Genomic DNA, 59,068 nt, shown 5'->3' on the forward strand with positions numbered 1-59,068 from the left:
AAACAAAAAGCTACACTCGCTTTCTGCCTCTAGGAAGGGAGGAGCGCTGGGAGCCATGGGGACCCACTTGGCTTCATGTCAGCTTCACCTGCTGACCCAATTTCCCCACAGTCCTTGACTGATAACCCAGGTTCCTCAGGAAAACCTTTCTGGGCATATCATTCTCCCACTGCCTGCCCTGTGACTTTGCACTATTCTTTCAGCAGGGGGAGGGGGATTTCTAGAGTCCAGTCTGGCTGGCACCTGTATTCCTGTATACCCAGAGGCTCCGGCTGACGTCTTGTAGCAGTAGATCATACTGCCATCCCAAGGCTTGGTGCTAAGGGTCAGATCTCTCTGCAGTTCTGTCCGGTCATTCCTCTGCACCCTTCTCTCTCAGAAGTGAGCAGTGGTCATTTCCACTCTCCCAGCCTCCCCACACCCCCTCGGGCTCTGTTGAGGACCCAGCCCTCCCTGTCTGTCCACGTGGCTTACACAAAGCTGACATCACACGTGTTCCCCCAGCATCGAGCACATAGCCCAGAGGTGACCAGCTGACAAGTCCCCTCCTCCTGGACTCAGGCACTGGTTGGATCAGGGAGGAGCCCTTGACTCAGGCTGTATCTGTCAGATGTGGCCCTAAGACAGCTGGGGAAAGGACTCTCTCATTCCACTAGGAGCCCCAGGATGGGGCTCGTGGAGGGGCTGGTGCCATGATATAGCAGCTAATCCTGCAAGTGCCAGCATCCCATGTAGGCAGTGGTTCAAATCCCAGCTGTTCCACTTCCCATCCAGCTCCATTCTTACCAGGAAAAACAGTGAAGGACAGGGTCCTTGGGCGCCTACACCTACATAGCAGACCTGGAAGAAGCTCCTGGCTTTGGATTGGCTCAGAAAGAAACATTTTCCTAAGCCTATTCACAACACTCTGGCTTTGCCCAACCCAGACAACTGGGCAGACCCCAAAGAGCAAAGAAGGGAAGCCAAGTTTTGAGGACCCTGGGTCCCCCAACCCCAGCTCTTTCCAGAAGGGCAGTTGCTGGGGAGCTGATGACATCACACACCTTGGCCAGCTCCACTGTCCCCTCTACCTGGACCCCTCCTCTCCACTCCTGCGCTGGGGCAGGGGTGCCCCCTGTTGGGAAGGGAGAGATAAGGACACTAGCACCTCAGAGTGCCTGGATTCGATTCCTCACGGTGACACCTGACACCAGCTGCTGCAGACCCTGGGGCCAGTAGGGGATGGCCCAAGTACTTGGGTCCCTGGACTGTGTTCTGGCACCTGGCAGTGAACCAGTAGATGGGGTCTCTCCCACACCTCCAACAACATTTTTCTTTTTAACTTTAAAATAAATAAAGCTGGGCTTCAGCCTCACTTTGCACAAACCCCACTCCTCAACACTCCAGAAACAGCCTCCCTCCCCCAACCCCGCCCCACCAAATTTCACAAAGACTTCTCCTTTGCTTTCATGTGGGAAACTTCTCAAGGCTGTGTGAGTTCCCACAGCCATTTACCACTCAGCCCCATGGGAAGCAACAGCCCGTGCTGCTGGGGAAGACACCCTCAGGCCCAGCTCCCCCTCTCCCACTCATGCATGAACCTATCTGCCTGGCTGGCAGCCCCCTGTCAAGCGCCTCTCCCACCAGGTTCACTCTGCTCCACCACGCACGCACGTGCGCCAGGAAGCGCTCTGCTCCGAAGGGCCATCTGGCTCCTTGGCAACTCCAGCCTGCCTCCTGGGCCCAGCAGCGGTCAGCAGAAACGGTGCTGTGCAGGCAGGCAGCTGTCCCTCCCCTCCACGGCCCAGCGCCCTGCCTGCCAGATAGCATCAAGGTTAATTTGTTCCAGGAAAACTTCCAATCCTTGTTTAATGTTTGTCCATACAATACTTAGTGCACATCTATCCTTTAATTATTTTTTGATTTTATTGGAAAGGCAGACCCACAGAGAGGACAGTTCTTTCACCCGCTAATTCACTTCCAAAGTGGCCACACGGCCAGAGTTGAGCCGATTAGAAGCCAGGAGTTTCTAATCTTCCATTGTGACTGCAGGAGCCTAAGCACTTGGACCCTCTGCTGTTTTTGCAGGTCATTTGCACAGAGCTGGATCAGAAGTGGAACAGCCAGAGCTTAACCTAGTGCCCACATGGGATGCTGGCATTTGAAGCTAGTGGCATCATTCACTCTCACATTCCTGACCCAATAAATTTTTAAAAAGGAACTGGTTGTCAATACTTCAGTGATTTTTCTGGCTTCTCTTTAAACTGGAATGAATGTTCCAACCATTCCTGTCCCACTAAGAAGACACAAAGGAACCTAGATACGTGAAAATTGATTTGTAAAGATGAAGGAATTGCAGGTAAGTTTGGGAGTTTTTGTGCCTACCAAGTCGTGAGCCATCCAGGCTTTGGAGAACTGCCCCTCTTGCAGACCGCACTGCTTAAGCCCAGCCCAGGCCTTCACTCCTTCCAGGCCAGTGCCAGGGCCTCTGGCTGTAAAATGGAGAACTGCGTGCCCACAGTGTCCCCTGCAGGCAGTCTGGGACTAGCTCCAACCTTTCTGCTAAGGGTTCCGGGGACAGCCATGGCGGTAGCTCGGGAAAGCATGGATGCGAGGATCCCTGGTTCTGGTCTTCAAGTAGCGTGGGGGGCTCCTCATCCATCGAACTTTGGACCACCACGGCACCTTGACACCAGCTGCAGCCCGTGTCCACCAGGCTGCTGTAAAGCCAAAAGTTACCAAATCAGTGGAGCTCAAGAGCTGCTCGACCTAAGGTCAGCATTTCATGCTCCAATTTCTAAATGGAGCCACTGCCCGTTATCAAGATTTCTACTGTTGGCCAAAAATGTTTAGGCAGTCACACCAAGTGGGACAAAGGACTGTGGGGACTACTGGCCATGACAGCCCAGGGTCCCCCAGCACTCCTGCAGCCCCCAACCTCCATTATGAGGCACCTGGGAAGTAGATGCCCACAGCAGGTGTTAGAGATCTCCAGAAAAGGGAAGCTGGACTCACTTCTCAAGAGCCACTCAGCTATGCTGGATCCTCCCAGTTAAAGGATCATTCTTGGAACAGACTGTAGGGACACTGCTGTTACTACATGTCAAACTCTCGTCCTGCCTTCCAAAGAGATCAACATTGTCTCCAATGCAGACTACAAGAACATTTTGATTTATAAGGATTTATTGTTTTTAAGATTTATTTTTATTGGAGACAGAGGAAGAATCTGTCCGATGATTCACTCCAAGTGGCCACAATGGCTGGAGCTGAGATGATCGGAAGCCAGGAGCCAGGAACTTCCTCCAGGTCTCCCATGCAGGTGTGCAGGCAGGGAGTTAGACAGGAAGTGGGGCTGCCGGCAGTCTTGAGGTCTGGATGCTCCCGAGCCTGGTGGGACTGACCAACATGCCTATGGCACCTGTGCTCCAGCTTCCGACACAGCCTAAAAACACAACCAGTTACAGTCAGAACCCACTCTAGGTGCATGATCTACAGCACCAAACCGAGGTTGAAAACCTCAATCCATCTGCACCTTGTAATCTCACCTTGACCTAACCCTGAGCTTTCCCAGGTGAGAGCTCCACCTTCTCCCTACAGGACCAGCACCCAGAAGCCACCTGCCCCGGGGAGACAGCCCACTTCATACCTCTGCAGTGGGCGAGGATCCTCTTGCAGTGGAACTGAGGCTGGAAACGGGCATCTCAGCTGTTCCAGGAAGGAGCAGGCCAATAACCAACGCACCATGGACGCCTGACCTAGAGGAAGGGAACAGGTGAAGCCCAAACTGAAGGAAAACCGAGAGCTAGCCAACAGGAAGTGAACTCAAGAGGCCAATGCATCAGACAAAACTGGCTAAAAGTTCAGCTGGATCAACAGGGTTGAGCTCGTCACCAGCTGCAGAGGCCCGGGGGTCCCAGCCAGCACAGCGCCCGGGGCAGCCACTTACCCAACCCGGGGTCCACCTCGGGCCACTCGGAGCCATGTTCTCTGCCAAGACCAAACCTGAGATTGAAGCAGAGAAGAGCTGCCGTCAGCAAGGTGGCCAAGGGAGCAGAGGGGGTGGGAGGTGCTGCAGAAGCTGGCAGGTCAGACAGAAACTGGCTTAGAGAAGTTAGATCAACATGGTCGATCTGCCGGGGAAAAAATTCAGTCATCACACATGCCAGCAGGGGGTCGGCGAGCCCCCCAAGCCCGTCAGTCCCAACAGTGACTGACTACTAACACTAACAGCAAAGGCCTAGAGTAGCCTTTCCATTCTGGGATACAGTTGAAACTAAACACCCACAAAGCCCAGGCTCTCACTGCTGTAATCACTTTAAATTCAGGTGCGCAAGACGACTCACACCACTTCCAATCCTGCTACCGTCTTCGAACCATGATAGCGATGGCCGTCTGAGGAATGACCCAACAGAGGGCATCTCTCATTCCTAATAAACAGAAGCTGACTGAAGTGCTTGGGTCCCTGAACCCACGTGGGAGCCACTGGCTGCCTCCTGGATCGACACCGGCCCTTGTGTGGTTCTACAGGTACACGATTAACAAAGAATTGCTCTGCTTCCTGCTAATGCTTGGGATGGCTGTGGAAGATGGCCCAAGGCTTCGGGGCCCTGAACCCACATGGGAAGCCAAGAACTAGTTTGATTCCAGGCTTTTTCCCAGACCCCTTCCTGCTGTTGCAGGGCTTAGGAACATTAAGAATAGATTCATCACTCTGCCTTTCCGATCAAGAAAAAAAAAAAAAGAAAGCACGTGCTGGTTCACCCTCCACGTGGTTCTGGATTGGCTCAGCTCCAGCCATTGCTGCCATTTGGGGACTGAACCCACAAATGCTTCGTCCTCCTTCCCTAGCTCCGGCATCCGTGCGACCTTGTAACTGCCTCTGAAGTAAATGATCAGTTTCTCCTAAATAAAAGCTCCTAAGCTTCAGTTGCTGAAGTAGCCAACTACCACCACTAGTCTTCCCAAGCCCCCAGGGCCATCGGCACGAGTCCCTGCAGCTAGGCCAGGAAGACATGCGCTCACCCGGAGATCAGGAGGTGTCCACGTGGGATCTCAAGGCGGCCGGGCGGCCATCTCCGGCAGCCTTCCTGTCCTCGCCGGCCGCGCCAACCTGGGAAACAAAGAAAGGATCTGCCACCATCTTCCCAACACGGGAACCGAACGCGGGCCTGGGAGACGGCCTGTGGCTGGCGTATCAGAACCAACTGGCAAGTATTCTAAGACCTCTCAGCATGGTCGATCTGATGGGGAAAAAAGTCAAGTCATCATGTACGCCAGCCACTAACCCAGTCCACTCCCCACGGCCTTCACTCGGAGTCGACGGAACAAAGAATAGAAATTTTCGGGGCTTCCACTCACCACACACGAATTGGGACTCTTAAAATCGGGCACCATGCTCCAAGACCTATGCGGACAACACAGCAACCACAGAGCAGGAGACACCGGAGCGAAAGGAATTCAGGAGCCCCAGGCCGCCCTTATATAAGCCCAGAAGGGGGTTTGCGCCTGCGCACCGGGCTTGAGCGCCGCGCCCGATGCGCGGGGACCCCTGGGAAATGTAGTCCCCGTGCCGCCCAGCTAGGAGCGCTCTAACGGTTGCCAGGGCGGCATCTAGCCCCGCCCTCTTCCTGGTACACTGGGGGCCACCCGAGCTCCCCGGCCTTGCCGCCATGTCGCTGCTCCAGGACACGAACCCGCCCGCCGGGTTCCCCCTCTTCCGAGGCCGACAGTGGCCTACGACGGCCTGGGGCACAGTTAGCCCGTCCCCCGAAGTGCTCTCCCCTCAGCCGCGCCCTCCCGAGCCCGCCGGCCCCACAGCTGAGGGGACCTGAGGCGACACCCGCGCAGAGGCCCGGCTGTGCCAGGCCCGGGATCCCTCCTCCCACCGCCTCCTTCTCCTCCTTCTCTGGGACGCCGGCCCAGCTCCTCGCCCCGCCCAGGGCCTGCGGGGAAGGGAAACCGAAAGTGCGCGGCGCCGGGCGGGGCCGCGGACCATCCTGATCCAGGAGCGCGAGCCTTCGGCGGCGGCTACGAAAGGACGCGCCGGAGCCCGGTGAGTGGCCCCTGCCCCATCCCGGCACATGCTGCTGAGCTCCCCGACCCCCGGCTCTCGTGCTGCCCTGCCACCGCCTCTGTCCGGAATCGCCAGCGCTTCCCTAAGAGTCTTCCCTGTTCCCAGTATCCTCATCACCCCTCGGCTTCCCCTCAGCGACCCCTTTCCTCACGTCCCCCACCTCCGCACTCCTCCCTGGCTCCCAGAGCCAACATCGCCATTCTGGGTCCCTCCGGGTTCTGACACCTCTCCCCTCCCCTGGTCGTGTGCTGGGCATCTCAGCACCCCGATTCCCACACTGGTTCGGCAAGCTCCCCCCATCCAACTCTGCGGGCTTCCCGCTCGGGAGGCTCCCCCGCACCTCCCCGGCTGTTCCCTGGGTCACCTGCCACTCCCGACTCCAGCCTGGGGCTGGTGCCTTCCCCCCCGAAGCCTCCACCTCCACCCAGCCCGGGTTCTCTCTGGACCCTCTCTGGATCCCCGTGGGGAGTGGGCGCCTGTGTTGTCACACAACCCTCAGGACCCTGGAGACTTACCACTTCCCCAGAATCCGCCCCTCCCTCCACTGTCACCCCCATTCTCATCTCCCCCATCAGCGTGACCGTGTCCCTCATTTTCTTCTTCCTGCCTGTATTCACCAAAAAAAAAAAAAAAAAAACCCCACTTTCTTCTACTGTTTTCATAGCATTGCCTGTTCCTCTCTGGTTCTGCTTTTGCTTTTTTTCTGACATTTCTCCTGTTTTATGTCAGAATTTTTTCGGAGCCTATTTTAATGGTTGTCAACAAGAGCAAGAAGGAACGTCCCCGACGGGGAGGGTGGGGAGAAATGAAAATAAAAACTCAAAATGTGCCTCCCCTTGTAGGTGATGCTGGAACAGCCTTGCCAAAAACACTGCCAGGGGGAATATGTTTTTTTTTTTCTGATGAGAAAAGCTACCCCCATATAATGGCAGAACCATTCACAGTTTCCAACCATGAGTATTTTAAAACTCAGTGGCAAACATCCCTGGGGGAGCCCTGAGTCACCTTCTGTTTCCTGGCCCATATGATGTGTTCCTCGGACTGAGAAGTTCCCGTAAAGGACTCCTCCAGCCCTTCCTACCGATTGTGACCTGGTCCTGAGGAAACAGCGCCCTGTGGATGCCAGGCCTCCGAGCTCCTCAAACATGTCATTTATTTCTCTAGATTCAGGAGAGCAGATGACTTAATTATTTGATGAGCATTGTTCATTAATTAGGGGCAAGCCGTAGGGTACTGCAGGCTTGGAGTACAGTATGGTAGAAATGCTATGGCAGGTGGCAAGTGCATGGTGTTGGGTTGATAAAAATGTGTTCCTTTCTGCCCTGGCAACATTCTTTTCTCCCTGGGAGAGGAAAACAAAACCTAGTAACTGATTAAGTAACTGGGCTAACAGCTTAGAGCCAACAGTAGCTTTCAGTGGAGCTTTTGTTATTCCTCCTACCAGGAAGAAAGTGCAGGGCGAAAAGAAGGGGGAATTTGGGCGAATCATCGGGCGGAAGATCTTCCTCTCTGGCCCTCCTCTTCTCTGTATGTCTGACTTTGCAATAAAATAAGTCTTTTATTAAAAAAGAAAAGAAGGGGGAATTTGATTACTTGATGTCGCCCACATTGTGAATTTCATATTTTCTGTCACATTTGGGCATTCACAACATGGAGGACTTGCCGTTGTGCTTTGAATCTGCTAGTCACTCTTAGTTACTATGGCATCAAAGTGTAGCGACAGAAAGGTGTTTGGTACTGTTTGGTGGTGTGTCTCCAGAGCAGTGCTAACTCTCGACCTGTGCCATTTCCCAGATGACTGAACGTGAGAGGAACTTGGATGAATCTAAGTGGCTTAGACATGGAGAACCGAAGGCCTCGCCCAGAGGCCAGGCCCAGGAATCCCCATACCAACCAAAGAGGTAAGCATGCTCTCCTAGTCCATAAGAAAGAAATTCTGGAAGCCAAAGAAAGAAATCAGGTTCCCTATGAATGAGCAGGCTCGCCTAAAATGACCTGTACTCTCAAGTGGAGTACAACTTATTCCTTAGCTACCACACAAATTACTCTGAAAATCAGACAGCCCTGCTCTTTGCCAGAGAAAGCTCATGAATGATTGCAGTTCACTTCAGCAGAACAGCGATCAGGGGTCAGAAATAGAAGTAACTTGTCTAAGGCAGCACGCTCCAACCGAAACGTAAGTCGGAACCATGATTTTTAATTTTCTAGTAGCATCATGTAGAAAAGTAAAAAATGGAATTTTATTTTTCACATTTAATATTAATTAAATAAGTTTAATTTAGTGTCTTTTTTAACCCAGTATATCCAAATACTATCATTTTATCCTAACTAATGAATATAGTTCATTATCATAATGCTTTAGTAATTTTAATAGTAATTTTATTTTCTCAGTACTCCAGCGTTCCAATTCTGAAATGTTACCAGTATAAAAAATTTTAGTGATATATTTTGGTGCTAAGTCTTCAAACTCCCATGTGAAGTTCACATGTCTTAATTTGGACTAGTCACATTTTGAATGCTTAATAACCACCTGTGGCCAGTGGCTTAGTATCGAATATCGCAGGTCTAGTCCTGGTCAGCAAAGCAAAGTTAATTCAACGAAGAACTTGGTCGGTTTGGCCAAAATTTTCTAAACCAAATGACCAAATGGATTCCTGCTTTCCCCTAAGTTTGCAATATGTTATCTGAGCTTCAGTTGTGGAACAAAAGAGGAAGAGCGATGAGATTTATTTAATGGGCTGCATGAACGTTGAAAGAAGGGAGAATTATGCAATTTTCTGTTCTCCTAAGATGAATGAAATTACAATAGTAAAAGAACAACTTTGATATTTTGGGAATTTGAAAAGTAAACATGAGCATAATGATTACTCAAATTTTAGAGTTCAATTATATGGCACTTAAATTTTGCCCAATACCCCTTTATGTGATCAAATCAAGATTTTCTCTACAGAGTACAAAACAGAAAAATGTACATAAATGGATTTAGCATCTGATGTCTGGAAATGATCATTTAAAAAATCATATGCGGGGGGCTCGGCAGCGTGGCCTAGTGGCTAAGGTCCTCGCCTTGATCCCATATGGCCGCTGGTTCTAATCCCGGCAGCTCCACTTCCTTTCTATCTCTCCTCCTCTCAGTATATCTGACTTTGTAATGAAAATAAAATAAATCTTTAAAAAAAAAAATCATATGCGGGGGCCCAGCGGTGTGGCCTAGTGGCTAAAAGTCCTCACCTTGAACACACCAGGATCCCTTATGGGCACCGGTTCTAATCCCAGCAGCTCCACTTCCCATCTAGCTCCCTGATTGTGGCCTGGGAAAGCAGTTGAGGACAGCCCAGTGCTTTGGGATCCTGCACCCATGTGGGAGACCCGGAAGAGCTCCTAGCTCCTGGCTTCGGATTGGCTCAGCTCCAGCCGCAGCGGTCACTTGGGGAGTGAACAGAAGATCTTCCTCTCCGTCTCTCCTCCTCTCTGTATATCCATCTTTCAATAAAAATAAATAAATCTTGGGAAAAAAATGATATGCATTTACACTTTTCAGAACGTTGTTATTGGGTCACTATATACAGTCTCTCTTTGTTTTTCAACTGTCAGTGTTACTCTGCTATGTTGGGTTAGCTCCAGAATCTGTTTCACAGGAAAGGAAAGTGAAAGAATTGGGCTCTGGGTATGTTAGATAAGGTTGCTTATGAAGTATATAGCAGATCAAAGATCCCAAGTTTGGCCTTTTGAACCAGGTGTGTTCCCTGCATCCAGCTTCCTGTGCAAGATTTCCCAATCAATAAGTACTGGGCCAATGTGCTCAGGCTTCAGAAAGCAGAATTTAGTTTTGATTATCAGTTTCCTGAATCTAAATTTGAGTTTCAGTTTTGTTTCCACCAAAAAAAAAAAAAAGCTTGGTTTTCAGTTTCCTTTACAATCTACAGCTCAAAACGTCTTGGCAAAGAAAGCTGTATCTTCCTCTTTCCTACTCAAACTGCATTTGCTTACGTTAGGCTAAGTCCAGGTGGCATTTTCTTCATGGTTCTATTCTGCTTGCCTGTAAAGAATTTTTACTAGAAAGAACCAATGGTTCTAACGGTGAATAGAATTCCTTGCTTCCAGCAATCACTAACACTGACTGAGTTTTTCTTTCTTTCTTTCTTTCTTTCTTTCTTTCTTTCTTTCTTTCTTTCTTTCTTTTTTTTTTTTTAAGATTTATTTATTTGTATTGGAAAGGCAGATTAACAGAGAGAAGGAGAAACAGAGAGAAAACTCTTCCTTCTGCTAGTTCACTCCCCAAGTGGCTGCAACGGCCAGAGCTGAGCTGATCCAAATCCAGGAGCCAGGAGTTTCCTCCAGGTCTCCCATGCAGGTGCAGGGTCCCAAGGCTTTGGGCTGTCCTCTACTGCATTCCCAGGCCACAGGCAGGGAGCTGGAAGGGAAGTGGAGCAGCCGGGATATGAACAGGCGCCTGAATGGAATCCCCCCCAGTGCATGCAAGGCAAAGACTTTAGCCACTAGACTACCACACTGGGCCCTGAGTTTTTCATGTGTTAGATACTATATCAAGCATTTTATAAACATTTAATCTTTACAACGCATAGTAATTGGGAGATACGATAGAACTTGTACAGGGAGAAAGTAATCAAGCCAGGATTTGTAGAAGGTCTCTTTGGCCCTGCAGCTCTTAACCTACCTGTTTGGAGTCAGCAGCAGGCCGAAGCAGTGAGCCTGTCTGTTTGGCTCCTCTGAGACCTAATATCGGACTCCTAAGGATTAAATGTGACAAAACACACATTTACTCTCTTGTGTACCTCTTGTGCTAGGTACACACACATTTTGATTTCTCTTCCCTTTTGGAGGGCGCTGTTTTCATCATCTGTTCAGCAACTATAATCTTTCATTTATTTGTGAATAATGAATTCATTTATTTATGAATAATTTATGAATACTATCCATTTATTTAGTCATTTGTGTCTTTGATAAGAAGCATTTTTCCCTCTTTCAGTAACAAGTGAACTCCTTAATTCTTTTGGAAATCGAGAGCATGTTCATTTTTATTCTATGGGTTTCCTTCCTCCTGATTTGTGTGCCTTTGTTTCTATTCCCAGTCTATTTAGGGCTTGTGGATGGAGAAGTACCACCTAGAGCCAGAAGTCAGGCTAATAACCCGCCAGCCCATGCTGGCAGAGGAGGCGCCAGCCACCCTGGAAGAACCCCTAGAGCCAGCCACCCTCCCACTGCTTATAGGCCAAGGGAAGAGAGATTTGCAGCTATGGGCAGGAACCCACATCAGGAACGGAGAACCCAGGATGGCTACACCAGTGATGGAGGCCAAGACCAAAGACCTGGTCAGGAACATGAGGCCAGGCGAAGGACTGGCCCCCAGGAGGGTAGAAACCGCAGATTGCCGTGGTTAAATGAAAACGTCCAGCAGTGGCGGACCCCACACCAGAAACCTGCAGAACAGCCACAGCAGGTGAAGAAGCTGGGCTACAAGTTCCTGGAAAGTCTCCTTCAGAAAGACCCCTCAGAGGTAGTCATCACACTTGCCACGAGTTCGGGGCTGAAAGAGCTTCTGTCTTACTCTTCCATGAAACCCAACTTCCTTGAACTCATCTGCCAAGTCCTCCGGAAGGCTTGCAGCTCCAAAATGGACCGCCAGAGTATCCTCCACGTGCTGGGCATATTAAAGAACTCCAAGTTCCTCAAAGTTTGCCTGCCCAGTTACGTGGTTGGGATGATCACTGAGCCTACTGCCGATGTTCGGAACCAGTACCCAGAACACCTGAGCAACATCGTCTTCCTCCTTCAAGAGCTCGTGAGCGTCTTCCCTGCCAGCTCCGTGCAGGAGACGTCCATGCTCACGTCCCTCCTGCCAGCTTCTCTCAATGCTCTGAGGGCGTCTGGTGTGGATATAGAAGAGGAGACGGAGAAGAACCTGGAAAAGGTGCAGGCCTTCATGGAACACCTGCAGCAAAAAAGACGAGAGGGCACGCTGAGAGTAGACACCTACTCCCTCCTGCAGCCGGAGGCAGAAGGCCATGGCCAGAGCTACCGAACCATGCCCATCTACCCCACCTATAATGAGGTGCACTTGGATGAGAGGCCCTTCCTTCGCCCCAACATCATTTCTGGAAAATACGACAGCACAGCCGTCTATCTGGATACCCACTTCCGACTCCTGCGAGAAGATTTTGTCAGACCCCTGCGGGAGGGCATTTTAGAGCTTCTCCAAAGCTTTGAAGACCAGGGCCTGAGGAAGAGAAAGTTTGACGACATCCGAATCTACTTCGATACCAGGATCATCACCCCAATGTGTTCGTCTTCAGGCATTGTCTACAGGGTCCAGTTTGATACAAAGCCCCTCAGGTTTGTTCGCTGGCAGAATTCCAAGCGGCTGCTCTATGGGTCACTGGTGTGCATGTCCAAGGACAACTTTGAGACATTCCTTTTTGCCACCGTTGCCAACAGGGAGCTAGAGGACCTGTCCTATGGAATGGTCCAGCTCAGCTTCAATGAGCAGAGCCAGCAGCTGCTGGCCGAGGTCCAGCCCTCAGATTCTTTCCTCATGGTGGAGACAACTGCTTACTTTGAAGCCTACAGGCACGTCCTGGAAGGCCTCCAGGAGGTCCAGGAGGAAGATGTCCCCTTCCAGAAGAATATCGTAGAGTGCGACTCACATGTCAGAGAGCCACGCTACCTGCTAATGGGGGGTAGATACGATTTCTCCTCCTTAATGGGGAACCCATCCACCCCTGGAACGCCTGTGCAGCGTATCGAGGGCTTAAGATATTCCAAAGTTAACGTCTTGGACCCGAGCCAGTGGCCATCCAAGGAAGCCCTGAAGCTGGATGACTCACAGATGGAAGCCCTGCAGTTTGCTCTGACAAGGGAGCTGGCCATCATTCAGGGACCTCCTGGAACAGGTAGGACACAAGGTTTCCGAGGTCCCGCGCTCGGAAAGGACCTCCGCCCTTTGAGTGAGGCTTGATCCTGCATTTCTAGATGAACTGTCTCATCTAGAACGTCGCTCGCCAAGTCGCTACTCAGTGGTTTCCCAGTGGGGACAGTGAGTGTGCAAAGATTAGCAAAGACTGCTAGAGGAGCCAGCGGTGTGGTACAGAGGGTCAAATCCCTGTTGTAAGACCAGCACCCACATCTGAGTGCTGCTCCTGTCCTTGCTGCTCTGTTTCCAGCCCGGCTTGCTGCCATTGCACTGGCAAAGCAGTGAAGGATGACTTGAGTGCTTGGGTTCATCATCACCCACGTGGGATACTTAGTTCCAGGCTCCTGGCTGTGGCCTGGTCTAGCCCCAGCCATTACTGCCATTTGGAGAGTGAACCAACAGATGAAAGGTCTCTTTTTCTCTTTCCCTCTCAGTAACTCTTGCTTTCAAACAGTAAATAAATAAGTCTATTTTAAATAAGATTGATATCGGTCAAACTTAGGGAAGGCTCATGATGCATGTTTCACCACAGAATGTATTCATTTGTTTAATTTTACATTTTTTTAAAAAAGATTTGTTTATTTTATTAGAAAGGCAGCTACACAGAGAGGAGGAGAGACAGAGAGGAAGATCTTCCATCAACTGATTCCCAAGTGACCGCAACGGCCCGAACTGTGCTGATCTGAAGCCAGGAGCCCGGAGCCTCTTCCGGCTCTCCCACATGGGTGTAGGGTCCCAGGGCTTTGGGCTGTCCTCTGCTGCCTTCCCAGGCCACAAGCATGGAGCTGGAAGAGAAATGGGGCCACTGGGATCAGAACCGGCGCTCGTAAGGGATCCTGCTGCATGCAAGGCGAGGACTTTAGCCACTAGGCTACCATGCCGGGCCCACATATTATTTTTATTTAAATAGTTTCAAATATATAATAGCACTATGTACCAAGCCTGATTTTTATTTTTTAAGACTTGCTTATTTGAAAGAGTTACAGAGAGAGGAAGAGTCCGATCTTTTATCTACTGTTTTACTCCCCAAATTGCTGTAGTGGCAGGAGCTGGACTGGAGGAAGACAGGATCTGGGAACTTATCTGCATCTCCCATATGGGTGGCAGGGACCAAGCATTTGGGTGAGCTTCTGCTGCTTTTCCAGACACATCAGCAGGGAACTGGATCAGAAGTGGACCATCTGGGACACAGCCGGGCACTTGTGGGATGCCAACACAGCATCTCAGACAGTGGTTTCACTTCCCCTTTGCCAGGATGACAGCCACTGTTAGCAGCGGGCTGTGTTCCTTTGGAGGGGCCCTTCGTGGGTAACAGTGATGCATCTGTTTGCACACGTACATGTGTGCCTTTGCACACATCCTGTTTCTTAATAACAGATGGGATCATGCTGTTGCTTTGGTGTAAAGGTCTTTGAATCCAGCATGTTACATGTGTTTAGACATGTACCAATGTAAAGACATGTTCATAGTCTTTCCGTTACAGTCATAGTCAGAACTGGACATTGTTTTTATTTACATAGTCTCGAGTGTTAATGTAACACTGTGTTACATGGAGTGCTATAGTAAGTGTCCATATGCCTCTGTGTCTGTAGCTTTGTATGTGTCAGTTTGTACCCCTGCCAGGAGGACATGTCTGTTCCCCGTGGCCTTACAGCCTTTCAGCACGCTATGCCTTAATGCGTCTTAGTTTTTGCTCATTTGAGAGGTAACAATTGGGGGCCTAGTACTAATTTTAATACTAGGTTTTAGCAAATATTTTTTCAAAGTCTCTTCTTCCTCACATTATCCCAGTTAATTCCCTTCCCTAAAGCAGTGTCATTGTTGTCCCGTGTCCTTCCAGAGATGTGGATTACTCAGGAAGCTTAAGGAAAGTGGAACTGGAAGATGAGTGTGTTTTGATGCAAAATACTAGGAGTAGCAGACATGAGGTGCAGCAGTTATGTTGACACCTGCCACTTGAGAAAACCTGTGACCCACGTCACAAATGTCTGAATTGGGGTCTCGGCACCACTTCTATTTGTAGCTCGCTGCTAATGCTCACTCTGCTGCTAATGCTCACTCTGCAAGGCAGCTGATGTTCAAGCACTTGAGTCCCTGCCATCTGTGTGGAAAGCCTGGATGAAGTTGTGGGTTCCTGGCTTTGTCCAGGTCCAGCCCCAGCTGTGTTGTGGGCATTCAAAGAGTGAGCCAGTGGATATAAGATATGTCTCTTTTTCTCTGCCTTTTTTTTTTCCATTTTTTAAATTATATTTTTGACAATCTTTACATAGTCAATTAGGATAAAAAGGTTCAAGGGCTATAGGAAAGTGGGTAAGACTATTATTTCCATATTGTTTCCTTCATGTATCTGAGGTAAAGGGGGATATTGAGGGAGAAGCCCCACCCAGTTTCCCACCCACCCCAGGTCCCGGATGTGGGGCATGCTCCGAGACTCTTGCTCAAGTGGTTTTGATAGTTCACCAGTTATAAATCACTTCCAATCTCCCCACTCCAAGCACGATGAGGTCGTTGAAGAATCCACTGATTGACATAGTCCATCATAGAGTCTCCATTCACCCAGTATTTCGCTGCCAACATGTAGCTGAGGTGGTTGATTGACTTGTTCTGTCTTCTTTCTTTTCATGGTTAGGGTTCTGAGTCCGGCATTTTGATTGGGGAGATCCCAAAAGAAACTTTGTCTGAGGTGTTCCCGGACCAGATTCTTGTATGTACTAGCAAGTTCAGGGCCCGGCACAGTCCATCGCCCCGAACAGCTGGTGGTTGCAATTGCTGGGTTGGTTCTGTTTTCAGCCCCGACTTGCACTGGAACCAATGGGTGTTGCAGTCCAGCCTGTTTCTGCCCAGCACACACTCGGCCCTCACATAAACCAGTGGGAGCTGCAGCCTAGTCGGAGCGACCCACTATAACCCCCACCAGGCCCGCCCCCTACCCTCGTTTGCGAGTATGTGTAGCAGACTAGTCCAGTCTGTCCCACATCCGGTTCGGGTCTTATACATGTCAATGGGTATTAAAGCTTAGTTCCATCTAACCAGTTCAACAATCCAGCCCTCATGGATATTGTAGAGTGCCTTTCTGTCTAGCCACCCCAGCCCCTGTCCTAGTTTTCGTGCCCTCCCGTGGGAGTGGTAACCCAAGAGGGAGGAACCCACTATTCTCTGCCTTTCAGATGAAAACGATATGTGTATTTTAAACATTTAAAAACAAACTTTTGAAATCCACATGGTCTTTTTCATAAGGGCCATTTCTGTGAACTTGCTGATGACTCCCTATGTGCTGGGAATACTTGTGTTTATTTTCCTCAATTTCCTTTAAATCCACTATACTATGAACACTGTTGTGGACTTGTTTTGCTGTCTTGTGAAATATCTTGATGGGGTAGACCAGTTAGGCTGCCAGCTTGCAATGCCTGGGTCAAGCCCTGCCTCTTCCAATCCAGCTTCCTAATAACGAGCCTGGAGGCAGTGGTTGCTGGCTCAAGGACGAGGGTTCCGCCACTGCTGTGACAAACCCATTTAGAATTCCTGTTTCCGACCCGGCACCATGGCCTAGTGGCACATGCCTGGATCCCATATGGGCGCTGGTCCTAATCCCAGCAGCCCCGCTTCCCATCTAGCTCCCTGCTTGCAGCCTGGGAAAGCAGTCGAGGACGGCCCAAGGCTTTGGGACCCTGCACCCGCATGGAGACCTGGAGGAGGATTTGGGCTCTTGGCTTCGGACTGGCGCAGCACCAGACATTGTGGTCACTTGGGGAGTGAATGATCGGACGAAGGACGAAGATCATCCTCTCTGTCTCTCCTCCTCTCTGTATATATCTGCCTTTCCAATAAAAATAAATAAATCTTTAAAAAAAATAGAATTCCTGTCTCCTGACAGTGGCCTATCCCATCCCCCGCTGCTGTTGGCAGCTGGAAAGTGAGCCTGTGAGTGGAAGAGCTCAAGAAGATTCTTTCTCCTCTCTGTCTCTCTCTGTATTTACCTTTCAGATAAAATGAGAACAGCAATTTAAAATTTTAATATTATCTTAGAGATTCTTTTTTTAAAAATTTAATATTATCTTAGAGATTCTTTCATGTGAATATATGAAAAGTATTTTATTTGTGATTGCATAATATTTCCAATATCATAACCTGTCTACTTCCTCACGGAAAGAATAATTGTTGGAAACGGTGGTTCAGTGATTAGTCTTGCTTGTGAGTCAGTCATTTCACCTGCGAACAAATTATATCCCAACTAGATGAACTTGCACACTGGTAGTTGGAGGAGAAGATTGTTCTCTGGCATTGTATATCGCACAAAATGAGATGGAGTACTTTTTCTTTGTTTAACATCTCATGCTTCTGCTCCTGTCTATTGCCTCTTCCGAGTCTTTGCTCATCTTCCACTTGAATTGGCTGTCTTATTGATTTGTTTTAAGATTTATGTATTTATTTTGAAAGAGTTACATAGAAGAGACACAGGGATGAGAGATTGTCCGTCTGTTCATTCGTTCCCAGATGGCCACAGCATCTACCTCTGAAAAAGCAAGATGTAGAACAATTGGAAAGGCTGTTTGTATGCAGGCACTCTGTATTCTCAGAGGAAAAGGGGGGACTCGAAACAGGCATTCATACTTGTAAAGGCTGAGATAGACTCTCTGGGGAAGGCGCATGGAGATGGAAACAGGCTGCTGAAGAGGACCCGGGCAGCTGGAGTGGTTTTTGTTTTTCTGAATCACAGAATTGGAGGCATGTCTCATATCTGCTATTTACTCCCCAAATGGCTGCAATGACTAGACCTAGGCCAGGCCAAAACCAGGAGTTTTTTCCAGGTCTCTCACATGGATGCAGGGACCCAAGCACTGGGACCATCTTCTGCTGCTTTTCCAGAAACATTAGCAGGAGGTTGATTCCAAAGCAGAGCAGCCAGGTGTGGAACCTTCCTTTTGGGATGTCAACACTGCAGGGGGAATTCAGTTAAGAAGAAAGAAAAAAAAGTTTTGCTTTCAGTGATTACTGCATTTAGGAACTGTCTAAAATTTTAAACTCCTTTTTCCTTGTTTTCTAGGCAAAACCTATGTGGGTCTAAAAATTATCCAGGCCCTTCTAACCAATGAGAATGTTTGGCAGATCAGCCACCAGAAGTTCCCCATCTTGGTTGTTTGTTACACTAATCATGCTTTGGACCAGTTTCTGGAAGGTAATGTTCTGTACCAAGACATTTATGGTTGAGCTGTCAGCACCTTCAACAGCGTGTTCTGTTGCCCTTTGAGCAAAATCCACAGTCCTAGAACCCGTGAGGCTGCAGGTGACGTGCCACAGCCTGGCTCTGAAGCTCGGCTCCTGCCACTCTCCTTGGGTTTCTCCAGCTTCTTTGTCCCATCCGGGTCCCCTTACCTGAGATGTGCTTCTTCCCAGTAACTCTTTTTTCATCTTGATTCCAGCCTACCTGGCTGGCTTTGACGCATTCTTCAGGTCTGATCTTAGGTCTTTCTTCTTCAGGTAAACTTTCCTCGTTACCCCCAGACATCACCAAGTCAAGTCGCCTTTTGGCCTGACCCTAGACTGTAACCTCTGTGAGGTTTGGCTCTGTTTCTTTATTGTAGTCACAGATTCTTGCACCTCTCAGACACTCAAAAAAGTAGTAATAGCGTTAACAAATATGAATATCTTTCATTTTGCTAAGAATATTATTTTCCATACTTCCCATACCCCTTTCACCTAGATGAATCTTTGTTCTTACAGAGTCTAGGTTTAAATATTGGGTCTTCAGGAATAGATCCTTACCCAGATAGAGTGAGGTCCCTGCTATCCACTTATGACATTGGGTACCGAGTACTCACACTTTCCAGTACTAGAAGTATCTTCTCTGCTGGAGTGTAAGATGAGAGAACAACTTGGGAACTGAGTCTGACTGCAGTATCTTCAGGACCAGGCACAAGCCTGGGACTTAAAAGCCATCAGGACACTGTAGGGAAGGGCAGGGATCGTTCACCAAGAGCTTGCTTCATGCCAGCCCCCAGCCAGGAACTACATACTCTCATTTCTGCACCAGTAGCCAATGATGAAGGTACTACTGTCTCCAGATTGCAAGGAAACCAAAATTCAAGTAACTTGCAGCAGGTTATACAGCAATGGAGGTACTTTCCCTGTGAGCTTGCTCATTAATGGGTTAAACTCACTGTGAGCAAGTTGGTTTCCCAAGGGTCCAGCTGAGGTAAGATCCCAACACCCATAGTTCTCCCCTAAGAAGGCAGACTGCTCGTCTCAACCTGCACAGCTCTTCTTTGCCTGTACTAGAGGGATTTCATTTTTATTGCATCTTTATGAAGATTTAGACTTCATTCCTAAGTTCAAAGGGGATGTTTACTTGAGAAGTAAACATTTGTGTGCCACCCCCCCCCCAAATAACACCCTGTTCTGCTCCACAGGCATCTACAGATGTCAGGAAACGAGCATCGTGCGCGTGGGTGGAAGGAGCAACAGCGAGGTCCTGAAGCAGTTCACCCTGCGGGAGCTGAGGAACAAGCGGGAGTTCCGCCGCAACCTGCCCATGCACCTGCGCAGGGCCTACATGAGTGTGAGTGTGGACACGGCAGCGGTGGCTCTGCCTGGACGCCCAGGGCCGGTGTGGAGGCCTCTCAGAGCTCTGGTAGACCTGCGTTCCCTTTGTGCAGTGTGACCATTGCCCTCGTGATTGAGGATGAAAGATGTATGAACGGTGCACTGTCCCCCCCCAGTTCCAGTCAGGACCCCAAGGCCACTTTTGCCCAGCTACCCACGCCACTTTTGTTCCCAGCCCGTTGCCAGTCGTTCTGCTCTGCAGTAAGGTGTTGAACCAGATATCTTGAGTTCTTACTAGCGGGAAGAGAACTGCTGCCAGGAGGCTTGGGTGGCTCTGCCCCAGGATCCTTGGCCTGCTGCTCTCTTACTACTTGTTTCCTCTTCTTACTGGTTGGTAAGAATCTTTGAGACATTTTGGTTACTCATTCTTTGTTTTCAGACCCCCATAGTGCCTGGGGTAGTTGGCTTTCTTCTCCCTTCTTGCTCTTCGTGTCTTGGCTTTGTTTTCCCTCGAGGCGAGCACTGACTTGAAGACTGCCATTTCCTCTCATTTCCTCCCCTGTGCTCTTGGCAGATCATGACGCAGATGAAGGAGTCAGAGCAGGAGCTGCACAAGGGAGCGAAGACCTTGGAGTGCACCACGCGCGGGGTGTTGCGGGAGCAGCACCTGGAGAAGTACATCTCTCCCCACCACTGGGAAAGCCTCATGAATGGACCAGGACAGGTAGGCCTGTGCCCAGAGCCCCTGGGGGAGCCTCCTGCGGAGGCAGCAGACCGCAGCTACTGTGTAGGATGCTGCCTTTCAGGATGAGAGGCAGCTGATAATGCTTGGCAGGAACCAGGCTGTGCAGCCAGCTTGCTGGGTTTGAATCCCGGCTTTGCCCATGGCAAGTTCCTTAATCTGTCTGTGCCTGTTTCTTACAAAATGAGAGTAATGATAGCATTAAGTCAAGCCATATGAAGCTGTCAGTATTTTTACATTTTTTGTACATTTTTACCTGCAAAATTGCTGACTTCTTACAGATCAAATTAATTTTTAAAAAGATTTATTTCAATTTAAAGGCAGATTTACAGATGAGAGATTCTTCATCTGCTGGTTCATTCCCCAAATGGCCACAACTGCTGAAGCTGAGCTGCTCCGAAGCCAGGAGCCAGGAGCTTCTTCTGGGTCTCCCATGGGGGCCCAAGGCTTTTGATCATCATCCAGTACCTTCCCAGGCAATAAGCGGGGAACTGGATTGGAAGTGGAGCAGCCAGGACACGATCTGGTGGTGCCCATAAGGGCTGCTTACTATAGGTGGAAGCTTTTGGTTTTGTTCTTTTTTTTTTAATGGTAATTACAGGGCTGACCAGGGTTGGAAGGATCAGGGATCAGGTGGAAGCTTAGTCTACTGAGGTACCAACTGGCCCCAGAACAACTTAAAGGATTATTATTTGAATAAACAAACTGATATTTATAATCCTTTATCTTTAGTAAGTACGCTAAATGTGTTTTTTTAAATGAAATAAGAGAAGATCATAACTGAGGTGGTCTTGCACATGTAGAGTGTGTGGCAGTGGTCACCCTGGGGCTTGTAGCCTGACTGTGTGGGGTTCGTGATCGGCAGCGACCACACAGGGATAATAAGCCTGCTGCAAACACTGCTGTGACAAGTAACGGAGACTGTGAGCGACAGGAGCCCAGTGACAAGGCGAGATAGACTCCTCCAAGGAGTCAGTAGGTGCGTGAGTGAGGGAAGCCGTCCAGCACTGAGACGGGAGGAAGGAGCGAGGATTGGCGTAGCCCGGAAAGGACGCAGCTGCCTCAGCTCCCTCAGGCTTCTGCTGCCCTAGCCCCAGATTCTGGCAAGAGAGCCTGGAAGCTGTGATTTCTAAACCCCAGGCAAATCCTCTTACATGTTCCAATCACTCCAGAGATGCCCATTTGCAACCTTTAAATGCCTTTTTTTTTTTTAAATTTCTATTTTTAAGATTTCAGTGAGGACCAATGTTTTTTATTTATTTATTTTTTAAATTTATTTAAGAGAGAGAGCTGCCATCCACTGATTGACTCACCAAATCCCCACAAAGGTTGAGTCTGGGCCAGAACCAAAACCAGTAGCTGGGAATGCAAAGTGAGCGCAGAGACCCAGCTCCTCAAGCATCACCTGCTGTCTTCTAGGGTCTACTTTGGCAGGAAGCTGACGTTGGGAACTAGAGGCAGGGCTCAAGCCCAGGCTCTCTGATGTGGGATGCAGGTGTCTTCAGCAATATTGTAACTGTTAGGCTGAACAGCAGCTCCACAGCATCTGGATTAGAAGGGGATGACTGAAGTGTTTGAGAAGACCTTGCCTTGGCTCCCGTTGTTAGGCAATCCTCATGACTGGTAATTCTGGCTTCCTCAGGATAACGAATGGACCTACTACCAGCCCTGTAGGCATTCCATGATGCTGGAGTGGCTAGGTCTAGGTGTCGGTTCCTTCACGCAAAATGCTGCTCCAGCTGGACCTGAGAATACAGGTAAGAGATGGTCACACGCTCAGGAAGACCATGGCCAAGACCACAGCAGTGGGATTTTCAAATAATGTCCAGAATTGATACACAGCTTTCAATCCATAATGTTCATAATTTATAAACAGCTTTCAATCCATCAGAGCAAGGCAGATAGCTTACTAAGAAGACAGATGAAAGACTTTTTTTTGTAAGATTCATATATTTATTTTTATTGGAAAGTCAGATATATACAGAGAGGAGAGACAGAGGAAGATTTTCCATCCATTGTTTCATTCCTCAAGTGGCCGCAACGGCTGGAGCTGAGCCATCCAAAGCCAGGAGCCAGAAGCCTCTTCAGGGTCTCCCACGCGGGTGCAGGGTCCCAAGGCTTTGGCCATCCTCAACTGCTTTCCCAGGCCAAAGCAGGGAGCTGGACGGGAAGTGGAGCTGCCAGGATTAGAACCGGCGCCCATATGGGATCCCAGCGCGTTCAAGGCGAGGACTTTAGCCACTAGGCCACGCAGCCGGGCCCACGAGCACGTTTTCTGTCTACTAACCAATAGCATTTCCGATTTTGTGATGTGTACGTTAAGTCTTTCATCTAAGGGGCCCAGTGTGGTAGCCTAGCGGCTAAAGTCCTCGCCTTGCACGTACTGGGATCCCATATGGGTGCCAGTTCTAATCCTGGCAGCTCCACTTCCCATCCAGCTCCCTGCTTTGGCCTGGGAAAGCAGTTGAGGACAGCCCAATGCATTGGGGCCCTGCACCCACGTGGGAGACCTGGAAGAGGTTCCTGGTTCCCAGCATCAGATCGGCACGCACCAGCCCTTTGCTGCTCACTTGGGGAGTGAATCATCAGACGGAAGATCTTCCTCTCTGTCTCTCCTCCTCTCTGTATATCTGACTTTGTAATAAAAATAAATCTTAAAAAAAAAAAAAGAAAACGTGCTCATTAAAAGAGGAAGTAAAACCACAGAGAGACCGTTTATACACCCACTGGGCTGGCCGAAGTTAAGCAGTTTCTACAACCCTTCACTGATGAACACGTGTCATAAGGGAACTCTGTTAGAGCCCTCGCGGTGATGTAAACTGGACAACTACTTTGTAATGACAGACCAACAGAACTCAAATTATCGTCAGTATTTGTGTAGTGAATCAGTCAGTTATCTTCGTAGATAATGATACTGTATAGCTGAAAAGGAATGAATCATAGTATGTCTGGACCTCAACATATGCCGAATGGAAAAGACAGGTTACAGAAAAACACACAGACACACAAGTTATGTGTTATATAGGAACAGATACGTAAACTATGTATGATCAAGTTTTAAATTTTGTGTTTTTAAAGATACATTTATTTATTTGCAAGTTAGAGCAGAGCTAGACTTGGCTGACAAAATCAGAAGCCAGGAGCTTCCATTCAGGTCTCCCGCATGGGTGGTAGGGGCCAAAACACTTGAGCCAACTTCCACTTTTTTTCCTAGGCCATTAGCAGGGAGCTGGAACAGAAGTGGAGAGCTGGGACTCAAATCAGTGCCTGTGTGGGATGCCGGTGTCACAGACCATGGGCTTTACCCACTATGCTTAAGTGCCAACCCCAAGTTCTTTTTTTTTTTTTAAGATTTATTTATTTTTATTGCAAAGTCAGATATACAGAAAGGAAGAGAGACAGAGAGAAAGATCTTCCATCTGATGATTCACTCCCCAAGTGACCGCAACAGCCAGTGCTGTGCTGGTCCAAAGCCAGGAGCCAGGAACTTCCTCCAGGTTTCCCACATGGGTGCAGGGCCCCAATACTCTGGGCCGTCCTCGACTGCTTTCCCAGGCTGCAAGCAGGGAGCTGGATGGGAAGTGGAGCTGCCGGGATTAGAACCGGCACCCATATGGGATCCTGGTGTGTTCAAGGCGAAGACTTTAGCCACTAGGCCACGCAGCCGGACCCCCCAAGTTCTTTTTAAATGAGAAAATGAGTAATGCAAAACTCAGGTTAAAAAGACCCACAAGAGACTTGAAAAGTATGGTAGTTTTCTCCTTAAATTGGATGAAATGGGACCAGCATTGGAGCATAGTGGGTAAAGCCACTGTCTGCAGTGCCTTGTCCCATGTGAGCACCTGTTCAAGTTCTACTTCGGCTCCCACTGAATGTGCTGGGAAAGCTGCAAATGATGACCTACATCAGCGGGTTACTGCACCCGTAAGGGGGACCCAGAGGAAACTCAGCCTGGTCCAGCCCCAACCATTGTGACCATTTGGGGAGTCAACAAGCTGGTGGAGGATCTCTCCGTCATTCCTTCTCTATCTCTGCAATTACCTTTCAAATAAATAAAAGCCTTGAATGAATAAATGAATTGAGTGAATGTTCATTTTATGTCTTTCTGTTAAATTGCTTATTTACATTATTGTATAACCTTGTTTGTAATTTATCTAAAACTATTATGAGGAAATAAGTGAAACATGGGACAAACAAGTGTATAAGGAAGCTTGTCCCCCTCCCTCTCATTCCTCCCAGTTTCCCTTCCCAGAGGGACCCACTTAAACCCATTGAGAATGTCACCATGCTTTTGGGCTCTGGTAGGTGCCCTGTCCTGACCTTGGTGTCTGCAGCCTCCATGCCTCTCCTGCCTGCTTTTCTCTTCCAGCCCAGGAAGAGGAGGAGGAAGAGGAAGGAGAAGAGGAGGGTTCACTGATTGAGATTGCAGAGGAGGCTGACCTGATTCAAGCAGACCGCGTAATTGAGGAGGAAGAGGTGATAAGGCCCCGACGGCGAAAGAAGGAAGAAAACGGGGCTGACCAGGAACTGGCCAGAATGCTTTTGGCCATGGGATTAGACCACAGTGCCCGACAGGATCAAGCCATGGGAGAGTGGGAGGTAAGTTCACTTCCCCTGGGTTCCTGAGAGTCCCAGCAAAATGGGAAATGGGCCTTGAGTAACTATTGCCAAGTGATGTGGGTTAGAATCTGTCGAAACAGACCTGAGAGTGTTCTGGCATCTTCTCTTACAGCTTCTTCACTTCACCCTCACAATTAGGAAGTGTGCCCATTTTACACCCTAATTCTAGCATCAGTCTAATTCCCAAGCTTATAAAAATCATACCACTTTTGAGGGAAGCCTGGCAAAAAATGCCAATCTAGAAAAATAGGAAATAAGGGCCCGGTGGCATAGCCTAGCGGCTAAAGTCCTCGCCTTGAACGCGCCGGGATCCCTGCTTCAGTTCAGTCCAATGTGGTGGGCAGCGTCATGCTCCCAGTCCTTGGAAGGCTCTGCTTTATGCCGCCAGGAAACCAGGGGAAGCCTTTGATGTGTGATGTCTGTCTCCTATGACCTCAGCCTCAGTGACAGAGTCAGAGGAGAGCACTTTCTCCTAACCAGAACCTGTCACCTATTCGATCAAGGTACTGGTGGGTATGATAACACTAGGCTTATTTGAGCAGGCGCTAGGCAAGCCATGTGCTCAGCTCCAATGGCTGGGCAGCAGTCACACAGCATCCCCTGGAGAGACATGCTGCCTTCTTTGATTAGAATACAGACACTTTGGGAATGAGAAACAGTATGACCAACGAGGCCCAGTGATAGCTGGTACCAGCCCCATTGTGTTTTCCATGTATGCCTATGCACTACTGTCAAGTCACCAGCCCTTGGGCCTGGTGCAATGGCTTAATGGCTAAATTTTCACCTTGCAAGTACCAGAATCCCATATGGGTACCAGTTCATGTCCCTGCTGCTTCACTTCCCACCCAGCTCGCTGCTTATGGCCTGGGAAAGCAGTAGAGGATGGCCCAAAACCTTGGGACCCTGCACCTGTGTGGAAAACCCAGAATAAGCTCCTGGCTCCTGGCTTCAGATTGGCTCAGTTCCAGCCATTGTGGCCATTTGAGGAGTGAACCAGTGGATGGAGGATGTTTCTGTCTTTCCTTCTCTCTGTAAATCTGCCTTTCAAATAAAAATAAAATTAAAGAAAAAACATTTTTAAGTCACCAGCTCTTTGAGGGAGGTGCAGAGGCACGAGAAGCCCCCAGATCCTAATAAGAGGGAGCCTAGGCTTTGAGCCCAGCTGACTGGCTCTGTAGCCTTTGCTTAGCCACCCAGTGACTTGAAGCTCATCAGTCGCCCCACCTGGGGAGCTCAGACTGGGCCTGCTACCACTCAGACAGCATGTTGTGCGGTGTCCACAGACCCAGCGCACCCAGAAGAGGAGAATGAAGAACAAGGTGAAGAAGGAACTTCGCAAGCTAAACGCCATGACTGAGGCCGAGGCCAATGAGATCCAGGACATCTGGCAGCTGGACCTGAACTCTCGCTGGCAGCTTTACCGGTAACTGTGCCCCTCCCAGAGCCAGCCCTTGTCATTTCTCCAGAGAGCTTTGTTCCAGGAGCTCCGCTACAGTGCTGTTGATGGTCACACCACTGAGCTGCTGTGTGCTCAGGCACAGATACCTGCTCTGCTTCCTGGAGCCTAGAGTCTGTCCAGGGAGACAAATGAGTTACAGAATCCCTCCAAGTAAAATGCCACATATGGGCATAAACACTGACCAAGACAGAAAAGCAGGAAGGACAATGTTGGGAAGATCTTGGCTGGTCTAGGTACTCAGGAAGGGGAAATGGGAAGCGAGATCTGAAATGCGGATAGGCAGCTGTCAGGTCAACAGGGACAGGGGAGTAGCTCAGGTGGAGGAATTGGAGGAAGGCCCCAGCAGTGCTGTGACCCAAAGACAAAGACTTGGGAGTGAATCTTGGGGGCAGGCGGGACTGTCTGCTGTTCAGGTGAGGACTGTGATTTTTATCTGCAGAGCAGCAGAGAGATGCTAGAAGGTTATACAGCAGACTAGTGGCATCATCCATTTTCTTTGTATTACAGTATTCTGTGGAAGGGAGGAAAGGAGTTGTAGGCAAAGGATGAGTGAAGAGAAATTCTTGCTGAAGTCCTTCATTCTCTCCTCAGCAGTTTTTGTGCATTACCCTGGCCTGTTTCCTTAGCTCCTCATCACACTGCTCATCTGAGCTTTTGGACTTGAGTCTATACATGTGGGGTTCTCTCTCTGCTTGAGGATCCGGGGTGTATTTCATGTGCTAAGTACATGTAAGGGGTTCCTGCACCTTCTCAAGGCACGTGGCTTCCTTTCTCGGCATTTGCATTCCCCAGGCTGTGGCTGCAGATGTACCAGGCCGACACCCGCCGGAAGATCCTCAGCCACGAGCGGCAATATCGCTCGTCAGCAGAGAGAATGGCTGAGCTGAGACTCCAGGAAGACCTGCACATCCTCAAAGATGCCCAGGTTGTTGGCATGACAACCACAGGTAAGCAAGGGTGAGGTGCTGCAACCAAGTTCCCACCAGGTGCCGGGCTCCTATCTGATTCTCTAGGGTATGTGAAGAAAAGCTTCTTCAGTAGGTTAGGGGAAAATACCAAGAGAAGCTAGCAAATGCAACCCCTCTTTTGGAAACTGTGCTTGAAAAACACATGCTCTTGCTGAGTTAGAAACTGCAGTTCTAACCACCGTGTATATGATGCTGTGAAGACCAGCCAGCACCAACGGTGTCATTCGAAGGTCCCACAGCTCTGAGTGAATAAGAGGTCCTTATTGTCTCCAGCTCAGTCGGGAAGCATAGGTGGGGAAGCCCAGAGGTCCACTCCACCGCTTAGAAGAACCTCTCCCCTTTCTGACTTGAGGTGCGGCCAAATACCGTCAGATTCTACAGAAGGTGGAGCCCCGCATCGTCATCGTGGAAGAGGCAGCTGAGGTCCTCGAGGCCCATACTATTGCCACGTTAAGCAAAGCCTGCCAGCACCTCATTCTGATTGGGGACCACCAGCAGGTAAGAAGCCAGCATGCCTGTAAGATGGGCAGATTGTAAGGGCAGGATCAGAAAGATCCCGGCTGCTGGGCTTCAGCAGTCCTCAGCTGATCACTAGCATTTGCGATTCCTTTCTCTCACTTCCCATTTTCATTCTAAGAGTAAGTGCTGTTAGATTTGGAGTGTATTTAAGAGGTAGCGCCATCAGTTCCTTCACCTTGTGTCCCACAATACCATGTTCCATGGTTTGTTTGTTTGTTTGTTTTTTGCTGTCCTCTAATCTGTTCTCCATAAAGGAGCCAAAGGTGAATGGTTTTAAAGGTCTATTAGATCCTATCACTCTCCCAGTCTGAAATACCTGTGGTTTCCCACTGCACTTGCCGTAAGAATCAAGCTTCTGAAAGCGGCCTGGGAGGCCATCACAGCAAGTTTCAGCCCGTTTCTCTGACTTCCTCTCATCTTGCTCACAGTGTCCCACCGCATCCTTCCTGCTCCCCATTTGGCCTACTTCCTTTTTTTTTTTTCCCCATTTGGCCTACTTTCTAAATAAGTGAACAACGGGCAGTTTCTAGGCTATCATCACCCTAGGTGTCACTGGTCAGGAGACCTTGTTTAAAGACTGCCACTTGGGGTTCTGTTTCACAGCACCCCTAGTTCTCGTCTTTATAGCCCTTGTCACCATTACCCTGTGAGAACTTAGAAAAGTGCCTAGCACATGGAAGGTACTGGACAGATATTTGTGGGTGGGTGGATGGACAGACAGATGTATAAATGATTAAGATACATTTTCAATGGAGAATCCTCAGCCATGCCTGTCTTCTTAGCTGCGCCCCAGTGCCAACGTGTATGACCTGGCCAAGAACTTCAATCTCGAGGTGTCCCTTTTTGAACGGCTGGTCAAAGTGAACATTCCTTTTGTCCGTCTGAATTACCAGGTAAGGAGCTGGGCCTCCATTACTGGTCCATACCCAGGAGAAGACTCTTGGGAGCCTACCAGCTCCCAGCAAGCACAGACTTGTAGGAATAAAACTGGTTTAAGTATTAAAAATGACTGTCAAACATATTTTCTGTTTTTAAAACACCTCAAGGTCATGAGATGAGTTTTATTGGATGAAGAAGCTGTTCCGATTTTGCTCTGTCTCCCAGTTGTTGCCTAGACCTTCCACCAGCAACCTACTCTGCATAAAAATTTTCCGTTTCTCCTTTAGCTGTGTCCCTAATGACAGATATGTTGTTTCAGCACCGCATGCGTCCTGAGATTGCCCGCCTCCTGACCCCCCACATCTACCAGGACCTGGAGAACCACCCGTCTGTTCTCACATATGAGAAGATTAAGGTGAGTCTCTCCTCTGGTCTGTATTTGCTGGGGGTCAGCACCAGGAAGGAGCTATCTTTCCTCAGGATGAAACCACAGTTATTGAGGGGGTGGCAGATAAGCATAGAAACTGGGAATACACACCTTGGCTTTTCAACCTCAGTGCTGACACTTCGAAGTTATGAGTCCCATGGGATTTTTGAGTTTTAAGGTCTTTGTAAAGGGAGAATATTGGGTCCTACCTCATCCCATGACTGCATTGATGGAGATGATGTATACAGTCAGAACAGGGGGAAGCACAGCTCTTCAGAAACTTCATAGGAAAAAACTGAATTGAAAGATATATATTTTTTAATTGTTTACTTGAGCGGGAGAGGCAGAGGTCAATCTTCTGTCCACTACCTTACTCCCCAATGGCCTACAACAGCCAGGGCTGGGCCAGGCTGGGCCAGGAGCCAGCAGCTCCATCCAGGTCCCCCAAGTGCCTGGGCCTCTTCTCTCCCAGGTGCATTAACAGGAAGCTGGTCAGAAGCAGAGCATCCAGGAGTCCAGTAGGTGCGTGGACATAGAATACCATGTCACAGACAGCAATCTAGCATACTCCACCACCACAGCATACCCCAAAGATGGTTTCAGACAGACAGAGCTCTCATCCCCTGACTCATTGCTTCCCCAGCTGGCTGCAGTGGTAGGATTTGGCTGGGACCAAATCCTAGGGATCAGGAACACAGTCCAGGTCTCCTATGGGGGTGGCAGGACCTCAGGGCCTGGAGCTGTCACCACTGCCAGCCAGCAGGCATCGTAACCACAAAGCCGGACATGGAATCCCTGATGCCAAAAAAAAACCAAAATTATGTCTAGTTTGAGTGTGTTTAAGATCCTTTATGTATATAGATTTGAATAACTTTTTGCAGCAAAATAACTTTCCATTGTCCATGAACTTTTTGAAGTCCCCTTGAAAATGAGCTGCTCTGTTGGCTGTATCAGATTACTGCTGCCATTCCCCAAGCTGTTGGAGTCATGGATGGTTATTGTAGATATTAATATCAGACTAGCCTCAGGTAGACATGAATTCTTGATTCATTCCATAATTTGTTGTGGCCCTGAAACAAAGTACATAGTAACTAATTTCAGAATTAGACGGTGACATGGAGGGGATAGATAGCAGGCCCTCCAGGGTCTCGCTGGGGCAGCAGCATCAGCCAGTGCCTGTGAAGACACGAGGAAAGACCAGTGCTATGCAAGAGCCACCTAATGTCATTCTTTCCCTTTCCAGGGGGTCTCTTCCAACCTCTTTTTCATAGAGCACACCTTTCCTGAGCAGGAGATCCAGGAGGGTAAAAGCCATCAGAACCAACATGAGGCTCATTTTGTGGTGGAGCTGTGCAAGTACTTCCTGTGCCAGGAATACCTGCCTTCCCAGATCACCATCCTTACGACCTACACTGGGCAGCTCTTCTGCCTGCGCAAACTCATGCCCAGCAAGACATTTGCCGGGGTCAAGGTCCATGTCGTGGACAAATATCAGGGGGAAGAGAATGACATTATCCTCCTCTCCCTAGTGCGGAGCAACCAGGAGGGCAAGGTGGGTTTTCTCCAGATAGCCAACCGCATCTGCGTGGCTTTGTCGCGAGCCAAGAAGGGCATGTACTGCATCGGGAACATGCAGATGCTGGCCAGGGTGCCACTGTGGAGCAGGATCATCCACACCCTGCGGGAGAACAACCAGATCGGCAGCACTCTCCGCCTCTGTTGCCAGAACCATCCTGACACCCACACCTTAGTGTCCAAAGCCTCAGACTTCCAGAAAGTGCCCGAAGGGGGCTGCAGCCTGCCCTGTGAGTTCCGGCTGGGCTGTGGGCACGTCTGCACCCGAGCCTGCCACCCCTATGACTCCTCACATAAGGAGTTCCAGTGCATGAAGCCATGCCAGAAGGTCATCTGCCAGGATGGGCACCAGTGTCCCCTAGTGTGTTTCAAGGAGTGTCAGCCTTGTCAAGTGAAGGTACCCAAAATCATCTCCCGGTGTGGCCATGAACAAATGGTCCCTTGTTCCGTGCCTGAGTCAGATTTCTGCTGTCAAGAGCCTTGTCCCAAGTTCCTGAGATGTGGGCACAGATGCAGCCACCCATGTGGTGAGGACTGTGCTCAGCTTTGTTCAGAAATGGTCACTGTGAAACTCAAGTGTGGACACAGCCAGCAGGTTAAGTGTGGTAACGTGGAAGACCTCAAATACGGTCTGCCAGTCAAGTGCACCACCAAGTGTGGCACCATCTTGGACTGTGGGCATCCCTGCCCCGGCTCCTGCCACAGCTGCTTTGAAGGTCGCTTCCATGAACGCTGCCAGAAGCCCTGCAAGCGCCTGCTCATCTGCTCACACAAGTGCCAGGAGCCATGCATTGGCGAGTGCCCGCCCTGCCAGCGGCCATGCCAGAACCGCTGTGTCCACAGCCAATGCAAAAAGAAGTGTGGGGAGCTGTGCACCCCCTGCGTGGAACCCTGTACCTGGCGCTGCCAACACTACCAGTGCACCAAACTCTGTTCTGAGCCCTGCGACCGACCACCATGCTATGTGCCTTGTACTAAGCTGCTGGCTTGCGGCCACCCCTGCATTGGTCTATGCGGGGAGCCGTGCCCCAAGAAGTGCCGTGTCTGCCACCAGGATGAGGTGACCCAGATCTTCTTCGGCTTTGAGGATGAGCCTGATGCCCGCTTCGTACAACTCGAAGACTGTAACCACATCTTTGAGGTGCAGGCCCTGGACCGCTATATGAATGAGCAGAAGGATGATGAAGTCGCCATCAGGTTGAAGGTCTGCCCTGTCTGCCAGGTGCCCATTCGCAAAAACCTGAGGTATGGAGCCAGCATCAAACAGCGTATGGAAGAGATCGAAGCCGTCAAGGGGAAGATCCAGGGCTCGGCAAAGGAAATTGCAGCCAACCAGCAACAACTTAAAGCTCTGCTGGAGACGAAGAGCCTCCTCTGCCAGCTGCTGCCTGAAGCCTCCCTGATGCTTCGTGACAAGCTGGCTCAGGAGAACGTGTCAGTGAAGGACCTGGGCCTTGTGGAGAATTACATCAACTTCTATGATCACTTGGCCAACCTGTTGGCGTCCCTGAAAAAAATACATGCATTAGAACAAGACAAAGTGAGAACTCGACTCGACCAGGTCCATGCCTGGCTTGACAAGAAGCGCCTGAGCTTCACCAGCCAGGAATTGAGTGACCTCCAAAGTGAAATCCACAGGCTCACATACCTGATAAACCTTCTGAGCAGCTGCAAGATGGCAGAGGGGAGGGTGAAGGGTCAGGTGGCAGAAGAGGTCCAGAATCTCCGGAATATCCTGGAGCGAACGTCCAAGTTCACCGTGGAGGAGGAGCGGCTTGTGAAGGAGAAGTTAGAAGCTCTGAAAGCCTGCCTCCCTTGCTCCGGCCTGGGCATCTCAGAGGAAGAGCGGGTGCAGATTGTCTCTGCCATGGGTCTCCCTCGAGGCCACTGGTTCAAGTGCCCCAATGGCCACATCTATGTGATTGGCGAGTGTGGGGGAGCCATGCAGAGGGGCACTTGTCCTGAGTGTAAGGAGGTGATCGGCGGCGCTAACCACACCCTGGAAAGCAGCAACCGGCTTGCTTCCGAGATGGATGGAGCCCAGCACCCTGCCTGGTCTGACACGGCTAACAACCTGATGAACTTTGAGGAGCTTCAGAGGATGATGTAGGAGGCTGCCGACTGCCTTCGGCTTGGCCGCTCCATGGCCATGCTCGGCTTCCCTGTGGAGGAACTGGGGGTGTTTTTATGATCCTCCTTTAGTCTTAGCACCTATTTAAGGATCCACTTTTAGGGCTTGCCCACATTTCTTTTTAGATTTACCCTGCGCTAGAGTAAGCACTTTACCTCCAGAACTGAACAAGTATAACAGCTCTCACCTCTTCCTCTCTTGCAAGTTAGGGGCGAGACCCCCTGAGGCATTTCTGGGACTTCCACCAGGGCTGCCCAGGAGCCACTGTGGATCTTGACATGGTCAGAGGTCTCTTCCACAGTGTTCCTGAGGCACAAGAGTGTTGGCTCAGCATAGCTGGTGGATTCTTACTGCCTAACTTGCAGATTAACTCTGATCCTAATAAACAGAGCCCAGAGGAGCTGTTTACAAACTGCTTATCTCTTCAAGGAGCACAAGAATCCCTCCGCCCTCCTCCTCAGGCACCTCCCTCCAGAAGTCAGAAGCCCATGATAAAAGTCACCCACTCGCTGTGACCCAGTGGGGAAACGGGCTCTGCCCACAGCTCAGGGCTGGCGCAGCAGGCCCAGGCTAACTAAGGCATGGTCCCTGCACCCTTTCCTGTAACTTGTACTTCAGAATAGGGAGGTCTCTACCTGCTACAGGAGAGACACCATGGCCATGCTGGTCCTCCCTGGACCCATTCAGTACCAGCAGCAGCTGTCCCAAATGTGCCCCTTTGTCCCAGCACCACCTCCGCAGCTTCTGCCTGGGCAGGGTTAGCATGCCAGCAGCTTCTGTGGGCCCCAAACCAGAAGCTGGCCCCAGCCTACCGCCTGCAGCGCCTTCCCACGACCCAGGGCTCTTTAGAACCACTTAGACATCTCAGGTCCTTTCTAACCTTGGCAAGAAAAACATCCTACGTTGCATTTCCTTTTTTCTGTCTTTAACTATGCACTTTAGCTTATAAAGCCAATCAATAAAAATGATTGAAAAAAAATCAGTCCATGTTTTGACTTTTTAAAAAAAGATTATTTTTATTGGAAAGTCAGATATACAGAGAGGAGGAGAGACAGAAAGATCTTCCATCTGATGATTCACTCCCCAAGCGACCGCAACTGCTGGTGCTGCACTTATCCGAAGCTGGGAACCTGGAACCTCTTCCGGGTCTCCGAGGGTGCAGGGTCCCAAAGCTTTGGGCTGTCCTCGACTGCATTCCCAGGCCACAGGCGGAGCTGGGTGGGAAGTGGAGCTGCCGGGATTGGAACTGGTGCCCATATGGGATCCCAGCATGTTCAGGGTGAAGACTTTAGCTGCTAGGCTACCATGCCGGGCCCATCTTTTGACTTTCAAACCCTGGTTCCTTGCCTTAACTTTTTTTTTTTTTTAAGATTTATTCATTTTATTGGTCCCAGCGGCGTGGCCTAGCGGCTAAAGTCCTCGCCTTGAACGCGCCGGGATCCCATATGGGCGCCGGTTCTAATCCCAGCAGCTCCACTTCCCAGCCAGCTTCCTGCTTGTGGCCTGAGAAAGCAGTTGAGGACAACCCAAAAGCTTTGGGACCCTGCACCCGCGTGGGAGACCCGGAAGAGGTTCCTGGTTCCCGGCATCAGATCGGTGCGCACCAACCTGTTTCAGCTCACTTGGGGAGTGAAACATCGGAAGGAAGATCTTCCTCTCTGTCTCTCCTCCTCTCTGTATATCTGACTTTGTAATAAAAATAAAATCTTTAAAAAAAAAAAAGATTTATTCATTTTATTACAGACAGATATACAGAGAGGAGGAGAGACAGAGAGGAAGATCTTCCGTCGGATGATTCACTCCCCAAGTGAGCCGCAAAGGGCCGATGCGCGCTGATCCGATGCCAGGAACCAGGAACCTCTTCTGGGTCTCCCAAGCGGGTGCAGTGTCCCAATGCATTGGGCTGTCCTCAACTGCTTTCCCAGGCCACAAGCAGGGAGCTGGATGAGAAGTGGAGCCGCCGGGATTAGAACCGGCGCCCACATGGGATCCCGGGGTTTTCAAGGCGAGGACTTTAGCCGCTAGGCCACGCAGCCGGGCCATCCTTGCCTTAACTTCTAGAAACAGCTCCAGCAGGACTGCCTACAGTAAGGCCATGCTTCAGACTTTATGGTACAGCGTTTTTGAGCTGCCAAGTCGTTGGTCCCGTGAGAAAGGGGCTGTACCAAAGCACACACTGCACTGGTCTTGGCGGCAGCCCTGCTGGGCACATAGGCAACATTTATGCCTTTTGGGGGAAAGAGGACATATGTGCAATTAGCTTTTCTAACCTGAGGAGCAATATGGGACTACTGGGCATGGCCTAAAGGGATAGCTTTGGAAATACTCGTCTATATTACCAGATAATTACTGTACGACTCCAGGAAATGCATCTTCTCCAGACTGTTTCTTGGTGGCAAAGCTGGGTAAACAGCGCAGTGAGCTCACCAGGATGCTGCTCGGTACGTGGTGGCTGCTCGGTACGTGGTGTCTGGCACACAGCATCCAAGAGCCGACAGCATTTACCTAAGCCCCAGGAGGGAATGTCCAGCAAGCATATCCTCACCCCACACCCTTCTGCAAATATGAAGATCAAGTGTGTATGGCTGTGCCAAGTGAGTAGGCCAGTCCCTTCCCCCTCCGGAGGAAAAGTCCTTCCATTTGGTGTATTACAGGGAAGCTAATGAACAAGGGAGCTTGGCTGACTGGCAGAGATGCTTGGGAGACAAATACATGCCACCAACTCTAACCATTTTTTTATTTTATTAGAAAGATATACGGAGAGGAGGAGAGACAGAGGAAGATCTTCTGTCCATTGATTCACTCCCCAAGTGGCTGATCCACTGCCAGAAGCCCGAAGCCTCTTCCAGGTCTCCCAAGGTTTTGGGCCATCCTCGACTGCTTACCCAGGACACAAGCAGGGAGCTGGCTGGGAAGCGGGGCTGCCAGGATTAGAACCAGCGCCCATATGGGATCCTGGTGAGTGCAAGGTGAGGACCTTAGCTGCTAGACTACCGCGCCAGGCCCCACCTTTGTATTTTCTTTTAATAGCACAAACGACAGACTTTTGAAGACTTGTATTTATTTGAAAAAAATCTATAGCCTCCTGGTTTACTCCCCAAATGGCTGCAACAGCTGAGTCTTGGCCAGGCCACAGCCAAGAGCTTCTTCCAGGTCTCCCATATAGAAACCAGGGCCTAACCACATGGGCTATCTCTTGCTGTTTTGTTAGGTGCATTTTAATAGACCTGAATTGGAAATAGAGCAGCCAGGATGCAAACCGGTGCCCATATGGGATACTGGCTTAGCCTGCTATGCCACAACACTGGCCCCAAAGACACTAGGGAACACAGCTCAAGACAGACTTCCCACAGGGAAGGGACTAAGGGCTGCCCCACAAGATTCTTCAATCCGCCATGGCTATTTCCTTCTCTTATACCTGTTAAAAAAAAATCAACAGAGTTAGGGCCGTGAACAGTGAACAGGTTGGAGAATCTCCTTGCCCATGAGCAGTTCTGCTCCCACCGTCAGGCACAGGCTCTGGGCCGGCCCTCTCAACCCACACACATCACCTGGATTTAGACTTAAAGGACCCTCCTCTTCTCTGATGGGCCAGGCCCAACTGTTTCCTTTCTTCAAAGGAAGGGCTGTAAGAAAGACAAGATGCTCAAATGGGCAAGCTGCCAGACATCAGGTGGCAACCCCCACTCCCCCCAGCATCACCAGGACAGGCTATTTCCAGCCCCTAGGCTGTTCTATCTGCCAGTGTCTGTTCCTGAAAGTCAAGAGCCAGCTTGAAAATCAGGCAGAGAAGGCCCACTTGCATCTGCTGGTTATGGTATGTCTATGCGGGGGACTCAGTCTGCCTGACACCAGCTCTGAACCAAGTGCAGTGGAGAAGGATGAGAACTCCCCAAGAGCAAGTGGGGTCCTTTGGAGACCTACAGGATGGACACTGAGGTGCAAGGGTTGTCACCACTCCCTTAAGACTGTGACCTAAAGCCCTACCCGGCTCGGTACTGCTTCAGGGCCTTCCTACTGGTGTTGGTGAGCTCCTCATCAAACACAGATGTCTTCTTCTGCTTCTGCTTCTTGGCTGTGTGCAGAGAGATGGGTTAGACACAGTCTTGGTGGACGCAGGCACCCAAATCCCCTTCAACTCAGGGTGATGACTGCAGGTGTGGCAGCTGCTCCATTGTTGCAGCCTTCGGGGAGACTCTTGGGGTCCGTGCAGCGGGTTCCCACCACCTACCAGGGCCTCTCATGGGCTCCTCTTCAGGCATGGCCCGGGCCCGCTTGGTCCTACGATTCCTCTTGGCCAGGCGCTCAGCAAACATCTGCGCCTTCAGAATTTCAAACTGGGACCGTTCTTCTGCCTGGGGAAGGGGGTGCTGTGAGTGCGGGAACAGCCACTGTACCCCCTACCCCATGGGGGACTACTCACTGTCATCTCCCCCTTCTTCTTGGCATCCTTCATAAACTTCTTCCTCTTCTTCTTTCCTCTTAAGGCCAAGTCAAATTCTTGCAGAGCCTTGGCAACTAGGATGGGAAAAGAGCACGGGGCTTCCAGGAACCAGGCTAATGTATTCTGTTAACCCGACAGGAAACAGTGCATAAATTTTAAAGTGTTCGAGTCCTGGTTGCTCCATTTCTGATCCATAACCTGGGAAAGGTGGCAGGAGATGGCCCAAGGGTTTTGGGACGCTGCCTCCCAGGATGGAAGTTCCTGGCTCCTGGCTTTGATCTGGCCCGGCCCTGGCTATTTAAAAATGACCTGTAACTGGGCATTTATTAAATAAAGTATGTCGTACTAATACAATAGAAAACCATGTCGTCCCCACAGAGAAGTGCTGGGTTGAAGTCCAGCTTTGCCTCCTACTAAGGTGGACCCTGGAAGGCAGCGGGTAATGGCTTAAGTCCGTAGGTTTCTGGGGCTGACGTTGTACAGTGGTGGGTTAAGCTGCTGCCTGTAGCTTTGACATCCCACATCAACACCAGCATGAGTTCTGACTATCCCATTTCCAAACAAGCTCCCTGATAATGCATCTCAGGAGGTAGTGAAGCCCATCTATTTGGGACCAAGATGAGGTTCCTGGTAGGCCACCTTCAGCAGATGGAAGATTTCATCAATCTTGTTTTTTCCCCTTTCTGTAACTCTGATTTTCAAATAAGTAAGTAAATAAATCAATCTTTAAAACAACAACAAAAGTACTTAGGTCCCTGGCACCCACATGAGCGATCTGGATGGAGATCCTGGTCCTGGCTTCAGCAGGCATCTGAGGAGTGAAGGAGGACCTCAATCACTGTTTCTCTCTGTTGTTCTGCCTTCCAAATCAAAATGAAAATAAATTTGTTTGTAAGCTGTACATGTACCCATACAAAATGGTCTTTAAGCAATGAAACTGAGAAAGCAAGGTGTAGAACAATGTGAATCCATTAGTATTGCCGTTGTTGTTTTCCTTAAAAAGAGAAGGAGAAGGAAATACGAAAAATATCTCCTGGCCTTGCTAATATATATATATATTTTTTTTCATATATATATTTATAGATAAATATGTTTTCATATATATTTTTTTAATTGGAAAAACAGATATACAGAGAGGAGGAGAGACAGAGACATCATCTGTCCACTGGTTCACTCCCCAAGTGGCCACAGTGGCTGGAACTGAGCCGATCTGAAGCCAGGAGTCAGGAACCTCCTCCAAGTCTCCCATGTGCGTGCAGGGTCCCAAGGCTTTGGGCCGTCCTCGACTGCTTTCCCAGGCCGCAAGCAGGGAGCCAGATGGGAAGTGAAACACCTGGGACACAAACTGGGACACAACATGGGACCCATATGGGATCCAGCAGAAACAAGGTGAGGATTTAGCCACTAGGTTATCGTGCTGGCACCATTAACATTTTTAACTGTGGTAAAATATATATAACATAAAATTTACCATTTTGTCCATTTTTAAGTACAATTCTGTGGCATCACTGCTTTCATATAGTATTAATATCACATAACCTTCAAAATTGGTTCCCCAAACTCCAAACAGGGAAGGCCAGTGCCTCCATCCCAAACACCTTCAGCTGGCTCCCTCCCCGGTGACCTGTGATGTGTCCCAAAGAGCCTGCCCGGTGCACAGGGAAGCCCACATCCTTGCGTGTGGGTACCACTGTGTTCGGCAGAATGTACTCACAGTTTAGACTTGGACTGAACAGTCCAATGTGCAGAAACAACTACACATTTTGCTGACCTACTCATCTCTCCTCCTAAAGGTTCTGTTTATTTACTGAGAAACAGAGCTTCCATCAGCTGGTTTATTCCCTACATACCCACAATGTGGCCACTGGGACAGGTTAAAGTGAGGAGCCAGAAATCGGGCCAGGAACCCACCAGCTGTCCCAGGTGGGCAGCTGGGACGCCAGCAACTGAGCTGTCATCATCTGCTGCCTTACAGCATCATCTGTGTTAGCAGGAAGCTGGAGTCACATGACAGACTTAAGACTCAAACCGGACCCTCCAATCCGGCACACAGACGCTACAGCAGAAGGCTACCTGCTGCTCCTGAGATGCACTAGGAGGAAACTGGATCGGTAACGGGGTGGGAACTTGAACTCAGGCATTCCGATATAGGTTGCAGGGGTCCTCTGTGGGACCTAACTGTGGCGGCACAATGCTCCTGGCTACCAGGAATAATGCCTCACCAAAGCCTGGCACACCCGGCTCTGCCCCAGCACCTACTCTTGGTGCTCTGGGTCTGTGTAGAGGTGCTAGACCCCCTGGGAATTCCATGCTTCCCTGACTCACCTTTTTCCTTCTTCCTCTCTTCTCTGGTCTGGAACCAGCTCCTCTCTGGCTCTTGGCCTGGTGCCTCCTTGTCCTTCGCCAGGAGTTTTTTGGCTGTGTTGATCTGCCGAGACAGCAGAAAGGTGCCCCCTGTACTGTGAGCAGCTGACAAGGGCGGGGCCACGGTGCCAGCTGCAGCCGGTGGGCCTGGCATCGGGGCTGACCTCTGCTCGCAGCCTCACCTGGGCTTCTGACTGCTGCATCTCCTTCTCTTCTGCCTCCAGCTGCAGGACTGCATACACGTCTTTCTCCATTGCCTCGATCTTGTCCCGAAATTTAAGGATCACCTCTTGAAGCAAGGGTGTAAAAATGTTTTAAAATACAGGTGAGTGCTCATACTACAAAGCTTATCAAAAACAAACAAAAAACAGGCAAATCTGTATCTTCTGCCACAGGAAATGGTGCCTTCTGAAGCAGGACTTCTCTGCTCCACAGTCCCCCAAGGCTTCTTGTTGCTCTTGGATGTTTCTAGACTCCCGAGAGCAGCCCCTGCCTCGGCCCCATTCTCTGTGCAGAATGCCATGGTCCCAGCTCCCCCTCGGCTTGGGGCCAGAGCTGAGGCCTTTCCTGATCAGCTTTTCTGGGGGAGGCACCATTGCCACCACTTTCTGATACATCCTCCATGTTGCCACCTCTTTCTGCCACCAGAACAGTAGTCCTGTGGGATCCCCAGTTCCAGCCCCCACGGTGGTATTGAACAACTATCTGCTGAGTGAAGTTGAAAACAAGAGGAGAGGGGAGAAGTCTATGAATGAGTAAAGGTCTGAGAGGGTGTGATGTAAAAATTATTGCTTTTACTCATTTTGTTAACCAATTCCTAACAAGGAATAAACAGCTTTTAAAAAGTTTTAGAGCCTGGCGCAGTAACCTAGTGGCTAAAGTCCTCACTTTGCACACTAAGGATCCTATATGGGTGCAGGTTCGTGTCCCAGCTGCCCCATTTCCCATCCAGCTCCTTGCTTGTGGCCAGGGAGAGCAGTAGAGGACGGCCCAAAGCCTTGGGACCCTGTACCCGAATGGGAGACCCTGAAGAAGCTCCTGGCTCCCAGCTTCAGAATGGTTCATTTCTGCCCATTGCAGCCACTTGGGGAGTGAATCAACAAAGATCGTTCTCTCTGTCTCTCCTCTCTCTTTATGTCTGCCTTTCCAATAAAAATAAGTAAATCATAAATTTTTCCTTTCAAAAGATGACCTTTGTACGAACCCATGGCTCAGAGGAACAAGCCTGGCTGCAATCTCTCCTCTGCCCTCCCTGAGGGAGCGAGCAGCTCCTAGCACTCCCCCGGGAAGAGACCTTTCCTTCCCATCCTCCCAAGGGAATTATCTAAGTGAGGCCTTGCACCCATGTTTTATCCTTCCTGCTGCACCCCCAGGAAGGCTGAGGCCCATAGAGGCATGAGAGACCTGCCCAGGATCTCAGCAGGCCGCTCCCCGCTGACAGTGAAACACCTGCTCCCAGTCATGCGCCCTGCCCGCCTGAGTGAGCCTGGGGCCGCCTCACCCTGAGGGAGGATGCGGGCCTTCACAGGAGCCTTGGCGGCCTTCACGATCTCCTTCAGCATCTTCCGTTCCTCTTCTCCCACCAGGGACACCGAGCGTCCTGCCCGGCCGGCACGTGCTGTCCGCCCCACCCGGTGGACGTAATGTTTGATGGTGTTGGGCATGGTGAAGTTGATTACCTGGAAGGCCAACACGGAGCATCAACCAGCACAGGTAGAGGCAGGAGAGGGAGTGGGGGAGTAGGCAGTGTGGAGCCAAAGTTCCCAAGAGACAGGACCTGCTCACCGTTTTGACCCCTTCGATGTCCAGTCCACGGGCTGCCACATCTGTGGCCACGAGGATGTCGATCTGTTCATCCTTGAAGCGCCTGGAAATAGCCACAGACAGGTGTTCATTCAGATGCCCGACCCCAGCAGAGAACAGAGTGGGACATTGAAATCGCCACAAGGAGGCTGGCACTGGAGCAGCAAGTTAAGTCACTGCCTGGGACAGCACACCCCCTGGTTCAAATTCTGGCAGCACCTGTTCTGCCCCAGCTCCTGCCAATGCACCTGCAAATCAGCACATGAGGGCTCAAATACCAGAGCCCTGCCACCCACATGGGAGACTTACATGGAGTTCTGTGTTCCTGACTTCAGCCTGGCCCAGCCAGGCTCTTGTGGTCGCTAAGTGAGTGAAGCAGCTATGCAGGATTGACCTGTCTCTCTCTCCTTTCCAAACACGTAAGGTTTCCAGGAAAGGGAATGTGTGAATGTCAGTGATAAATGGACAGAATCCCAGGGCTCCCCTGTCCTGCCAGCTCTGACTCCGAATCTCATCCAGTCAACTGCAGGCATGGCTGCCTGGGCCAGCTGCAGCCACAGACCAGGAGTTGGCTTTCCAGTCAGATTCCCATGGGAGCCCACCCCCAGCAGCTCTCAGGTCAAGAAACACCCTGGACAAGAATGCCAAGGAGCTGTGCCTGTGCTGCCTGTGTCCCCTAGTGATTTTGTTTTTAAAGATTTATTTTCACTTGAAAATCAGATTTTCAGAGAGGAACAGAGATCTTCTGTCCACTGGTTCACTGAAATGGCTATAATGGCTAGAGCTGAGCCAAATCTGAAACCAGGAGCTCTTTTGGGTCTCCCATGTGGGTGTAGGGTCCAAAGGACTTGGGCCATCCTCCACTGCTTTCCCAGATCATAAGCAGGGAACTGGATTGGAAGTGGAGCAGCCAGGGCACAAATCAGTACCCATATGGAATGCCAGTGCTTACAGGTGGAGGATTAGCTTGTTGAGCCACCACATTGGCCCCAAGTGTCCCTTGCTCTGTGTGCAATTTTTCCCTCCTATGAATGGCGCCAGAAGCAAGATTACTGGAGTTACCACCCCCGCCCGGTCATTACCGAAGGGCCTCGAGTCGCTGTGTCTGAGACAGGTTGCCGTGCAGCTCGCCCACTTGCAGCCCCATGAGGCCCAGGAGGATGTGCATGCGGTGGGCCTGCTTCTTGGTCTGGGTGAACAGCATCACGTGGTCGGTGAAGGTTCTCGTCAGCAGAGCTGCAGGGAGGAGAGAGGGAGCTGCTGGGCTCTCACTCAGCACCTGCTCTGCCCTGGGGGAGGTGGGGAGCTCATACTTGCAAGCAGGGACAGAGAACTGCCGCATGACCCCTGGGCCTTCACCTGCCACGATGGCTTCCCGATCCCCTTCCCGGTTAGGCCGGATGCGGACGAACTCCTGCCGCAGGAAGGGGGCCACGTCCGTGTTGCTGTTCACAAATATCCGCACGGGGTTCTTCAGGGAGACGGAAGCCAGGTCTTTCACCTGCCAGGCACAAGGCCGGGGCGCTCAGCGTGTGCCCAGGCAGCCCCTCCAGCCCCGCACACTCCGCAGCGCGGCCAGCAGAGCCGCCCAGGCCCACCTCGTCAGTCATGGTGGCTGAGAAGAGCATGGTCTGGCGGTGGTGGGAGCACAGGCGGATGATCTCCCTCATCTGCTCCTCGAAGTACTCGTCCAGCATCCTGGGGCAGAAGCAGAAGCAACAGCTGTCGGTGAGCAGCACGCGGCCCGGCACACAGGCCGAGGGCCTGCTGGCAGTCCAGGGGCTGCATAAGGCCTCCTCTCACGTCATTCTTAGGGTTATTTTGTCCTTGCACCAACAGTGACCACTCTGCTCCATTCCTGTGCCTTCTCTGCTGAACCACTGACAAGTTGCAGACATCATGACCCTTGACCTCCAAATCTTTCAGCAAGCTTTCTGAGGACAAAGACTTCTACCTTGTCACCACAAGGGCACCAAGGGCCTGAAGGACACGAAGTACAGGCTACATTCAGGTCTGCTCCACTCTTCCCCGGATGGCGCCTTGGGGCTCCCCTTTCCTTGACTCCAGCACCACACTTGCTGTGGTGCAGCTGGCTATCGTGGCTCATCACTCTCCATCAATGTGAAACCTCCTTCCAGCCCTCAACAGGATCGCGGCTTGTCCTTTACTTTCTGTGCCTCTCTGCAGGAGCCATTGGCTCTTCCGTTGCTGCGCACGGAGTACCACAGTGAGCCAGCCACAGCTCTGTGCCTTTCCAACGGCTGGGTTCTAAATGAAGAGAAGACATGCAGATACCAGAGTGACCCTGCAGGGACAATGTATCAGGACAGAGTGGCAGCCACACCCTGGAGGACCAGCAGAACATGAGGAAGGCAGGAACTTCCCAAGGAAGGTCAGCAGTGACCCCTCCTGCAGGCCAAGTGCAGCAACAACCCAAGTGGACAGAAGAGCACTGCCTGCCAAGGGACAGCCAGCATGGACACCCATGAGGCCAGCATCAGTCATGGACAGATGGGGGAGAGAGACAAGGAGTTGTCGTTCCCTGAGACTGGTGGGTGGGGGCATGCATGATCAGACACCCCTTTACAATCTGTCCGTTCTGTGCTACTTTGACTGGGAGATGACCCAACACTCTCTGGGCTATCAGCGACCTGCTGAAACTCACCCCCCATCACCAACCCAGTGCCCTCAGAGCTGGTTCCATTCTGCCATGAAGGAAAGAGGTGAGCAGGTGGGACCCATATGAGAGAAAGGGAAGCAGGGAGGAGAAGGGATGGAGGAGGAATCGAGGGAGCTCCCATCATCAGCATGGAGACTTCAGTAGGTACCACTCTACAACCCATGTTACCAACAAGAGTTCTCAACCTTGAGAACCCAGACTACGCTGCCAGACCTCAGATGGCAAGCAGCAGAGTGGAGCACACAAGTGTGGCCTACCTTACAGCTTAACCAGATAGAGAGGCAGCAAAATCTGGGTGAAGGGCACAAAGGCATGGAGAACGATACAGCTCCACAACCGGGCATGGCCCTTGGGAGCCCAGAGCGCCCATGGGCCCGCCACGGTGGCGCACCTGTCGGCCTCATCTAGGATGAGCACCTCGACGCTGTCCAGGTGGAAGGAAGGGCAGTTGTGCAGGTGATCGATGAGCCGCCCTGGGGTGGCGATGAGGATGTCAGGGGCTGCCCGAAGAGCTGCTTCCTGCGACTTCACGTCCAGGCCACCTGCAAGGACAGCCCGCCAGGAGTCAGGTCAGAAACTCATGGGCTGAGCCAAACTCCCACCTCAGACACAGCCCAGTGCAGAGGAAACAGCAGAGAACTGGACTGAGCCAGGCCCGCCTGCATGGACTCTGCCAGCCACGGAGAGAGCCAGTCATTTGAAAATCAAACAAGATGACACAAAGGCACTAAGGAATATAAAAATGGAAACCCCCAAAGATAGGAAAAAAGCAGCTGTGAGAATCACTGATGTCACCACAGATGGGATGAAAAAGATCACCTCTGATTTGCAATAGATAAAGAGCAGGTTGGATGGCACTCTCATACAACTTCACAAAAATTCTGCCCCAAATAATGCTTGCTTTATCTTTCATGCTAAGCAGTCAGGATATCCTAAGAGCAGGTATTTGAGCCCGGTGCCGTGGCCTAGTGGCTAAAGTCCTTGCCTTAAACGCGCTGGGATCCCATATGGGTGCCAGTTCTAATCCCGGCGGCCCCACTTCTCATCTAGCTCCCTGCTTGTGGCCTGGGAAAGCAGTCGAGGACAACCCAAAGCCTTGGGACCCTGCACCCATGTGGGAGACCTGGAGGAGTTTCCTGGCTCCCGGCTTCGGATCAGCACAGCACCGGCTGTTGCGCTCACTTGGGAAGTGAATCATCGGATGGAAGATCTTCCTCTCTGTCTTTCCTCCTCTCTGTAATCTGACTTTGTAATAAAAAATAAATAAATCTTTAAAAAAAAAAAAAGAGCAGGCGTTTGGCCCAGCAGTGCAGACACCAGCTTGGGTATGATACCTGCCTCTGTACCACAGGGTCTGGGTTGAAATCTCATGCCCACTCATGATTCTAGCTTCCTGAAAACGGGCACCCTGGGAGGCAGCAGACGGCTCGTGCACTTGGGACTCTGCCGCCACTAGCTGGGCTCTTGTTTTGACCTGGCTTGGCCCCAGCTGTCACAGGCACATGGGAAGGGAGTCAAAGGAAGGACACTCTCTCTCTGTCTCAAATATTTTAAAAAAGAAACAAATCACAGGCAGCTTGAGTGTGTTCAGTATCGAGAGAGATTTTTCTGTAATTTTGGTGCTTTTTTTTTAAGGCTGCCTCAATCTCAATCGCCTCCATCCCCTTACTGTGTAAACAGGACATCTGGTCTGTAAGTAGATCCACTCAACGGAGGCCTTTCCGGGCCCCCAGCACCTGCAGGGCACAGGGCACACCTGGCTTCCACCCCATCGCAGTCCCTCAGGGGTCAGAAACTCACCCACGGCCAGGCAGGTAGTGATGTTGCAGAACTGTGCCAGCTGCTTGGTGACCGAGTGCACCTGGATGCCCAGCTCACGAGTGGGAACCAGCACCAGCACACGGGTGACGGGCGCCTGGCGGGGCTTATAGATCAGCCGCTCCAACACGGGCAGGGCGAAAGCAGCCGTTTTGCCTGTCCAGGGAGCAGCAAGAAATGAAGTGACCCAGTTCCTTTCAGACCTGGAATGCCCCCTCCAACACAGAAAACCCACAGGGTCCTGCTCGGAGACAACGCACTATTGCCCTCCTCTCAAGCCACACGGTCAATGCCAAACTTCTGAGGACCACAGAAACCAGCACCCCTAGTTCAGCTACATAATGGTCTCTGGAAAAACCACTGCAAACGTCAATGGGTCCTGTGTTCTCAATCTTACTCCTTTGTGGACCAAGAAACATAAACACACACACACATATTCTTACATAGTAACACTAGAAATTGCTTTATAGTTTTTCTAGGAAAAAACATGAATATATGTTTTCTTTTTTCTATTTAAGTGCTGTTTGGTCACATGGCTGCACAGCACTGTGACACCTGCACGCTCTGCTGTGAAATCAACGATCCCAGGGCTGCCATACAGGGTGCTCCCTCACTCAGTACCTGGAGGACTGCCCAAACACAACCTTCAACAGAGCCCCCCAACAAACCTGAGCCCCACAACATGACCACACCTCCCCTCAGACACTACATCAACACTAAAGCCTTCCGCAAACCGAGCAAGCCATGCACTGAGTCAACATTACTGCATCTATGATGATGCTGGGCACTGATGCTGCCCCACAGCTATGGCTACAGCTACATGGGTTGTTACTGCTACGAGAAGGACTCAAGAGTCCCCACCCTGTGTCCATAACTCCTACTGACCTATCATTTTGAAATATAAAGGTTAAAAAAAAGAAGAAAGATAAAGGTTGGAAATGTTTAAGTCCTTTACCTCTGTGTCACACTGGCATCCCTGAGGTGGTGTTAGCTGCTGATTCTTCCCCTCCCCCCAGCAGGGGGCGCTCTTGGTCACCACCAGTTTCCCTCCAGCAACTGGGCAAAAGGGCTCAGAACATTCTGTAAAATCCTGCCATGCAGACAAAATGGGAACTGGCCAACTCCAAGTTCCCCTGAGTCTTCAAAAGCCTTGGAAACCCCCAATCTGACAGACTTCCTGTAAACATGACCCCTAGCTCAAACAAGCAAAGCCTGGTAACCCATTGGTGTCCCACAAGGTCCACCCTGGACCCCAACTGGTGCCAGGCCCTACCTGTCCCCGTGGCCGCGCAGGCACAGATGTCCTTCCCCAGCAGACCCACAGGGATGCAGGCCTTCTGGATGGGGGTGGGTTGCTTGAAGCCCATGGTGGAGATGGCCTGAAGAGCAAAGACAGGCTCAGCGGGGGCAGCGGTTGTGATGCAGTCCCAGCTGGAAACAAATTGCCAGCACAAGTTGACAGGCTCCTGGCAAACTATAGCCATCCCTCCTGGGACTCATCCCACACACAGTGACCCAGACCCCATGGGGTACAGAACCTCTGTGCTGTGCCAAGCCTGTAGCATACAGCAGGAAAGAACAAGAACAACCAAAAAAGGCGAGGAGGGGGAATCCCTGCCCTTAGGGACCCCATAAAGTAATGAAAACAGATATGTCCAAAACAAAGACAGGTCCCATGAGTCATGTGCAGGGAGGACACTGCGCCGTGAGGGGGCTGGGAGGTGGCCTGGGGCAGCGGCCAAGAGGGTAGGGCGGCTGGCCAGCACACAGTGACGTTCAGAGACCTCACCCAAGGGCCTTGGGAGCCAATACAGCAACACTAGCTTTGATCTTAAGGGAGAGGCCTGGGAGAAAGGTGAGGCTGGGGAAACGGCAGTTGTGGGGTCTCTGGGCTGGGAGGGAGGGGTGCTACGGGTAGGGGTCCCCAGAGATCACCACCTTCAGAAGAGGACGGGACAGGTTCATGTCCTGGAAGGAGAGGCTTTCATCATACTGAGACGCATCTTCAAAAAATCCACCCGCTTCCTGCAGCAGAAAGTTAACAGACAGTGAGAATTCAGCACACGGGGTGGGGTGTGGGCAGTGAATGACCCCAACCCCTTGCAGGATTTCAGGTCCTGGTTCCACTCACCTGTCCTTTCTTCTTCTTCCTCTTCTTCTCCTTCACCTTCAGAGTATCTGCAAGGAAAAAGCCAAGCTGACAACCACACCGAGCCACCGCCACGTCCCACACAGTGTCATTGGAGGATTGTCCTGTCGGGCAGCCAGTGGCTGGCTTCAGCTCACAGATGAAGACACTCATGTGACCCCTGAGAAAAGGAGCCCAGGGTCTGACAGAAAGCAAAATTGGCTAGTGTGGTCCGGAGAACAGGCTCCGAAAGCTGAGCCACGGTACAGCAGGTGAGTACACACTTCTGCAAAATGTGCTCCCTGAGGACCTGGCTGATCCACATCACTGCAAGGGTGAGTCACAGAGCTGTCCAGAGCTGGCCAGTGGCTGCCGATGGGCCAAGAGGAAATTTCCTGACAAGTGAGATGCCACAATTTCCACGCCAGTTCCCACAGGAAAGGGATTCAGTGTAGCAAGGAAGAGATCTGAGCTATTTGCTGGGGGTGGGCTGAGAAATATGGGTCAGTGGGGTTAAGAAACTTGGTACGCCTGCCTCCCAGACCAAACTCCCTGGGAGTCTGCCTCCACTTCCAAACCCGCTTCCAGCTTACGCGCACCTGGGTGGCAGCAGGAGATGTGTCCAGTGGAGACCAGAGTACAATCCCAGGCTCCTGGCTTAGGCCTGGGTCAACCCTGGCTGTTCTGAGCATTTTGGAAAAATGCATCAGTGTGTCTGTCTCTTTCAAATACATAAAAAATAAATCAACAAATTTTTAAATATATGAACTGTGCAGAACACCAGAATTCCTATAAGGACAAACGTAAATGTCTCCCCATCCCAGTGCCCATTTCTGCTGGCTCTAGGGTCCACCCACCGGCTTCAGGCTCCGCTCACCGGCTCCAGGGTCTACCCACCTGCTTTGGTGAGGATGTTCTCCTCAGCTGAAGAGTAGTCAGCCTCTGACTCGTCGTCTTCCTCTCCTTCTTCATCTTTTCCTGCAGGGTCTTCCTGCTCCCCTGGCTCAGGCTCAGAACCCTCCTGGGATTCTTTCTCCTTTTCCACCTTCCCAGATTTGGCTTCTTTATCCTTGGGGGGAAAAAAATTACAGGAAAGGCAGGGTAACAAGGAGCTGCAGGAAATTCAGAACCTAAAGAAGCGTACTATTGCGCCCGAGAGCCGGGACAGAGACTGTGCAGATTCTAAGTGACCCAAGAGGACCAGGATGGGGCCAGTGTTGTAGACACAGAGTTAAGCTGCCACTTGCAATGCTGGCACCTCATATCAGGGCATCAGCTCAATTCCTGGCTGCTCCACTTCCCATCCAGCTCCCTGTTAATGTGCCCAGAAAAGCAATGCAGTACTTGGGCTTCTGCCACCCCCATGAGAAACCTGGATGCAACCATGAACTCCTGGCTCTGACCTGCTTAGCTCAGATCAGTGTGGCCAGTGGAGATCAAACCAGCAGATGGAAATGTCTGTCTCTCTCCTTCTCTTTGTCACTCTGATTTGCAAATAAGTAAAATAAAAGAGCACGAGGAGACCTTGGGGGGCGCGGAGCACAAGCCCAGGGGGCCACTGCCATGAACAGCTGCCGTCTCACCTCCAGCTTCCTCTTCTTTCGAACTTTCTCGATCTTCTCATCTAACGTAGTGGCTGCCCTCTGCAAATAAAATTAAAGAGATTTAAAAGAAAAATGTAACAGTGATCAAGCAGGATCTCTGACAGCTGGATGCAGATGTGAAGATGGAAAAAGGCTTATCTTCGCACAGATCAACCAATCTGCAGATTATTCATGGGGAAAAGGGAGGGTTAAGTAATTGGCCTATTTGCAAACAACACCTTAACACCTTTAAATCATTAGAAACTAGCACAAGTATCTGCATTTTAGAAAGAACTTCCAACACTGATACAATTACCAAGATACAAGAGCTATATCTAAAAGCTATGCGAGGAATCCTTCCCCTGGCCAATCAAACATAATTAGGCCTATTGATTAAAGTGTTGAATCCTGAGCTAATTCCAGTAATGCTGTGAATTGGCAGCATTTGTGAAAGGCTATTACATGGCAGGCCCCCTTTATGCAAGTCTCCAAGCACTCTGAACTGCTCCGGCACTGAGCACTAATACAATGGGCTGTGCGATCACTGCTCTACGTCCTTCCACCCTGACGGACTCTAAGGGCCCTCAGACCCAGTCACTAGTGGAGTATTCCCTAAATAATCTTGGAATGGACTGTCATCAAAACATGAGACAGAGGGCCCGGCGGCATGGCCTAGCAGCTAAAGTCCTCGCCTTGAACGCCCCGGGATCCCATATGGGCGCCAGTTCTAATCCCGGCAGCTCCACTTCGTATCCAGCTCCCTGCTTGTGGCCTGGGAAAGCAGTTGAGGACGGCCCAATGCATTGGGAAACTGCACCCGTGTGGGAGACCCGGAAGAGGTTCCAGGTTCCCGGCTTCGGATCGGCGCGCACCGGCCCGTTGCGGTTCACTTGGGGAGTGAATCATCCGACGGAAGATCTTCCTCTCTGTATATCTGACTTTGTAATAAAATAAATAAATCTTAAAAAAAAAAAAAACATGAGACAGAGAGCACATCACAACTTGAAAATTTTTTTGGTATTCTCTGAAAAAAAGAAAGTATTACATGTATTATTAAAAAAATTTTCCTCCGGCGGATCTGGAAGGAGCAGCACCGGCTTGCCTCTATCAGAACCCAGCCTGGCAGAGTCCAGATTACCCGGTGCAGAAAATGCTGCTCTTGAAGCCCATGAACTCAAGGATAACCTCAGTGCCTCATGTGGCTTGATAACCACATTCACAGAAGCCCACGGGATCTGGGAAAACACGCAGATGACAAGGACATCCGTGCTGGCTTTGACTGTGCTGTGTGTAGAGACATGCCACCCCGAACAGTGACACCAGCTGAGACCACCTTGCCAGCAACGGAGCCTCATGAACAAAACCATGCTACCACGCAGACGTGTGGCTTAGCAGTTAGAACAGCACATGCCATCCTGGAAGACCTGACCACCACATCCACTGCAGCCTTCTCCTATAGACCCTGGGAGGCGTCAGGGATGACTCAGAGGTCTGGGCTCCTACCACCCAAGTGAGAAAACAGGATGGAGCTCCAAGCCCCTGGCTTGGCTTGGTCCAGTCTCAGCTGCTCCAGGCACTGGGGAGTAAGCCAGTAAAAAGAAAAATACTACCAAAGCTGTCCATTAGACTGTTCTGTTACAAACTGATACAACAAAGCTTGCTTTCTAATATTTAAAACAAGGAGTCAGGCCCAGTGGCTAAATCCTTGCCTTGCATGCCCTGGATCCCACACAGGTGCCGGTTCATGTCCCGGCTGCTCCACTTCCCATCCAGCTCCCTGCTTGTGGCCTGGGAAAGCAGTAGAGGATGGCCCAAAGCCGTGGGACCTGCACCCGCATAAAGAAGCTCCTGGCTTTGGATCAGCTCAGCTCTGGTCATTGCAGCTATGTGAGGAGTGAACTAGTGGACAGAAGATCATTCTGTATTTCCTTCTCTGTAAATCTGCCTTTCCAATAAAAAATGATAAATCTTGGGAAAAAAAGGGATGAACATCGGGGAAAAGAGGCCTTTTTAAAACACGGCTCCGTGTGTGTGTGTGTGTGTGTGTGTGTGTGTATTTTTAGATTGGCTACGGTTATTTATGCCATAGTTGGCACCCCTCAACCACTGTCTGCTGTCTTCAGACATCTTCTAAGAGCTGCTCTGGTCACACTTGAATGTCCATGGGGTCAGGCCTCTCGGGATGCATACACTGAAGTCGGCCTGAACTCACCTCCCCTCTAGCAACAGCACTCACAGATCAATGGCTGTAACTACTACTTAAGTCTGCAATAAAGCCAGCTTGTCGCTCCATTTTACACTCCGGAGGTGGTCGAGATTCTCAATTGCCCATGACCTCCTCTCCCCACCAGAATCACACCACCTCCTGTCCAAGGAGCTCCAGTAGGTACAAACAGAAGCAGGTGGGAAAGGGTGGAGAGGCCGGCCAAGGTCAGCGACTGCCCCCGCGGTCAGCCTCACCTTCTTCTTGAGCTGGCTCATGACATCCGCCAGAGCCCAGCTGTCGTCATACGCGCCGCCCTTCTCGGTGAAAACGAAGTCAGGGTTGAAATCTGCGCTGCGGCTCTTCTGCAAGGCTTTCCGCTTTCTGCCCAGCACAATGGGCCCCTGTCAAGAGAGAGGCAGAAGGTGACGCCTGGCGGAGGGGACACAGCAGCAGAAAGAAGCAGAGGCACACACGACCCCAGAGACCAAAAACACACCGGAGGATAAACGGACAGACTATGACAGACAACTGCAGCATCTCCAACTGCCACAGGCCTCTCGGCAGCGAGTCTGCAGGAAATGCAAACACCTCCAAGAGGTCGCGCAGAAAACACACACCCACCAGGCCACAAGTCAGCAAGGCCATGGCTGCAGTCGGAGGAAACGGGAAGGGAACGGTCAAGGAGGACAAGTGTGAAAAGGCCTCTCGCTACCAACAAGACACTAGGACAGAATCAGAGGGAGGACAGTGCGCCTGGCCAGCGGGTGTCCGCGCCCCAGCGGGCAGCGGCCTGTTCTGGTGTGCGGGCAGGAGGCTGGGCGATCCCGAGAGGGGCTGTGGAGCCGTCCGGAGCGTCCAGCTGGAGAAGGGAGGCGGACGGCAGGTGAGAGAGGGCACGAGCTGGACCTGGAGTGGCCGGGCGACATCCCCCACGGGTCTCCCGCAGCAACCCACGCCTCCGGAGACAGGCGTCCTCCTAGTCCACTGCCGGTCAGTGCTGACTCGTTGCGGGACACCCGAGCGGCAGGACAGCCGTGCGACCGCGTCTGCGGGTCTCCACTACGCGGGGATGGGCTGAGGCTTCGGTCCCGGAGCCCGGCAAGGCGACGTGGACCGGCCCCGGCGCAAGAAGCAAATGGAGACGATGGCGGGGAAAGGAAGCGATCGAGGACGCCCGAGCCCCGGCCGGCTCCTACCTCCTCCTCGTCGTCTCCCGAGTCGGACTCGGGCTCCAGCGGCACCTCGTCATCCTCTCCTATAGTCCCGATGAAACCGAGCTCGGACAGCATGGTCAAGACGCAGCCACTCCCGGAAGTGCGCCCGGCGCGTCACTTCCGTCCGCGCAGCTCGCTCGGGGCAGCAGAAGGCGTAGGCGTGGCTTCATGTGACGCGCGGCGGGGGCGGGGCTTCAGGTGCGCAGGGTCCACTGTGGCCACCCTAGGGCGGGCAGCTGTGAGGAGTCCAGTGTGAGGCAGGTAGGGACGGACCATCAGAAAATACAGTCACTGGTTAGCAAGGGTTGTGCCCGAGCAGTGGAATTATAGATGACATCTCATTTTCTAGTTCCAGTTACCATTTACTTTCATAAAAGAGGTATATATATATACACATATATATAAACTAACACGCACATTTGTGTGTTATATATACCACTTATCTAGATTCTTTTAGCTAAGTTAATTCTCCTATTTACATACTTGTACACCTATTAGCTAAGTTGATTCTCACAGCAACCCTTGCTGGAGGTATTCTATTGGCATTTTACAGACAAGGCAGAGCTCCAGGGGACGCATCAACTAACTGTTCCTTCACTTTCTGTTTGCGGCAGCCTGGCTGCCTCTAGTCAACTTTCCCTCAACATTTTCTCTTTTTTCTTTCTTTCTTTCTTTCTTTCGGATTTGTTTATTTGAAACACAAAATTTCAGAGAGGACATGGAGCAAGAGATAGCTTCTCCATCCACTGGTTCACTCTCCACATGGCTGCAACAGCCAGAGCTGGGCCGGGCTGAAGCCAAGAGCAGAGTTTCTGTCTCCGGCACAGGTGGCAGAACCCCAAGCACTTGGGCCATCTTCTGCAGCTTCCCCCGGGGGTGATTAGCAAGAAGCTGGTTTAGAAGTGGAGCAGCTGGTACTCAACCAATGCCCATATGAGGTTCCGGCTCTGCAGGAAGGGCTTAACCCATTTCACTCCAACACTAGCCAGCACACATCAGTTTTTTAAAGAAGTTACCACCTTCTGCCTTGGCAGTCATCGGAAAGCAGCAGTCATGGTTCTGTGTTACCCCATGGCCGTGGGCCTCCCCAAAGGCCACAAGCTGACCAAGAACGTGAACCAGCCAAAGCACAGCTGGTGTCACGGGCACCTGACCAAACACATCAGGTTCATACAGGACACGATCTCAGAGCTAAGCGCCTCTCACGGAGCTGCTCATGCTGTTCAAGGACAAGCAGACGCTCAAGTTCTTCGAGAAGAGGGTGGGCACACACATCAGGACCAAGAGGAAACATGAGGAGTGGAGCAGTGTACTGGCCGCCACAAGGAAGGTGGCCGCCAAGGAGGACAGAGAGTTCACTCCTGTCCTTGCCCCACCCCACACACATACATCTTAGCAATAAACCTCTCTGGGCCCTCAAAAATTGTTTTTCCTCAAACTAGCTAACCTTCCTAGCCCCTGGGGCCTTCCATACTATGGAACAGATGGTACGTGTGTCCCAGAAGTAGGTTTAGTTGCTGTGTGTGTGTGACTATTGTATCAGTTTTATAAGGTGCAATTTACTGCCATTCATTGCACTCACAATGTGATGCAACCACCAGTGTTTCTGCAGCGATTTCATCACCCCGAACAGAAACTCCATAAACGTTAAGCAATAACCACCCCCTGCCCCAGCTCTAACTCATCTAACTGACCTGCTCTATCAAAAGTCCATGTAAATGGAGTCATGCCATCTTTGCCCTTGTGTATCTAGCATCCCTCACACTTCATCATGTTTTCGGGGTGGATGTTATGGCATGGAGCAAAACTTCGTTAGTGCTGATTAAGGCTGTATTGTGTATGTGGACATGTTTGGTTGAGCCATTCACCTGTGGAACCCTGGGTTCCTTCCATTTTTAGGCTATTGCAACGAACGTCGTTCAAGGACTATCTGAGCCCCTGTTTTCAGTTTTTAGCGTGTGCCTAGGAAGGCAGTTACTGGGTCCTTGTTTGGCTTTCTGAGAACCACCACAGGGGTTTCTGGCAGCAGCAGCAGCATCTACTTTCCCACCAACAGCAGGCAAAGGTTCCCGTGGCTGCATGTCCTTGCCAACACGTCGCTGTAAGGATGGCCACAAGTGCCCGTTGGTGACGGCTGTGATGGTGGTGAGCTTCCTGGATACGGACACAGAAACCGACAGTGTTAGTTCCTAGATCAACCTTGCTCGCCTTTTTTTTTTTCAGTTTTCATTTAAGTTCTGCTGGGTTTGTTCCCGAGCTGTAAGTTTTTTATTTCTTCTGTGCCATCTCCTCTTCCGGAAAGGATCACCTCAGTGTGGCTCCCGGACGGGCTCCTGGGACCATGAGCTCCACAGGGGTATCAGTGCACCTTGGATGCTCCGTTCACCTCGGTGTGTTCTACATGCAAACCTTCAGTTCCACATCACATTTTTTTAAAGATTTATTTTATTTTTATTACAAAGTCAGATATACAGAGAGGAGGAGAGATAGAGAGGAAGTGGAGCTTCTGGGATTAGAACCAGCGACCATATGGGATCCCGGTGCATTCAAGGCAAGGACCTTAGCCACTAGGCCACGCCACCGGGCCCCCACATCACATTTTGATTTTGATTTGTGTTGTGTTGTGTTGTTTGAAAGGCAGATTTTTACGGAGAGCAGAAACAGAGAAAAAGGTCTTCCATTCACTGGTTCACTCCCCAAATGGCAGCAAAAGCTAGAGAAAGGGGATCCAAAGCCAAGACCCAAGACCCAAGAACTTCTTCCGGGTCTCCCACATGGGTACAGCTGCCCAAGGACCTGGCCATCCTCCACTGCTTTCCCAGGCCATAAGCAGGGAGCTGGAACGGAAGTGGAGTCTCCAGGACAGAGACTGACGCTCATATGGGATTCCAGTACCTGCAGGCCGTGGATTAGCCCACTGTACTACTGTTTCTCCTGGACAAAACTACCAACTCTACCATTGTGAAGACAGAATGGCACACGTGACTTTTAAATCCTGTTTTTATGAGTTATTTATTGATTGATTTGAAAGGCAGAGTTAGAGACAGAAAGAGAAAGATCTTCCATCCACTGGTCCACTCCTCAAATGGCCATAAAGGCTCAAGCCAACTGATCCGAAAGCAGCATTCAGGAGCTTTCTCTGGGCGCCTCACGCCAGCCATCCTCCACTGCTTTCTCAGGTGAATTAGCAGGGAGCTGGATCAGAAGTGGAGCAGCCAGAACTCAAACCAGCTCCCACACGGTGTACCAGCACCTGTTACACCATCGTTCTGGCCCTCACAGGCTTTCTTGAGTGGGACATCTTTCACATTGTTTGAATGTGACTTGGTGGCTTTTGATTATGTATAACCCTGATGGCCTGGGAAGTTTCTCTGGTGTTCTTCAAGCCAGTATAAAGTTTTCTTTATTTTGTTTTTAATATTTATTTTTATTGCAAAGGCGGATCTACATAGAGAGGGACAGAAAGATCTTCCATCACTGGCTCTCTCCCTAAATGGTTGCAACAGCCAGCGATTAGCCAATTCGAAGCCAAGAGCTTTGTCTGGATCTCCCATGCAGGTGCAGGTTCCCAAGGCTTTGGGCCGTCCTCAAGTGCTTTCTTAGGCCACAGGCAGGGAGCTGGACAGGAAGCTGGGACTCAAACCAGTGCTCATAAGGGATGCTGGCACTGACAGGTGAAGGATTAGGTGTGAGCCAATGCTCCAGCCTGCCAGCATGAAGATTTGAATCTCTTCATTTGCAGGCTTAATTCCATTTAAAAAAAATGTATGGAGCCAGGAGCTTCTGAGTCTTCCATGTGGGTAGAGGGGCCCAAGCACCTGGGCCGTCCTTTGATGTTTCCCCAGACCACTTGCAGGGAGCTGAATCAGAAGTGGAGCTGTCAGGACTCAAAGCCAGCACCTCTATGGGATGCTGACATTGCATTTAGTGGCTTTCCCTAGTATGCTATAATGCTGGCACCCATAGAGATCTTTTAAAAGTCCAGTCCTGTTTACCTACTTAACATTATGCACTTAGGATTCAACCCTGGCTCTTTCCTCTGGTTGCATAATTTAACTCCTGCCTACCACCTCAGCTTCCTTTTCCTGCTCTTCTCTCTTTTCTCCCCATTCCAGGTCATCACGTGGCCCTTTTTTCTGTTATTCATGCAAACTGTCCTCATACCTGCAAGGCTGGTCCCTCTGCTTCATGAGTAATCTCTTTCCCTCCCCACAATTCATTCTGCAACCTCTGCTGGACTCTGGCCACCCCATCAAGCAGCAGCATCTAACTCATGAGCCCATCCTGTCCCATTAATCCTACATTCTCATCATAATTAGCACCGTGTGAAATCACTCTGTTTATTCATTGGGTGAGCTTGTTCATAGTTTGCCTGACTACACAGGACCTGCAAAAGAGGCAAGGGTGTGGTGGGGCTCAGGTATCTTGCTCGTTACTGTATTCCTGATGCCTCAGGACAGTGCTTTGCACAGAGTAGGTCTTCAGAACATATTAGATGAACAGACGAGAGAGTGAATGTCCTGATGGGTTTTTGGGTGGATGTCAACTCCACCTGTCTATGCCTGCTCATGCTCAACTCAAGGAGAGTGTATCCAAGGGCAGGAATCATCCTAGGCGATCTGCAGTGAAAGACCACCATTGTAAAGGTCTTTGATCCATGCCAGCCTGGTACGTCTATAAAATGGAACAACAGTGTGTGGTGACATGCATTTGCCAGCAGAGTTTGTGCGTACCTCCTCTCAGTGTCTGCACTTTCGTTGTGGTGAGCAGAGCGAGTAGACAGTCCACGGGCAGCACCATTTAGGATGTGCTGTGTTGGAGCTCTGCACAACACACCGCAGATGCCAATGTAAAGAGCACCACCTTGAACTTTAGACAACTAAGACAGCCACATCATACAGCATTCAAGCCAACAATGGACATGAACAAATTTTGTTTACTAGGAAACATCAGATAAATGCCAACTGCCAGAGCAATGCCATCCAATGGAATGTTCTGCGGTGCTGAAAATCTTTTATGGCTGGGCCCAGTGCGGTAGCCTAGTGGCTAAAGTCCTCACCTTGCACATGCCGGGTTCCCATATGAACACTGGTTCTACTCCAGGCTGCTCTACTTCCCATCCAGCTCATGGCCTGGGAAAGCAGTCAAGGACCTTGGGAACCTGCACCCGTGTGGGATACCCAGAAGAAGCTCCTGGCCCCTGACTTCCGATTGGCTCAGCTTTGGCCATTGCGGCCACTTGGGGGAGTGAACCAGTGAATGGAAGATCTTTATCTCTCCTTCTCTCTGGAAATCTGCCTTTCTAATAAAAACAAATTAAAAAAAGAAAGAAAATCTTCTATGGCTGTCCAAGATGGTAGCCACAAGCCACATGTGACTGCTAAGCACTTGTGGTTTAATGAGCTGAGACATGATTTGTTTAAATGAGTTTAAATGCAACACATGACAGAGGCAACTGCTGTGATAGTGCCTCTGAAAACTCAAGCCTTCTACTTCCTTAAGCGCCTGACATGCAGCTTCCAGCATCTATGCACTGGCTGCTTAAACCCCTTCCTCTGAAACTCATCGCATGGCAGCACTGTTCCAGGGTCCTGCATCTTTAACTTCCCTTCTTTCTCAATGTGCCCTCCCCAGCCGCCATCACCTCTGACACACCTCACCACCATGCTTCCTCCTCCACCACCATTAGCTCTCACAGCAGAGGGCCCCCTACACAATGGCCTGGCATCCTTTCTGAATCACAGTTCCCACCTCCAGAGCCTTGCTGGAAATCCTTGAGTGACTTCCCTTTGTTTTTGCTTTATTTGAGAGGGACACAGATGGAGGAGGGGTGGTTATTGGGAGTTGCTGCAACTAGTCTGCAGTCCCCACTGGTGTGCATGAGGGCCAAGTGTGTGGTGGGCAGGGTTAGGCTGGACCACAGCATCCATTGGTTTGCATGTGAGATGGGGCTAGGGATAAAACTGACTTGTTGCCTGCAACTAC

At 50.6% G+C, this 59,068-nt stretch overlaps 2 protein-coding genes, 2 non-coding genes and 1 pseudogene across 4 annotated transcripts; 2 read left to right on the top strand and 3 right to left on the bottom strand.

Annotated features, from left to right (window-relative positions):
• Positions 1–4,056: 4,056 nt before the first annotated feature.
• On the bottom strand, positions 4,057–4,146 carry LOC118760197 (small nucleolar SNORD12/SNORD106). The gene has a single exon (XR_004996640.1). It is a non-coding gene; the product is annotated as a small nucleolar SNORD12/SNORD106 (small nucleolar RNA).
• A 1,018-nt stretch (positions 4,147–5,164) lies between these two features.
• Positions 5,165–5,257, bottom strand: LOC118760196 (small nucleolar SNORD12/SNORD106). The gene has a single exon (XR_004996639.1). It is a non-coding gene; the product is annotated as a small nucleolar SNORD12/SNORD106 (small nucleolar RNA).
• Positions 5,258–5,543: 286 nt separating this feature from the next.
• Positions 5,544–33,822, top strand: ZNFX1 (zinc finger NFX1-type containing 1). The gene is made up of 14 exons (XM_058679756.1): positions 5,544–6,031; positions 7,847–7,953; positions 11,146–12,963; positions 18,028–18,159; positions 19,391–19,539; positions 20,098–20,247; positions 21,908–22,022; positions 24,635–24,864; positions 26,169–26,308; positions 27,137–27,291; positions 27,665–27,810; positions 28,614–28,724; positions 29,030–29,125; positions 30,381–33,822. The coding sequence occupies exons 2-14, from the start codon at positions 7,872–7,874 to the stop codon at positions 32,820–32,822; spliced, it is 5,766 nt and encodes a 1,921-aa protein (XP_058535739.1). The 5' UTR covers positions 5,544–6,031; positions 7,847–7,871; the 3' UTR covers positions 32,823–33,822.
• A 2,059-nt stretch (positions 33,823–35,881) lies between these two features.
• Positions 35,882–53,210, bottom strand: DDX27 (DEAD-box helicase 27). Its single transcript, XM_004585888.3, has 21 exons — positions 53,066–53,210; positions 52,124–52,270; positions 49,664–49,723; positions 48,978–49,149; positions 48,084–48,130; positions 47,891–47,977; positions 47,226–47,331; positions 45,935–46,108; positions 44,526–44,676; positions 43,053–43,152; positions 42,814–42,955; positions 42,537–42,690; positions 41,437–41,518; positions 41,153–41,330; positions 39,834–39,940; positions 39,613–39,715; positions 37,267–37,361; positions 37,075–37,198; positions 36,831–36,918; positions 36,395–36,469; positions 35,882–36,261 (listed from the first exon to the last, which is right to left on the bottom strand). The coding sequence occupies exons 1-21, from the start codon at positions 53,156–53,158 to the stop codon at positions 36,243–36,245; spliced, it is 2,304 nt and encodes a 767-aa protein (XP_004585945.2). The 5' UTR covers positions 53,159–53,210; the 3' UTR covers positions 35,882–36,242.
• Positions 53,211–54,136: 926 nt separating this feature from the next.
• Positions 54,137–54,479, top strand: LOC101524633 (large ribosomal subunit protein eL36-like; annotated as a pseudogene).
• Positions 54,480–59,068: the final 4,589 nt, after the last annotated feature.

Source organism: Ochotona princeps, chromosome 22 (assembly GCF_030435755.1).
Source record: "Ochotona princeps isolate mOchPri1 chromosome 22, mOchPri1.hap1, whole genome shotgun sequence".
Classification (NCBI taxonomy): Eukaryota; Metazoa; Chordata; class Mammalia; order Lagomorpha; family Ochotonidae; genus Ochotona; species Ochotona princeps.

What these genes read in the sequence shown, in the direction of transcription:
- ZNFX1 (XM_058679756.1), top strand. Translation starts at nt 7,872, where the DNA reads ATGAATCTAAGTGGCTTAGACATGGAGAACCGAAGGCCTCGCCCAGAG. An exon ending in TCATGAATGGACCAGGACAG is followed by an intron (nt 20,248 to 21,907) that starts GTAGGCCTGTGC and finishes TGGCTTCCTCAG; the next exon opens with GATAACGAATGGACCTACTA. An exon ending in AAGCCATGGGAGAGTGGGAG is followed by an intron (nt 24,865 to 26,168) that starts GTAAGTTCACTT and finishes CGGTGTCCACAG; the next exon opens with ACCCAGCGCACCCAGAAGAG.
- DDX27 (XM_004585888.3), bottom strand. Translation starts at nt 53,158, where the DNA reads ATGCTGTCCGAGCTCGGTTTCATCGGGACTATAGGAGAGGATGACGAG. An exon ending in GAAAGAAGAGGAAGCTGGAG is followed by an intron (nt 49,150 to 49,663) that starts GTGAGACGGCAG and finishes TTTCCCCCCAAG; the next exon opens with GATAAAGAAGCCAAATCTGG. An exon ending in TGCAGCAGTCAGAAGCCCAG is followed by an intron (nt 39,716 to 39,833) that starts GTGAGGCTGCGA and finishes CTGTCTCGGCAG; the next exon opens with ATCAACACAGCCAAAAAACT.